The following is a 72,089-nucleotide window of genomic DNA, read 5'->3' as shown; positions in this document are numbered from 1 at the left end:
TATTTTTTAATTCACAAATTCCATGATAAGTGAGCTATATTCATGACTCAATTATACTAATAAGAAAGTTATATGATTTCTGATAATTTTAAAAGTATGTATTGGATTATTTCAGTTTTATGTAATATTTAATATTTTAATATTCCAAACTCAAAACCGCATGAAATCTGTCTTCCTTTCACTTCATATTTCTATAGACATGTGGATATAAATACAAGAGAAAAGTGATAGGAGGATGTAAACTGTACACCACAATGATTGATTCAGGACAGGGGTTGTGAGGAAAGGTAATATTAATTTTATCTGTGTATTTGTTTTAAGAATATATTTGTAAAATAAATAAATGCAAAACAAAAATGGCCTGACAACACAGGTACATGACCAAATATTTTTAGTAGCAGTAATCAGAAAAGATTGTCCTTAGCTCTTAATCTTTGTTGGATTCTGCATTTGTCAATCCTGCTCCCTGATTGTCAGTCCCTGCATCCTCATAACAGGGACTATGCATTTTTCTGCATTCAGGAAAAGATAAATCCTCCAAATGTGAAGTCCAGCCAACACATGGAGTATACAGCTTGGACACAGAGAAAATGAGTGCCTAGCCAACTATCAGTGAGCATGGTCTTTCTAATTTCTCTCTTCTCAGGAATTCTTACAGAATCCACACTGCCAATCCTAGTATGAGCAGCTCCTGGTGGCAGAGGTGTAAGACCACCTAAATAGGAGGAACCATTCCTAGGAAAGGACATAAGGACCAAATGCTCTTTGGTACAGACTAGCTCTTTGATACCTGCAAGTTCATTTTCTGTTTCAAGGAGTATAACTTTGAGATCTATATCTTCATGGCACAGTTGCTTCTCTGGTCTGAGATGCAGGGGCCTAGGCTTAGACGTTTGAGACTCATTCCTTAATTTGTGGAAATAAAGTCACTGTAGATAAAGGGCAGAATCAGAGAAGCCACAGGAATTTGAACAGTACAAATGATATCTTAGGTATAGAGGAAACCATGGGTAGGTTGTTAACCAAGAGTTAGCACATCACACTCCCACTCAAGAACATATCAGCCCTGACCACAGGAGCCATGCCCATCTCTATTTGGAGAGGAGCTTCTTAAGTAGTGAGAGATCCATGAAATTCTGTTTGACCTCCTTGCCTAGTGGGTGGCACAAAGCAGCAAATGTCAGGGAAAGTTGAGGTCCTGCTCTGAAAAGGGTAAGAGACACAGACGAGCAGATGGATTTTAGGAGTTCCTAGGAAAGTAGCTACTAGACATTGTAATTTTTGTATTTGTACAATGAATTTGGGAGGCACATGTCTTAGGACCCAGTATCTTATTCCAGTGTATACAATAGAAGAGTTTTCCCAACTCTCAAATATGATCCATGGAAGACTCACAAGTTACTTTAATAGATTAGAGCAAGCATCTTTTATTTTTTAAAAGAATTCTAAGCCTCTATGCATATTAATAAAACAAATCTTTGCATATACAGCAATGTAAAATTTTAACAACTATTAAATTAGTATAATTATGTGCAGTCAATTTGAAGGAGGAATGGTGAACACTGGTATAGAACACACTGTACCAACACACAGGATTTATTGTTCTGCTGGCACAATCTGAGGGGCAGTCTCCTACAGTTTAAGATGCAGCATTTAACAGCTATGGAAATGTGCTCCTGAAGCAGCCTGTGGATTTTACCTTTAGTTTTTAGCTCAGTGTGATCCTCACTTTGTGATATCTATCTCTGACCCTTTTCCAGAACTGTTCACTTTTCTCTCATTCTTTGTCTTGTCATGGTCATCATTTTTAGCGTTTTCTGGTTTGTTGTCTACATTTCTTACCATCTCTGCAAAGCAAACATCTTTTTAAAGGTTAGACATAAGTTGCCATAGTAAGATCAGTTTCTTGTTCAAACATCTTAAAGTAAAATACTCATTGCAATTTTCCCCATGCTTTATGGAAGATCTGTAATAAAAACACATATAGGACATATTTGTTCTATAAATACAGTACAATTGTCAGAACTAAAAAATAAAATAAATATAATGAAAGTGATCACCACTGTCCACAGTATACTTTTTCTATTCCTCACACATCCCTTTAAAATGTAAGCTTGTGAATCCATAAATTAGTCACCAGTATTCTACATGGTTGGCAGATACAGGCCAATTCTGATGCATCACATCTGGTCTCAAGGTAGCAGGGCTGAGGCCCAGGAAATAGACACATCATCTTCTTGTTTCTTTGTGAAGGGGTGCAGAGGCCTGGGGGAAATGAAGTCTCTCCCTTCCATGACAGCACCAGCACAGGTCCATGGGAAGGGATTTTTCAGGTCTTTCTCAGTGCAGGTCATGTTGCTCACTCCTGTCCTCTCCTTCCCTGAAATTCTAGGCCCTGCAACCCTCCTGATGCTGATTCAAAGGCACTGACTGTATTCTGTGTTCCTGAAGGTAAGTGCAAGAGGGAAAGATGGGATCCACAGACCACAGGATCCCTGGGGAGTAGAACGTTTGTTTTCATCTTGTTGGGAGCAGAAGCATCGGTGGTTCTCATGTGGGTGAGGCCTGATAGGGAGTTGCTTGCCACAGCTCTGAGCCTGTGGGGAACAGCAGAGTCATTAAAACCTAAGATCTGAGGGTGAGGAAGCCCACCATGGTCTGAGCTTCAAGTGATTACTCTGCTGGAGGTAGGTGCTTTGCTAGAAGGCCTGTGTTCTTCCATCATGCAGAATCTGATTTCACATGTTTCACAAATGATGTGGTCAATCCAAGATGGCAGTGAAGCAAGGAACAAATGCATGTTGTATGAGCTAGGAGGTGTTTGGACTGAGTTTAGTTCCAGCTCAGTCACGAGAGTATCCCGTCACTGACCCAGTACCAGTGACATAGCCCTGACTTCCCAGAGAAATCATTGTGTGCCTATGTATAGGCTGTTTACAACAGTGTAGCTGTATTTGTGGGTTTTTTTGCATCTCCTCAGCAAGTGAAACTTCCTGCCCCCTGCTGCACTGTGTATCCTGCCCATAATGTCATATGGGTTTATAGACACCCACACAAATTATAGTTTCCAAGAATGCTGGATCTCAAAGGGAAATTAGAGTGCTGATGGATGATCCTATTTTCTTTAGAAAAAAGTAGTTTGCTGTATGGAAGAATGATTTCATGAGTAGAAATCCACTTGAAAGGATAACCCTTTGGTCCACACCTGCTTAATGCTACACAGGTAAGCAAATAGATGCCTTCTAAAGGAGAAGATCCTAGCATGGTATGGCTGAGGCAACTATGGGTACTACTGCCCAGAAAGATAGAGATTTGAGTGATGCTATCTTTGCTCATGCATAAGCTACTACAGACTGAGTGACATTGGGAAGTTTGTATAATCTATGAGAAGCAAGACCCTAGAAAATATTACTTACTGGAAGGGTCTTGAAGGTGTTGCCTGCAGTGGAGGGGGTAATTTGCCCTTCTGAGAGTCTATCTATATTGCCCCAACCCCATTCCCAGTACTTCATTCTGCTTCCATTATTTCCAGAATTGGAGCTCTCTGAAGCCTAGTCTGTAACCACAATTGGTATAGAGATGTGATGATGCCCCCTCTGTCCTGAGAGTTCTTGCTGTCAGGACAGGGGAGGTGAAAAGGATCTGTCTGCCTGATAGGAGAGATGGAACAAAGGAGCTTTTTAGGAGATAAGTGAGTGGATCAGTGTCACATGATTTGGGGATATCAGGCCCTCTCCGTTTTGAGCAGTGCTGTCTGTCTTGCTGCAGCTAGTTCAATACTCAAGTTTAGTTTTGAGATTGATTTTAGGAATCACAGTCAATCTAGAACTATTTAAAGAGACTTTGACTTGACCATGGCTATCCTTATCCTTTATCCCCAAACTGTATATGGATTGTGTGAGCCCCAAAGGTTTGTAACACAAGTTTTTCTCACTTAATTCTAGTTATCAATGATTGATAGTCATAAATTCTATAGACATTTAATATTAAACTTTTTTAAATGTTTAAAATAGCAATCACTTTATTAATGGTTTTGATAAATACAAATGAAATGACATATAATGTAAAATATATGTAAAAATTGAAGAATAGTCTTTTTAAAAATTAACATTTATTTGAAAGGTAGAGTTACAGAGAGGCAGAGGCAGAGAGAGAGAGAGGTCTTCCATCCACTAATTCAGTCCCCAGATGGCCACAGGCTGGAGCTGTGTTGATCCAAATCCAGGAGCCAGGAACTTCTTCCAGGTTGCTCATGTAGGGGCAGGGGCCCAAGGACTTGGGCCACCTTCTATTGCTTTCCCAGGCAATAGCAGAGAGCTGGATTATAAGTGGAGCAGTTGGGACTCGAACTGGTGCTCATATGGGATGCTGGCACTGCAGAGGGCATCTTTACCTGCAACACAGCACCAGCCCCTGGAGCATAGTCTATGATCTGCAGACTCTCATGTGGCAGTGACCTTGCTGACATCCCTCTGGTTGGTGTGGCTCATGCTCATGAATATATCTGTGTGTGATCATGAAGTTCTGATCATTGTATTTGTCATGCAATTCAGTTTTTTTCTAACCAATTCATAACAGCATTTTATTTGCCACAAGTCAACAGAAAACTTGCAAATTTAAAGTATAACCCCTATATTTATAATCCTGATTCAACATTTTGAGATGGGCTTAGGTAGGTGCTTCCTGGGATCACAAATGAGGGTTAATATATGTGCTGCTGAAGGGAGCACACAAATGAGGGTTAAGTCATCTGGGGCCTGTACTGGGGCTGGTGCCTTGCAGATGAATTCACTCTTGTGTCTGGTGATTGATACTTTATCTCCACTGGGTCCTATGTCTCCAAGAGGCAACTCATAGGCTTTTTCACAAGGTAATTATGTCCAGTAAAGCAAACCCCAGCAAGCAGTTAATTTTTAAAACTTTGTTCAGGGCTGGTGCTGTGGCATAGTGGGTAACACCGCCACCTGCAGTGCCAGTATCCCATTTGGGTGCCAGTTCAAGTCCCAGCTGCTCCACTTCCAATCAAGTTCCCTGCTTATGGCCTGGGAAGCAGTAGAAGATGGCCCAAGTCCTTGGTCCCTTGCACCCATGTGGGAGACCTGGAAGAAGCTCTTGGCTCCTGGCTTCATAGCAGTGCAGCTCCGGCCATTGCAGCCAATTGGGGAGTCAACCAGAATATGGAAGATCTCACTCTGTCTCTCTGCCTCTCCTCTCTCTGTGTAACTCTGACTTTAGAGTAAAATAAATAAATCTTAAAAAAATTGTATCATATTTCCTGATGTTCCATGGGTTAAAGGAAGTAAAATGACAAAGTCAGCATTGTGGGGTAAGGAATACATAAAGGTGTGAATACAAAGAGGTATGCTGTTTAGAATAATTGAACAATGTAGTAGGGCAGCACTGTGGTGAAGTAGGTAAAGCTGCCACCTGTGGCGCCGGCATCCCATATGAGTACCAGTTTGAGTACCAGCTGCTCCATGTCTGATCCAGCTTCCTGCTGATGTGCCTGGGAAGGCAGTGGAGGATGGCCCAGTGCTTAGGGCCCTGAACCCATGTAGGAGACCAAAAGAAGCTCCTGACCCCCGGAAAAACACACATTGGTTGTAAGAGTCATACTTTCTATGGAATATTAGATGTATAAAAGCAAGAGAAGTTCTATGGGAAGCACTAATATGGACTCCTTTGTGGAACATTTGTATCAATAGAAAAATGGCTAATTCTACCCAGTATTTTCTCTACGCATTTTAGTCACACCATGTTGTTTGTTTCTTTGTTATACTATAATATATTTGGATAATAATTTTCAAAATTATAACATTTCTTTGCAGTTTTTTAATAAAATATCAATAGCAAATAAATATTTTCATTAACCTTTAGATAATGTATTTAATCTCTACTAATTAATAGAATGAGTGCTCTTTCAGGGAACATTTTCCCGTCTCTCTGGTGAAAAAGGAAATCTTCCCCTGTGGAGAATCTGATTTTGTTTTTCTAGCTGATGTGTCCACTATTCTCAAGTCATTTCTATCATGATCTTGCTTACAGTAGAATCTAGAATCAAGCCCAATCAGTTCTCTTTGAATTCCCTCCATTCACCTTTTCTTCCAGATATGATTCCAGAGATCTGTACATGTTTCTAAGACAAAAGAAAATGAGTGTATCTCCAGTAAATTCATTACTTAATTATTTCTTCAGCTTGTTTTCTGCCATGTATTTTAGGAAATTTATAAGGGTTTATTATTTTTATTTTTTAAAGATTTATTTATTTATTTGTAAGTCAGAGTTACACAGAGATAGAAGGAGAGGCAGAGAGAGAGAGAGAGAGAGAGAGAGAGAGGTCTTGCATCCACTGGTTCACTCCCCATTTGGCCACAATGGCCTGAGCTGTGCTGATCTGAAGCCAGGAGCCAGGAGCTTCCTCCATGTCTCCCACACAGGTGCAGGGGCCCAAGGACTTGGGCCATCTTCCACCGCTTTCCCAGGCCACAGCAGAGAGCTGGATTTGAAGTGGATCAGCTGCATCTGGAATCAGTGCCCATATAGGATGCCAGCATCGCAGGCAGTGGCCTTACCCACTACACCACAGTGCTGGCCCCGAGGGTAGAGAATGGCCCAAGGTGCTTGGGTCCCTGCACCCACATGGGAGACCAGGAGGAAGCACCTGGCTACTGGTTTGGATCGGCATAGTGCCATCCATAGCAGCCATTTGGAGAGTGAATCAATGGAAGGAAGACCTTTCTTTCTGTCTCTTGCTCTCTGTCTATAGCTCTACCTGTCAAATAAATTAAAAAAAACTTATTTGAAAAACAGTTATAGGGAAAGGTTGCGGGGGAGGAAGAGAGAGAAAGAGTTTCTATCCCCAGATTCACTACTTAAATTGCCACAATGGCTGCGGTTGGGTTAGACCAAAACCAGGAGTCTGAAACTTCATCTAGGTCTCCCAGATTAGTGGCAGGGGTGCAAATATTTGGGCCATCTGCTGCTATGATTTTATATGTACGTTTACATAGTCAATCAATGCTATGATTTTATATGTATGTTTACATAGTCAATCAACATGTAAGTGTCCCAAATATTATGTTTTTCTTCAAATAGTCATACCTCCTTTGACAAAATTAGGAGAATAACAAGGTATACAGCCTTTTATCTTTACTCACAATTTTTGTATTATTTTATTTGGAAGGTAGAGTTGGAGAGAGGAAGAGACAACCATGACTGGCACTGGGCTTGGCAAGGCCAAAGCTAGGAGCCTGGAATTCCATCCAGGTTTCCCACTTGGGTGACAACAGCCCAGGTACATAGACCATCTTCTCTTGCTTTTCCTAGGTGCAACAGCAGGGAGCTGAACCAGGAGTGGAACAGCCAGGACTTAAACCAGTGCTTAAATGGGATGCTGGCATTTCAGGGGATGGCCTAACCCATGGCACCACACTGCTTGCTCTATGCTCACACATTTATATCATTTTTAATTATCCTGATTCTTTGCTAAACATCCACATTAAAATTTTGCATTATTTCCTTTAGCATTCTATAGTGCAGGTCTATTGGTTGTTAACTCAGTAGTTTATTTTCATCAGAATATGTGTGATTCACCTCATATTTCAGTGTCTATTTAAAAAGGCAGAGACACACACATATAGATAGAGAGGAAGGAGAGAGAGAGAGGCGTCTTCCATCTGTTGGCTGATTCCCAAAGTCCCACAGCTGAGGCAGGCTAAGGCTTTAGTTCCAGGAAGCTCGACCTCAGCCTAGGTCTCCTGTGCAGCTGACAGGGATCCAGTGCTTGAGCCCACACCTGCTACCTCCCTTTAGGCACATTAGCAGGAAGCTGCATTAAAGGCAGAGGCAGAACTTGAACACAGTCCCTCAGATAGGATAAGTGGGCATTCCAATCAGCACCTGAATGCTTTGTACTATAGTGCCCACTCCTGTTCGCCTCACATTTTAGAATAGTACCGCTAAGTCATGAATCAGGGATTGGAGGATATTTTCTTTCAAAACTTTGTAGATGTCTTTCCATTGTTTCAGTGGTGAACTCAGACATCATCATGCCTGGTTGTTCCTGGTGTACTATGAGCTATAATTTCTCTCACTGCTTTCAAGTTCTTTTCTTGTATTTGAGATTCTTCAGTTTCTGATTTCTTTAGGGTCATTTTCCTTCTATCTATCCAGAATAGTGTGTCACTGGGGATTTTCAATCTATAAATTGATGTTCACAAATCATGGGATGTTTGGTCATGACTAAATATACATTTTCTGATTTACTCATTCTCTTTTCTATCTGAAGCTCCAATTGCATGTATGAGGATACTTCAAAAAGATTGTGGAAAGTTGAAATAAAAGATAAGGTTATTTTAATGCAAAAATTTTTGTCTGAAATGCTTACACTAGGAGTTTTCAAGAAGTTCATTGACAGGGCTGGTTTTGTGGCATAGCAGGTGAAGCCACCAATGGGGACACTGATAGTTCCAGTTCAGTTGCCTTTTGCTCCACTTCTACTCCAGCTCCCTAAAATTGGAGTTTTTCCAACCGTGTGAGAGACTTGGATAGAGTTCCTGGTCCCTGGATTCAGCCTAGACCAGTTCCAGCCATTGCAGACATTTAGTTTTTGAACCAGTAGATGGAAGATCTCTGGCATGCTGCCTGTGAAATAAATAGATAATTTTTTTTAACAAAAAGAAGTGCAGGGGTCAACATTGTGGCATAGGAGGTAAAGCTGCCACCAACAATGCCAGCTTCCCTATGGCAATGGTTTGAGTCCTTGTTGTTCCACTTCAGATCCAGTTCCCTGTTAATGTGCCTAGGGAAGCTGTGGAGGATGGCCCAAGTCCTTGGGCCCCTAAACCCATGTGAGAGATCTGGGAGAAGCTTCTGGCTCCTGGCTCCTGGCTTCAGACCAACCCAGCTTGGTCACTGAGGCAATTTGGGGAGTGAAACAATGGATGGAAGATCTCTCTTTGTCTTTCTGTGTCTACTTATCTTTCTGTAAGCTCTGCCTTTCAAATAAATAAATAAATCTTTTTAAAAAAGTTTAAAAGTTCCTGTATGATTTTAAAAATGGTTTTACCGAAGTGAACTTATGCTTACTTCCACTTTCTGCAAACTTTTTGAAGTACTTTAGCTTAGTATATTGGTTTCATAGTTTGCTAAAGCTTTCTGCATTTTCCTTCTCTCTTTCATAAATATTAGGAAATATGAGGGCCAGTGAGGTGCAATGGGTTAAACCACCAACTGCAATGCTGGCATCCCATATCGGAGTGCTGGTTTGGACCTGGCTACTCTTCTTCCAACCCATCCCCCTATTGATGTACCCAGTGAAGCAGCAGATGATGCTCTACATACTGGGGCCCAGCCATCCATGTGGAAGATCTAAATGGAGTTCTAGGCTGCTGTTTTTGTCTGGCTCAGCCCTGGCCATTGTGGCCATCTGGGGAGTAAACCAGCAGATAGTAGATCTTTTTATGTCTCTCTTTGTCTACAAATATCCCTCTGCATTTCAAAATAAATAAACATTTTAAAAATATTAGAAACTCTATATTGGTCTATTTGTCATAAAATGTCATAAAATGGACAATTTTATAATGAAAAAATTATCTCTTGCAGTCTGGAGTCTGGGAAGTCCAAGGCCAAGAAGACCCATCTGAAGAGGGCCATATTCCTGCATCCTAACATGACAGACGTGATTACATGGTAATAGAGTAAGAGAAAAATCTCATAGCCTCAGTCTCTTTCAAAACTGGTGTTAATCTGTTCTGAAAAAGTGAAATTATTGCCTTGGGGATCAGGTTCCTGACACATGCTTATGGGGGAGTACATCAGAATCAGACCATATTTCAAATTCTATTGGTTTTTTGTTCCTATGCCAAACTATTTAGCCTACAAGTGGATTTTTATTATAGGTACTCTATTTTATAACTATAGATATTAAATTGCAATTTTTTTCCTGCTTTTCTTTTCTATTGGTAATCTTGACTATCACCCTTTATATTATTATTATTTTAAAATGTATTTATTTACTTGAAAATCAGAGTTACACAGAGAGAGAAAGAAAGACAGAGAGAGAGGTCTTTCATCCACTGGTTCACTCCCCAATTGGCTGCAATGGCCGTAGCTGCATTGATCTGAAAGTAGGAGCCAGGAGCTTCTTCTGGGTCTCCAGGTGGGTGCAGGGGCCCAAGGGCTTGGGCTGTCTTCTACTGCTTTCCCAGGCCATAGCAGACAGCTATATCAGAAATGGCTCAGCCGGGACTTGAACTGGAGCCCACTTGGGATACTGGCACTGCAGGTGGCAGATATACCTGCTATGCCACAGTGCTGGCCCCCCTTTATATTATTTTTATATTACTCTTTAAATACTGCAAGATATTTAAAGATAGTTTAGAAATCTTGTAAGAGTGTAATCAGCAAACAGATGATTTTACTTCTGTGTACTTTCATGTGGTTTTATTTCTTTTTCTTTCCTAATCATTCTAACTAGAAATTTATGTACTGTATGTAATTGATATGATGAGAATGTATATCCTTGTCTTTTTAAGTCTTAAAGGGAAAGCTTTCAGATTTTCACGACTCAGGTGGTAGCTTCGGGGTTTTCATTTATGACCATCATTGTGTTCAGGTATATTTCTTGGACATCTAATTTTTTTTTAAGATTTTATTTATTTATTTGAAAAGTAGAGTTACAGAGAGGCAGAGAGAGAGAGAGAGAGAGAGAGAGAGAGAGAGAGAGAGAGAGAGAGATGTCTTCCATCTAGTGGTTCACTTCCTAAATGGCCGCAACAGCCAGAGCTTGGCCTATCTGAAGCCAGGAGCCAGGATCTTCTTCTAAGTCTCCCATATGGGTGCAAGGGCCCAAAGATTTGGGCCATCTTCTACTGCTTTCCCAAGCCATAGCTGAGAGCTGGATTAGAAGCGGAGCAGCTGGGTGTCTAACTGGCACCCATAGGGGATGCCAACACTGCAGGCAGCAGCTTTACCTGCTATGCTGCAGCAGTTGGCCCTGGACACTTAATCTTGAGAGTGTTTTTATTCATGAAAATGTATTGAATGTCATCAAATGCTTTTTCTACATCTGATGTGATGATCACATGGTTTTCTTTCCCCAGTTTTAAATTTTAGGATTTGATGTTTTTTTAGGATTTGATATTTTTTATTGTTCCCTTTATATGTAGATATTATTTACATACACATATATGCTTTTGTCCTTTCTTCTGTTAATGTGATGAATCATTTATTGATTTGTATATATTTAACCATGTTTCCATTTTACCACTCAATAGTGGTAAATGATCTTTTTGGTTTTGCATATATAAGGTTATGTTTTCAGCAAAGAGAAAATTTCATCTCTTCACCTCTATTTGCATGTTTTTATTTATTTTTCTTCCCTAACTGCCAGGACTGGAGGTCATGTAACTAGATGCAGTAGGAGTGGTGAGAATGGGTATCTTTATCTCGTTTTTAAATTTTGAAAAACTTTTCAACTTTTCACTGACTGTGGTGTTAGTTCTGAGCTTGTTAATGGCATTTATTGTGTTGAGATATATTTCTTCTATAGCAAATTTCTTGAAAGTTTTTTTTTTATGGATATGTGTTTGAACTTTACCAGATGCATTTCTGCATCTCTGGGGTTGTACTATAATTTTGTCCTTCATTATATTATTGTGGTGGGTCATATTTGCCAGTTTGTATATGTTGAATCATTTTTGTAACCTAGGGGCAAATGCCACTTAATTGTAATAAATGATCCCTTTAATGTGCTCTTGAATACTGTTTGCTAGTATGTTCCTGAGCAATGTTCCATCTGTTTATCTGAGATATTGGCCTGTTGTTTTCCTTTCTTTTAGTGTCTGCCTGGCTTTCACATCAGGGTGATAGTCCTATAAGATGAGTACAGAGGTATCGTTCCCTCAAGTGTTAGAAGAGTTGCAGGATTAGTATCATGACGTTGTTCAAATGCTTGATAGAAACCAGTCATACACCCCCTTGGCTGTGGCCTTTTCTTTGAGGGAAAACTTTGTGTTACTGACTCAGTCTTTTTACTCATTAAGATCTGTTAGTATCTGTGATTTCTTAAACTTCCGGTCTTGGTGGGTTATATGTTTCTAGGAATTGATCCATTTCATATAGATTGTCAATATTTTTTAAAAAAAATGTTACTTTTAAAAATATTTTTATTTATTTGAAAGGCAGAGTTAGAGAGAGGCAGAGAGACCCCCATCTGCTGGTTCATTCCCTAAATGGCTATAACAGCTGGAGCTGGGCTGATCCAAAGTCAGGAGACTGGAGTTTCTTCTAGGTCTCCAACATGGGTGCAGGGAGCCTAAGGACTTGGGCCATCTACTGCTTTTCCAGGCCATAGCAGAGAGCTGGATTAGAAGTGGAGCTACTTTGGCTGGTGCTGTGGCTGAATAGGCTAATCCTCCACCTTGCGGCACCAGCACCCTAGGTTCTAGTCCCAGTCGGGGTGCTAGATTCTGTCTCAGTTGCCCCTCTTCCAGGCCATCTCTCTGCTGTGGCCAGGGAGTGCAGTGGAGGATGGCCCAAGTGCTTGGGCCCTGCACCCCATGGGAGACCAGGATAAGCACCTGGCTCCTGCTATCAGATCAGCGCAGTGCACCGGCTGCAGCATGCCAGCTGCAGCGGCCATTGGAGGGTGAAGCAACGGCAAAAGAAGACCTTTCTCTCTGTCTCTCTTTCTCACGGTCCACTCTGCCTGTTGGGTTCACAATTGCATTTAATTTCACTAAACTTAAGTTATTGATCCTGATCTCTGTTGCCCTGGAATCCCAGTCCTGTTTGCTAATTGACCTATGGATTCCTGGTCACATTAACCATTCATGAAGAGATGAAACTTGGGTAATGTGGGCTGGTGGGCTAGTGAAGTAGAAAAGGTGGGGGCTCTGCAGGGAAGTGCTTTTAAGTAGTAATAATAACTTCATAATTAGCTCATTGGTTTGTAGTGCATAGATTTCAGTGATATAACTAAAACAGGCAGACAAACCAGCAGTAATCCTTCTGTTGTACAATTAGATTAGGTCAATTATCTAACTGTTGAGTGATTTCAGATGGTTACTTATCACAAAAGGAAGCACTTGCTGCATGTGACAAATCCATAGCTCAGCCCACAGTGCTTAGGTTTGGAAGCACAATTAGTTTTGTCTCTCTTCTACCCTCATGATAGAAAATTTTAATGCCCAGAACTTTCCAACAAATCAAGAATGTGACAATTAACCAGGTAAGACTGTAGAAAAATTTACTTATCTGCCTTGGAATTATTATATAGGCACTTGTTGAAAGCGATTAACTTTCTTTCCCTTTGGTCCAAAAGGGAGGTTTTTTCTACTTACTGTTTACTTTGCTGATGGCAAAGTAAATCTAGCTATGAAATTATAATTTAAGCTCTTATTTTGGCTATGCTATTACAGAAAAATGTTAGCCACCTCTTTTATAAGGTCTAAAGATTAAATTGTGTGTCCTACAGATTCCTGCATAAAAGAATTAGAAAGTTTTTAAGTGAGAATATAATTTTCCTCATGGGCATTGTCTACCTTAGAAAAACTGCTATAGAACATGCCTGTGACTATAGACTTTTAGTTTAGGCCACCGAAGATTAGAGATGGGACTTGGGCACTCTCTTGACTTGCATCCTCTGGTCTGCTTTAACAAAAACCAGGAGGAAAAGAAAGCTAGGCATCAGAAGCAATGGGTGGCAGGCCTATTAATGGCTGTTCTGTACAGTGATCTGCCCTCAAGGAGACCCAACAGGCCAGTCCACTGCAGTGGCTTTCAATGTGGTAAATCTGGGCTTCAGCAGAAGTCAGCTTGTGGAGAGCCCTGGCAGCTCTGCCAAGAGTTAGATCACTGGAAATGGACCTGCCCTGGAGTCCAGTGATCTTATTGGCTCTAAGCTGAAAAGCCCTTCACTCAGCCCAACTTCCAAAGTGACCACTGCAGCTGAGGGGATGGCCAAGTAGGGTCAGCAACATTGAAGGCAGAACTGTAAATTTCTTGTTAGAGATGCCACCTGCCTTTACCTGGCCAGCTCTCCTCCCAGGCCAGCTAAGTAATGAAAGTCAACAGGGTGCCTTCCCCCAGGAGGTTCACACCTCCCTTAGGATGTACCCCATGTGAAGAGATAGATAGGTCTGGGCCTCTGAATTTACAAGGCCTAAAGCCCACCAGATTATTATCAAGCCCCTTCTGTCAGGTTCTATTTGCCTCTCAATCAGAAAACTTAATTGTAGCTTAGACAGCACCTTTCTTAGCTCCTCTAATAATGACTCTGTTCTTTTTTCTAGACCCTGTCTAGCACACTTGGGCCTCATTCCATTATAATCATAACCTCTACCACCAATGGCTCTACTCCCAACCTGTGTGTACTGATGGTCCCTCTTTCCCACTTAATGCTGTATAATTGTTCAGAATTCTCTACAGACAAACCCCTCTACCTACAAAAGTTGAGTGACTTTTCTCCCAGTCTTGGCTGGAATCAGCTTTAAGCCATATCCATCAAACTGTCCCCACAAGGGTCGAGAGACCCTCCCCATTTCCTCTCCTCTATGAAATCCTCTCATTACTTGGTTAATGCCACTCTTAGGACCATTGGTTATTATTATCACCCTGTCTTATATACTACGGTGTCTAAGTGTTTACAGCAGGTTATAATGGAACAATCAAAGGCCTTCAATAACCAGGCAGTCAACCAAATGCTGCTACAAGGATATACTCGGTTCCCCACCCAGGAGACAGTAGCCTGAGGCATCGCCCCATGTCAGCAGGAAGTAGCTCTAAAGACAGATCATTGTCCCTCTACCCCTCCTGGACTTTGGGGACTAATGTAACCCCATACAACTCCTGCTTTATAAAAAAAACAAAAGGGGGGAATGTTAGGAAACTGGGGCAATTTTAGCCAGGTGGCCGAATGGCCCAGCTACCTGAGCCACGCTCCACCCCCAATCCTAATGTGATTCGCTGCTCCTGCTTCCCTGCCCACCCTCAGGCAAAGTTTTAAAAGGGCCTGTTCCTGAACAGCTCTTCCCTCCTGCTCTCTTGGCCTTTCTTGGCTCTTCTCATCTCTCTTCTCTCTCTTAGCTCCTCTCCTCTCTATTTCTCCCTTATACTTTCTCTCTCTTTCCCTTTGCCGCCCCTTCACTCCGGTCTGTTGGGTGTTCCCCAATAAACCCTTTCCCGTAAAAAAAAAAAAAAAAGAGGGAGGTGCCTTTCTCTGAAGGGAGGAGAGAACTTCCACTTTGACTATGACTTTGTCTAAAAATGATCAGAGTCGGCGAACTCGGAAGGCTTCCATAGCCTTGGCAACTCATGACGGGTGGTTACTGGCGCCATAAACTAGAGTGTCAATTTGTTGGGTCAACAACAGGAGTCACTATGCACTTGCTCCTCATGTGGGATCTCTGTCCTTAATGTGCTGTACATTGTGATTTAATGCTATAACTAGTACTCAAACAGTATTTTTCACTTTGTGTTTCTGTGTGGGTGCAAACTGTTGAAATCTTTACTTAATGTATACTAAATTGATCTTCTGTATATAAAGAGAATTGAAAATGAATCTTGATGTGAATGGAAGGGGAGAGGGAGCGGGAGAGGGGAGGGTTGCGGGTGGGAGGGAAGTTATGGGAGGGGGAAGCCATTGTAATCCATAAGCTGTACATTGGAAATTTATATTCATTAAATAAAAGTTAAAAAAAGAAAGTGATTAACTTAACAGAACAGATTCATAAATAAGTGGAATAATTATGTTCCTGATAAGTGTGTATAATTACATAATTACATGTACCAAGAGAAAGCATGGAACGATTTGCAACAGAAGCTAATATTGGTTACCATTTCAGTGGGCATTGAGGTGATGTAGGGTACACAAATATCCTTAAGATTGAATAAATTATTTAGGCAACATTTACTATATGCTGGGAATTATTTTAGTTATTTTATAAACATTCACTCATTTAATCCCCTAACAACTTTTCCTGCTCTACAGATAAGGACAATGAGGCCCAGAATATTCTGAAATCACTTGGCAAGCTGATTAAGTGGTAGTTCTGAAATTTAACACCATAGACTGAGCTCATAGGTGCTATGCTCTTCTGTCTGTATAAAAGGAGACACCAACAAAATAATCTCTTTTGGTGTAGTAAGACTCCAGGTAATTTTTACTCTTTCACATATTATTCAAATATTTTTAATGATGAGCATGAATAATTCATGCAATTAGAAAAAATAAAGTATTACTTGGGCTCACCTAATCAGACCAGGCCCTAATTTATTCATTTAGCAACATTTGTTGAGTTCTTAATATATCCAGACAGTATGCTGGATATTTATTATTATGTACAACAATAGTACAATAATAAAAATATATATATATTCTCATTTAAACTGAACATGGTTTCTATTATATTACTATTTTTGTCTGTATTTTACATATATGGAAATAAAGACTTAATAAGAAGTAGCTTTCCCAACTCTAAGGAGGGAAATTGTAATAAAGAGAAAAACAAATCCAAGATTTCCTGGGTTCATGCCTTGCAGAATTATACTGTGAGCTATATATATGTAATCTAAAACTTTCTAGTAGCCACATTTGCAATTTAAAATAGGTGAAAATAATAGTAAATAGTACTGTTTTTGAGAGTTTGGTTCATTCTTTCAACTCTTCCTGAAAAGAGTGGCACCAGGGGTATGATGCTACCATTTAATATCCAAGCCCATAATGACCTCGTTTTACATGATTGAGATGAAATGAATCCCATTATTGGAATCAATACTTTCTGCTGGCCCAATTCAGCAGAAATCCCCTGCACCTATGTGGGAGACCCAGAAGAAGCTCCTGGCTCCTGGCTTCAGATCAGTGCAGCTCCAGCCATTGTGGCCAATTGGAGAGTGAACCAACCTATGGAAGACCTCTCTCTTTCTGCCTCTCCTCTGTGTTTAAAAAAAAAGTTTTTACAGAGATGGAAGTGCTAGGATAGTGGCTTTTTTTTTTTTAAACAGGCAAAGTGGACAGTGAGAGAGACAGAGAAAAAAGTCTCCTTTTTCCATTGGTTCACCCCACAATGGCCACTGCAGCTGGTGTGCTTCCAATCCAAAGCCAGGTGCTTCTCCTGGTCTCTCATGGGGTGCAGGGCCCAAGGACTTGGGCCATCCTCCACTGCACTCCTGGGCCACAGCAAAGAGCTGGACTGGAAGAAGAGCAACCAGGACAGAATCCGGTGTCCCAACCAGGACTAGAACCCAGTATGCCAGCGCCGCAGGTGGAGGATTAGCCTATTGAGCCGCAGCGTCGTCTGACAGCGGCTTTTATTAGGACCTGTTTTCAGTATGTTCATTTCTTGGACTGCCTCTGTGGATCACTGTGAAGGCTCAGTTTTTTTTTTTTTTCTAAAAGTTTGAGATCAAGATTTTTTTTTAATAGAACTGAATCCATATTCAACAATTCTGTTAACCCTATCAGCTTTCTAATCTCCCATTAGGTTTTAGGTAAACTCAAGTATACAATACCTGATATGCTCTTAAAGTTGATTTGGTGCTTTCTTTCACTGATTAGATGTCCCAAATATTTTACATATCTTTCCACAAATTGAAGCTTATGTTTAGAAATGCACAGCCCTCTTCTTTCAAAAAAAGTTATGAGGATCCATAGTGGCTACAAATATCTCCATCTGCCTTTTTTTTTTTTTTTAATCTAGAATCAGGAGATCATCTCCATATTGTAACAGATTTCATGCACAGGCAGACATAAGTTTGCAAGAAATTATTCTAAAATCTTGTCTAAAATTTGACCAAATAAATTGGGTGCCTCAGTGAATTGCTGGAGCAATGAAGTCTATGTGTATTGTATTCTTCCCTCATAGAGATTTTCCCACTCATAAGCAAAGTGGTCTCTGCTCTTTGTCTCTAGTGGGCAGACCTAGAAAGCAAATTTTAAGTCAACAACATTAAATCATTTGTGGTCATGGGGTGTAAGGATTCTGCACCACAGGGTGACAAGCCTGTATGATGTGGTGGATAACACTTAAGTCCAGTGATAGTCTGCACGATCCATCAGATTTACTATAGGAAGAACTAGAGTGTTATATGGGGATACAGAGGATACTTACCGTTCATCTCTAATGAGAGTCCCTGTTTTAGGCTGACGTCCCTTTCTTCCTTCATTAGAAATAGGATATTATCTTTTATGAACTATTTGACCTAGCTGTTTCAGTTTAGTTTTTACAGGCATAATTTTAACACTCTTTTTAACCCCATACTGAGGGGCCAATATGTTTTTCTTCTTTTTCTCCAAGGAAATGAATTAGGACTCTTACATCTGTCCATTTACACTGTGAGTCCAAGTCCTATATTTGACAATTAGTGCTCTGCCCAGGAGCTTGATTCCCCACTCCAGAACATATAGGAAGGATTCTTCAATTTGTCCCAATCCTAGTTTAACTTTTTTCTCCCCCCAAATAGGCTTTTTCTGCCTATTTCTGCCATAGCAGATAACTGTATCAGAAATGGAGCACCTAGGACTTTAACTGGTGCCCATTTGTGATGCTGCCATTGCAGGCAGCAGCTTTACCAGCTATGCCACAGCACCAGCACCTATTTATTGAATTCTTTACTTAGTGAAGGGTTAAGCTTATGATTATAAACTGAAAGTATGCCACTGTAAAAATTAATAGGGGCCAGCCCTGTGATGTAGTAAGTAAAGCTGCCTCCTGCAGTGTTGGCATCTCATATGGGCACCAGTTCAATCCCAGATGTTCTACTTCCAATCCAGCTCTCTGCTGTGGCCTGGGAAAGCACAAGATGGCCCAAGTCCCTGAGCTTCTGCATTGGCATGGGAGACCCAGAGGAAGCTCCTAGGTCCTGGCTCTGATTAATGTGGCTCTTGCCCTTTAGTTGGAAAGTGCGGGAGGATTCCACCTCTAGATTCATCAATTGTTCTAGGGAGGACCTGTTGCAAACAATCCCTTGACACCCCCCCCCCCCCAACATAGTCCTGATTGAGGGTCATAAGAAGAATTATCATTCTTTGTTTTTCTAACTCAGGACAACTTTGTATAAACATCCTGGCTTTGTACAATGGTGACTCAGTAGCTCTAGGAGTATACTCACCACATTCATCAACTTTTGGAGATACTCCTTCCCTCTTTATGATTTTTTAGTCCCAGTGAGATCTCATTTGCCTATGAGGGGGTCTTTTTTTAAACTTTTGTCCATTTTTCCACTGTGGATATCAAAGTTTTGTCTTTTGCTATTGTTTCTCCTCCTCCTTTTTCACAAAGACTTTTTGAGCTTCTGCTGATAATTCTTATCCAGCCAGCTGTTAGTTACAAAGTTGTCTGTTAACAGCCATTGTCTCAGCTGATTCTCAAGATAGAGCTTAGAACATGTTCTCTTTAGAAATTAAGATTTTGTAAGAAAGCCAAGGAGCTTTTCTTTTTCTTTTTGACATAAATGCTCTTGAGATGTTTTATGGTCTTGGGGTTGATTTTTTAATTCCCTTGATCACCAATTTCCTCAAATCTTGCATTCCTTCTCAGGAATAATTCCATTGGCAATCATTGGGAACTTGTCTGCAACTGAGGAGACTCTGGTCCAGGGTGTCTTCCCTTTCTCAAATGGTCATAACCTCCCTCCCAATCACACCCTTTCTTGTGAACGATATATTCATTATTTATTTACTCATATATTTATTCATTTGAAAGGCAGAGTTAGAGAAAGAAAGATAGGGAGAGAGAAGGAGGGAGGGAGAATCTTCCATCTACAAATGGCTAGGCCAGGCTGAAGTCAGGAGGCAGGACCTCCATCCAGATCTCAGATCTGTCACATGGTGCAGAGGCCCAAGCACTCTGGCCATCTTCTGTTGCTCCCTGGCTCATTAGCTGGAAGCTGGATTTGAATCAAAACAGTCTGGACTCGAACCAGCACTCACAAGGAATGCTGGTGCCAAAGGTGGCAGCTCAACCCCTGGTGCCACAACTCTAGCATTATATTTGTAGATTTTGTTAACTAGGACAGACAGTAAAAGCCTAATCTTCTGGAAAGAAGCTCCAGGATGTGACCAGTAAGAGATCCAACACATAATTCCCAGGGTTGTACAGAGCATGGACTCTGACAAACTCCCATATACTTAGAATTTAACTTCTCCTTTGATGTGGGATAGTTCCTGTGCATATGGATTACACTTTGCTGGTTTGGTGGGAAAAAAAAATCAATGAAAGCAAATATTTGGAGATTGTTCATTGAATGATAATAATTGACATGGTTGCATGTCCACTTATTAGTTATCTGTCTGAATCCCACAGTGAGAGGTGACTGTGTCTCCCAGTATGATTTGTCTACCTCATTACACTACCGAAAATCATTTTATATATGGTGAGATTCAGTTGGATCAGCAAACACTGTTTATAATGCTTAAATCATCCTGATAGTTTCAATCCTTTATCAATACTGAACGTTCTGTTTCTAAAAATGCTTTGATCTTAAAGTCAACTCTTTCTGGAATAATATTACAATTTTGCCATTATTTGGATTATGTTTTCAATGCAAGTATAGGTTTCCCTTAAAATATTTATTTTTGGATTTGAGGTTTGCAGTTCATGAATAGCATTAGAATATCCCCATGGGCTATGCCCAGGGCCAATGCTGTGTCTCAACTTGTTGCATTTTAAGTGGAGAGAATCACTTGTAAGACTGTCCTCAGGATACTAAATAAAAAGGTAGAGATGGGGCTGGTATTGTGGTGTAATGCATAAAGCTGGCGCGTATAGTGCCAGAATCCCATATGGGAACCGGTTCAAGTCCCAGCTGTTCCACTTCGAATCCAGCTCTCTGCTATGGCCTGGGAAAGCAATAGAAGATGGCCCAAGTGCTTGAGCCTCTGCACCCATGTGGGAGACATGGAAGAAGCTCCTGGCTCCTGGCTTCAGATTGGCACAGTTCTAGCTGTTGCAGCCATCTTGGGAGTGAACCATCAGATGGAAGAACTCTCTCTCTCTCTCTCTGCCTCTGCCTCTCTGTAACTCTTTCAAACAGATAAATTTAAAAAAAAAATTAAGAAAAATTTTAAAAGTTGGACTTTCCAACAGAGCATCCATTATCACATTTGTACCCCAGTCATCTAGAAATGGCCTTTCCATATGGTTGAAGTGTCCACTCTGAATGGGCACAAGATGAGATAGGAGTTGAATATAAATCCAGTTAGAGGCCAGCCAAAAAAAAAAATGTTGTGAGTTGGGAAATTCACAGAGATTAAAAAAAAAGGGGGGGGGGGGGGCTGAGGGTCACCTGGAAGGGAGAGGATAATGAAAAAGTAATGAAAAAGAGAAACAGAATCTGAAGCTACCATATCAGACAACCCTGAAGCTCTCTACTAGTGTCTGTTAGAGAAGGAATTCCAAAACTAGATTGTACTCCAAGTTCCTATTGCCAAATGTGAAGAAATTCCAGGAACAGAAGTAAATTAATGATAAAAGGAACAGAACACTCCCAGATGAGAGGGTGAGCAACCTAAGAAGAAAATGATGAGCCGGCACCATGGCTCAACAGGCTAATCCTCCGCCTTGCGGCGCCGGCACACTGGGTTCTAGTCCCGGTTGGGGCGCTGGATTCTGTCCTGGTTGCCCCTCTTCCAGGCCAGCTCTCTCCTATGGCCAGGGAGTGCAGTGGAGGATGGCCCAAGTGCTTGGGCCCTGCACCCCATGGGAGACCAGGATAAGCACCTGGCTCCTGCCATTGGATCAGCATGGTGCGCCGGCCGCAGCGCGCCGGCCATGGTGGCCATTGGAGAGTGAACCAATGGCAAAAGGAAGACCTTTCTCTCTGTCTCTCTCTCTCACTGTCCACTCTGCTTGTCCAAAAAAAAAAATGATTGTGGCAATACAAAAGTTGGGCATTTTCCCTTTCTAGAGGTGGCACGGTTCTGAGGCAATTCCTAATCAGATATTCAAATGAGTTGGAGTTTTGGGTGGGATTTGAGTGCTGCTCACATTTGTGTTCCTTTTGGGAAAATCTCAGGACTGCAAAAGTATTTGGTTGATGTGTTCCTATAGAACACATGGAGACTGAACAACATGCTCCTGAATGAACAGTGGGTAATACAATAAAAAATAAATAAAATTTCTGGACATAAATTAAGATGACAGCACATATCAAAACATATGGCGTTCAGGAAAAGTTTGTAATAACTGGTGTAACAATTGGTGCCTACATAGAGAAACTGGAAAAGTACCATATAAATGAGCTATCTATGCATCCCAAGAAACTAGAAAAACAACAAAATTGAAACAAAAATATAAAAAAAATCAGTGAAATGAAGAGCTGTTTTTTGAAAAAATAAACAAAAATTAGTACACCATTGAACTATAAACAAAAGGAAAAGACCCAAATCAATAAAATCAGACAAAAATAAATATAACAGATACCACAGAAACAAAAAGTATCATCAGAAATTATGCATGCCAATAAACTAGGAAACCTAGAAGAAATTGATAGATCCCAAGAAATATACAACCTATGAAAATTGAGTCATGATGATATAGAAAACCTAAACAGACCAATAAGCAAGATGGAAACTGAACTAATAATATAGACTCTCCCAATAAAGAAAAGCCCAGAACCAGATGGTTTCATCACTGAATTCTACCAGACATTAAAGCAGAACTAATCTCAATTCTTCTCAAGCTATTCAAAACAATTGAAAGGAACCCCCCCGCCAAACTCCTTTTATGAAACCTGCATCACCTTACTATCTAAATCTGAAAAAGATGCAATCTTACACCTTAAACAAAAATCCACTCAAAATGGATCAAAGACCTAAATCTATGACCGGAAACCACCACATCATTAGAGAACATGGGAAAAATTCTACAGACATTGGCACAGGCAAAGACTGCTTGGAAAAGGCACCTAAAGTATGTGCACTCAAAGTCACAATTGACAACTGGGATTACATCAAGCTGAGAAGCTCCTGCAATAAAAAATACTCAGCAAACAGAAGAGACAACCCATAGAATGGGAGAAAATATTTGTAAATTATGCAACTGAGAAAAGATTAACATCCAGAATCTATAAACAGCTAAAAAAAAATTCAACAAAACAAACAATCCAGTGAAGAAATGGGCAAAAGACTTAAAAACAAGTTTCTTAAGAGAGCAAATTCCAATTGCCAACACATTTTTGAAAAATGTTCAGGATCACTAGCAACAGGAAAATGCAAATCAAAACCACAAAGTTCCACCTCACTCCAGTTAGAATGGTACTGAAATAGACAAATGACAAATGCTGCAGAGGATGTGGGGAAAAGGTACCCTGATCGATGCTTGGTGGGAATGTAAACTGGTGTAACCACTGTGGAAAACAGTATGTAGAAACATCAGAAGGCTGAATATAGACATACCATATGATCCAGCCATCCCTCTCTGGGAATTTACTCAAACCAAAAGAAATCAGCATCTGAAATAGTTATCTGTAACCCCATTCACTGCAACACAATTCACAATAGCAGAGATACAGAATCAACCCAGATATTTATCAACTGTTGAGCAGATAAAGAAATTATGGTGTATATACACTATGGAGTACTACTTAACTGTAAAAAAAAAAAAGTGAAATCCTGTCTTTTACAAGATGCTTGCAATTAGAACCTATTATAATTAGTGAAATAAGCCAACCTCAAAAAGACAGATACCATATGTTTCTTATGATCCAATGTAACTAATAGAATAGTTGAAATATAATGTATTGGAGTGAAACAAACATTTTGAGGTCTGAGGACTGTTTATAGCCCTGCCTCTTCCATTGAATAACAGTATTTCTTTACTTCTGTTCTGTATTGTTTCTCTCGCTCCATACTATATGTTGAACTCCTTTACCTAGAGCAGGGTTAACTATATGATCATTAAGTATGCTGGAAATAGATTATAGTCAAAATTAAGACTGGGAATCTCAGAGGCAGGGGCAGGAAGGATTGTAGTATAGGAGGATGGAGAATACAGGGAATCCCACTATATTTCTCAATATGTACAATATAAAATATATGAAACTTGTTTAACAAGTAAAATTAAACATAAATATAAAAATAGAAATAGGAAAAGCACAGAAGCTGGAAAAAGCAGCAGTCTAGAAGACATACACAAAGCAAAGTTTGGGATTCTGTTGGCTACAGACACTCATGACTACAGGAGACTCACTTCCTACCCTAGGCAAAATAATCATTATCCAAAGCTAAGAATACAGCATTATGCCTGGTAAATGAGTGAGGTGATGTGACTGTGATCACAACACTATTCTGTACCAGAATAATGTAGGGGAAAAATCATAGGCAGACAACACAACAACTGCATCAAGTAACTTTGTAAATGAGAATGGCACCTTAAGTAAATATTATAGGCAATATTTATTTATTTTTTGACAGGCAGAGTAGATAGTGAGAGAGAGACAGAGAGAAAGGTCTTCCTTTTTGCCGTTGGTTCACCCTCCAATAGCCGCTGCGGCCGGCGCATCTCGCTGATCTGAAGCCAGGGGCCAGATGCCTCTCCCAGTCTCCCATATGGGTGCAGGGCCCAAGGACTTGGGCCATCCTCCACTGGATAGGCAATATTTATTAACACTCACATGTGAAAGCAGAGCTCATTTCCACTGCCCTACTCATAGTAGAGGAGCTAAAAATGCAGGTTGTATGACAGAAAGAAAGATGATTTTGAAGAACACACAGCAGGTCTTCATAGCTCGTTACATCCTCCTGTGAAAACCCTAAAATCTGTTGAAGTCTGATTTGCAAAAACATTTTTTTTTTCACATCCAATATGTGTATATAGTGCATTCTTTGCAAAATTCAGTAATTTTTGCTGAAGCTTGCCTTTGAGTAAATGGATTTTCCACTTCCATTGCATGTGTAGAGATTTTCCTCTGTAAGTTCTCTGATAGATAATGACAGCTGGCCTATGGTAGAAAATTTTCATCTATATCCACATATCTTCTCCTGTGATTTTTCTCATGTGTGCTGAAGACTTCTCTCAAAGTAATTGTTCACAAAGATTCCATTATCACGGTTTTTTTCTTTGTGTGAATTCTGTCATGTATGCTGACGTGTAATTCCTGGAAAATATGTCCTTTTTATATTTAGTCAATTTAAAATGTTTCCTTCTGTGTGAATTTTATGACTACTGAGCCTTGAATTCTGGAAAACTGTTTCTCCACATTTTTTGCATTTATAAGATTTTTTTTTTTTTCCCTGTGTGCGTGCTCTGATGAAAAATGAGTTGAGACTTCTGGCAAAATGCTTTTCCACACATATTGCATTCATAAGGTTTCTTTTTTGTGTGAATTCTGATAGTTAATGAGGGAAGACCTGTGGTAAAATGATTTTCAACACTCGTTACAATCATGGTTTCTCCTTTGTATGATTTCTCTTACAGCTAATGAGGGCAGTCCTGGGGCAAAAGGGTTTTCCACAAATATTGCATTCATGAGATTTCTCCCTTGTGTGAATTTTCTGATGTATAATGATACTTGACTTCCAACGAAAGGCTTTTCCACATATATTGCACTTATAAGGTTTCTCCCCTGTGTGAATTATCTGATGTTTATTGAGGACTGAACTCTGGGAAAAGGCTTTTCCACACTCATTACATTTGTAAGGTTTCTCCCCTGTGTGAGTTCTCTGATGCATAATGAGATGTGACTTCCGATAAAAGGCTTTTCCACATTCATTGCATTTATAAGGTTTCTCCCCTGTGTGAATTTTCTGATGTGTACTAAGTTGTAAATTCTGACAAAATGCTTTTCCACATATCTTACATTCATAAGGTTTCTCTCCTGTGTGGATTCTCTGGTGTTTAATGAGATATGACTTCTGATAAAAGGCTTTTCCACACTCACTGCATTCATGAAGATTTTCCATTGTGGCAATTCGCTGGTCTCTAGAGATGTCTGACTTCTGGTAGATGCTTTTCCCACATTCAATGCACTCAATGAGATTTTCCCCTATGTGAGTTCTGTGATAGGTAGTAAGGCAGGATTTACAGCTGAAAGATTTCCCACAGTGCTTACATATATGGACAGTTTCCCCCGTATGTGTTCTCTGATACATTGTAAGATCTGATTTGTAATTCAGAGATTCATCATACTCAAAAGATCCATGGAGTTTCTCTCCTGCTTTCTGATATTTACTGAGATAGACATTTTTATGGAAACTTTTACTTTCAACCAGTGTTTTGTTTCCTAAAATGACAGTTGATTTATTAGAGGTATGTTCCACACAAATCCTCTCACATTCAAAGGATAGTCTCTTCCTGTTACAGCATTTCCCTTGGCCATTGTGTTCAAAAGCCTGATGTATATTCTGAATCTGGTGATGTTGACTAAGATGTTCCAAGTATTGGAGTGAGTTCTCAGTGACATTAGGTCCATGAGGTTTCTCTCCAGGCGGTATTTCATCAGGTCCCCTAGAGAGTAGAACATTCAATAAGTCATATACCTCAGGTTTCTTTCCTAAACTATTTTCCATTTATGTATTCAGTTTACAAATATGTCCTGAGGTTAAATTAAATCTTTTCTTTTTTATTTCTGAATTCAACTCTCTTGGGTGTTGAGATACTTTTGTAATTACAACTTGCCTCAAATTTACTTCTTCACTTTTCTGGTTGGTTTTGATAAGGTCATCCTTTCTGTTGGCAACTGCAATGAGAAAAAAGTAACCAAATTCATGAACCATATCAAACTGTTTCTTTTGGAATGCTTGTTGAAAAGTAAGTTTATTGTTATCTTAGTTGCATGGATTTAACATCAGTAGAAGTTATTCATTTATTACCATTTGGTGGTTTTTACAATAGTTTTCTCAATATTCAAAAATATTCTTAACTACCTTAAATATTTTTTAAGTTGGGCAAGTGGGTCAAGCCACTTCTTGAGATGCCTGCTTCCCCTAACTGTGCTAGGTTGAGCCTCGGCTACTCTGCTTTCAATATAGTTTGCTGATCATATATCCTTGTAGACAGTGAATAATGCTTCAAGTGCTTGCAACTCTGCCACTCACTTGAAATACCTGGATATACACTTGAAAAGTCTAGATATCATTGCAGACTTTTTGCTTCAGACTGGTCTACTACTAATGGTTCAGGAAATTTGGCAGTAAATCAAAGAATGGAAGATATTTCTCTCTCCTGCTCTAACTGCCATTCTTTCAAGTGGATGAAAATAACTTAAAGAATTTAATTTGTATATTTTCAGATTTATTGGGGCTAGCATTGTGGCACAACAGGTAAAAACACCACCTGCTATGCCAGCATGCTATATAGGCACTGGTTCAAGGCCATGCTACTCCAGTTACAATCCAGCTCTCTGTTACTGTGTCTGGGAAATCAGCAGAATATAGCACAAGTGCTTGGGTCCCTGAACTTACGTGGGAGACCCATAAGAATCTCCTAACTCTTAGCTTCACCCTGGCTATTGAAACCATTTGAGGAGTGCACCGGTAGAGGACATGATTCTATCTCTTCCTCTGTGTAACTCTGACTTTGAAAATTCAAACCCTGAAAAGCAGTTAAAGAGAGAGAATAGGAGAGAGAGAGAGATTGAGAGAGAAAGAGAGAGATATCTTCCATCTGCTGGTTCACTTTCAGATGGCCATAATGCACATGGGCCACACCAGAAAAAAGCCAAGAGTCAAGAACTTTGGGTCTCCCACATTTGTGGCAGGGTTACAAACACATGGGCCATCTTCCACTATTTACCTAGGCACATTAGCATGTAGATGGATAGGAAGTGGAGTATCCAAGACACAAACCAGCCTCCAAAGGGGATGCCAACATTGCAGGTGATATCTTTACCCACTACGCTGCAAGAATATTCTGATAAATAACCATTTTTGAAGGTAGAAAAACATCTCATAAAAATATCCAATCACTTCTCTAAATGAAATAGTATGTTGAGTACTTTCCAGTGGACATTACTTTTCCCTATTATTTTTCTCTACTTTATTTTGTTATGATAATGATGTATTTGGGGGCTTGCACTATGGCTTAATGGTTTATGTCCCCACTTGCAATGCTGGCATCCCATATGGGCACAAGTTCAAGTACTAGATGCTCCACTTCCAATCCAGCTCTCCACTAATGCACCTGGGAAAGCAGAGAAAGATGGTTCAAGCCCTTGGGCCCCCTGCACAGATGTGAGATTTGGAAGAAGCTCCTGGATCCTGGATTCAGCCTTGTCTAGCTCCAATAGTTGCAGTCACTTGGAAAGTAAACCAGCAGATGAAAGATCTCCCTGTCTCTCACTTTATTTCTATGTCTGAGTTTCACAATCACCATGATTATTTTTAAATGGTGTGATCTGTGCTTCTCCGCTGATATTTTAGTCTTGAAAATGGGATAGCTTTATTAGATCACTTACTTGCAGATGCAGGAAGGGGACATGTGTCTGTCTCTTAATCAGGACCTATTGTAGTGTCATGTTTAATCTTCCCAAGGGAATGGCTGTAGGCATCTATTAGCTTTTGCAAATATAAAATAGCCTTTTACCTGCAAGCTATGACAGATTGCCCCATATTCCTGAAGGAATTTGATACCTTCAGCATCATAGTACCAGAAAAGTATGGAAAATCCTGATATATTGTCATGGGCATGCTCTTCATACAGGATTAAGAGAATAGGTCCTGCCATCCACACTATGTTCTTCTTCTGTGAGAATTTTTTTCCAATTCATTCTGGTATTCTGTTATCACTTCCTGGTTTATACACTGCTGTTTGATAATTTGAAGTTTTGAATGTTTTTGATTTCTGTGTTGGAGGATTTCTTGTCAACTACTTTCAAAGAAAACCTGAGTCCTTTATGCATTTATCTCTTTCCCATTTTAGAATTATTTTTAAAAAAGGAGAGGGTTATTATGGCACAGCACAAGCTACTTTCTGCAATACCAGCATCCCATACTTGCAATGCTAGTTTGAGAACTAGCTGCTTTGCTTCTGATCCAGCTCCATGCTAACGGACCTGGGAAAGGAATGGAAAATGACTCAAGCACTTGGTCCCCTGCCATGCATTTATCAGACCCAGATGGAGTTTAAGGCTCCTGGCTTCAGCCTAGTACAGCCCTGGCCAATATGGCCATTTGAGGAGTGAACCAGCAGAATGAAGATCTTCCTCTGTCTCTCATTCTGCCTTCAAAAAATCAAAATCAAGTATATCTTTTTATAAAAAAAAAAAAAGAAAGAGGAATTCAAACTCTCCTCCCAAACAAATGTGAGCTGCTCAATAGAATTCACAGGTACACTTGTCCTTAGATGTCAATCTCCTGGTGAGCACAGGACCACCAATTTTCATGTTCCTATGTAAGGTCATGCTTAGTATCATGATTTCTGATGTCACAATACAAAGGCTCTTTTTTTATTTACTTATGGGTCAGAGAATGAGAGAATGAGAGCCAGAAAGAATAGGGACAGAGCTGTTTCACCTTTTAAATATTTGCAAAACCTATTATTTTCTTATTTATTTGACAGAGACAATGAGAGAGCTCCCATTCAGTAGTTTCATCCACAGATTTGAGCAATAACAAGGCCTGTGTCTGTTCAAAGCCAGAAGTGGAAATTCAATTTCAGCAGGTAGTAAAACATTGTCTGTGAGCTGGCCAATTAATAAGCACTGAAAGAATGAATAAATAATTGAATAAATTCCACAGAACAGGCTATGAAAGTAGGAAGAAAGACAAGTTAGAATTTGGGGGATGTATCAAACCTAGAAAACAGCTTTATAAGAGCCAGAAAAGACTTGCATTTTGGTTAATCTAAGAAAATACTCAGCAAGAGCAGGAAAGCAGCTAGATGGATCTATGCATGGCAGCCTTTCCTGGAGGCTGTAGAATGCCTTTGTTGCATGTATGACACCAGCTGGCAGAAAGTCTGGGATTTAGGAAAAGTTAGTGTGTAATGCTGCAGTCAGCATCTGCTGAGCTTTCTGTCCCAGTCACCCTGACCAACATGTGCTCACTTACTTGAAAGGCTCTGGTTCAGGGGTTTTTCTACCATCCATGGTTCTGCTCCTTGTTCCAACTTGAAGATCACCTCAGGCTTGTTAATGCAGTGCCCTTTTAATAAGAAATAATGTTTGACTTTGTGAAACCGCTAACTTCAGGTTTTGAGGGACAACAGCTTGGGCCCAGAAGCAGTGCCAGAAAAAGGCTAACTTGAATTGCTTTCTAGAGGGAAGCATTTTTTTCACGGCCTCAAATCCTATACCAACCCCATATGAAGCCTTATAAATTGTTGAATTCTCAACTGAGAAAAAATAATTGTACTTGGGTACGAGCTAGTTTTTACTTACCCAAGGACAGTAGGATGCTATAGATTTCTAGCATCACATCCCTGTACAGGGTCCTCTGAGAATGATTCATGTTCTGCCATTCCTCCTTGGTGAAGTCCACAGCCAGGTCTTCAAATGACACCAACACCTGTAATAGCACATTCATCCTCAACATATCAGTCCTGGATCACTAATCACAAAGACTGGAAGTGGATTTTTCTGAGTGTCTTATTTGCTACTTATATATAACAGTTTCCTCTGTAATCTATATGGCAACAGAGAGCAAAATCACAATGAAACTACCCTACCCTTAAAATAATTTTAAAATTCCAAAATCACAATAGGGTTTCCCTTAATATTCTAGAACTGGGGTTTCTTCTAATGATTCTGAAATCTGTTCACACGGTAATCAATAAACATAAGTATAAATGGAAAACAAAACTAGCATGCAAGATGAATTAAAAAAGACACACGCTCAAGACTGTCCAAGGTAAAAAGAAAATTCCCTTAAAATAGATTTGGGGAGAGAGCAATGTTTTGTCTCAATGGGTTAAGTTCTTTCCTGTGATGCTGGCATCCCTTAAGATCAATGTTTTGAGTTATGGCTGTTATACTTCCAATCCAGCTTCCTGCTAATGTGCCTGGGAAAGGTGCAGGAGTTGTTGCAAGTACTTGGGACCCTACCACCCATGTGAGAGACACAATTGGAGCTTCAGGTTCCTGGCTTTGGTCTGGCCCAGAGCTGGCAATTGTGGTCACTGGAGGAGTGAACCAGTGGATGGAAGATCTCTCTTTAATTATCGTTCAAGTAATATAAATCTTTTTTCAAAAATTTAAAGCAATATATTTCTCTCTATTATCCGATTACTGTTCATTGAAACACCAAAGATGGTGACATCTTATGCGAGAATGTGTTTATGTTAAGATGCAACAAGAATGGTGGTAAATAGCAAAGAACACAGGCCAGGTACTGGGAAAAAAACTCCACTACATCTAGGTGAGTGGTCCTGGGCTATGATGAGATGAAGACAGTGAAAGTGTTCAAGGAGGGCCTGGCACTATGGCGTAGTAGGTCAAGCCTCTGCTGTTAGCACTGGTACCCCATATAAGTGCTAGGTGGAGTCCTAGATGCTCCATTTCTTATCCATCTCTCTGGTGTTGGCCTGGGAAAGCAGTAGAGTATGGTCCACGTGCTTGGGCCCCTGCACCCATGTGGAAGACCCGGAAGAAGCTTCTAGTTCCTCATTTCTATACTGACCCAGCTCCAGCCATTGTAGCCATTTAGGGAGTGAACCAGTGGATAGAAAACCTGTCTCCTTGTCTCTTCCTCTCTCTATCTGTAACTCTACCTCTCAAATAAATAATCTTTTTAAAAAAATTGTCCAAGGAACTGATAATTAATATTTCATTTATATACTTGACCCAATAAATTTTATGTGCTATTTTTGTAAACTTGTTTATAAAGTATGTTCATAAGCATCATAGTGTATCCTGCAACAATTAGAATAATTATTATTTTTACATGAAAATGAGTACTCACTCCCTGAGGCACAGGGTGCTTCAATACAATGTGATAGTTACTTAAAGATATTTGCACTTTAAATGTCCTCCAAGGGAGGCAAATGGGGAAGGACTAAATGGCTACTTAGAGAGGAAGAGACCAAAGAGAGACATTGCCAGAGGCCAGGTGGAAACTATCACTGCAGCCCTTTGAGGAATGCAGCAGGATGAAGCTGGGAGTTATGTGAACAGTCTAATCTGGGACATTGCAGCTTGGAAAGCCAGCAGTGGGATACGGCCCACTCACCTCCAGGGACGTAACAAGTTCAAGGACATTTTTTACTCAAATGTTCTACTCTCTTCCTCTTTCTGGGTCAGGTGGTGATCACATGGCATCTGGTCAAGATCTGTGTGTAGAGAATGCTGTTTCTAGTTAAGCAGAGGCTTGTCCTGGTGTCAGCAAGGGGATTTGGCAGAACTAGGACCAGCGCCATGGTTCACTTGGTTAGTCCTCTGCCTGCAACACTGGCATCCCATATGGGCACTGGGTTCTAGTCCCAGTTGTTCCTCTTCCAGTCCAGCTCTCTGCTGTGGCCCGGGAAGGCAGTGAAGGATGGCCCAAGTGCTTGGGCCCCTGCACCCACATGGGAGACCAGGAAGAATCACCTGGCTCCTGGCTTCGGATTGGCACAGCACTGGCTGTAGCAGCCATTTGGGGAGTGAACCAATGGAAGGAAGACTTTTCTCTCTGTCTCTCTCTCTCTCTCACTGTCTGTAACTCTACCTGTCAAATAATTTAAAATGAAAAGGGCAAAACTAAAAGCCACAGGGCAAGGCAGAGAGAGGTTTCTGCTCCTCTCTTGGAGAGAGTCCTGCTGGCCCCTACTTTTCTATAAACTTTTGTTTTCCTTTCATTGCACACCATCACCTCTTCAACCTGCAGAGTTGCTGCATGGTTCACAGCAAGGGGCACCTGAACAGGGACCTGACGAGGAAGGATCACCTCAAACAAATGAAAATGAAAAGTTTAATGGAGAAGAAGGCTGCCCAAACATCCAGTCATGACCATAACTTTTGTGAATGGAGTTTTTCTTTACCCAGAGTAATGGGGTAGGATTTAAAGATCGAGACTAAACAATATTGTAAAGTTTTAAAACAATTCTTGAAAGGGAGAGGAATCATTGTATCAGAAAAATTTTACAGGAATTTTTCTCAACAGTAATATTATATATTCCTAGATTTCCAAAGCATGAAACTAGATATCCAAGGGAAAAGATTGGGGATTTGTTTAAAAAGGAATAGAATTCACTTCTGATTTTTTTATGCAGTGGATGAAATGTGAAATCCAATGAGTTAAAGAAATCCATATATAACTTGGAAGAAAAACATACCTGTGAAACAGAGATTTAGAAGAGAAACCAAAGAAAATATTATAACTAAAGAAGTTAATGTCAAATAAGAAATGCAGTGGAATTCTTAACAACATACTTGTGAAGCAGAAGAAAAAGTATTTGAGTGGGAAGGTAAATCTTAGGAAATATCATGGATTTAAAAAAAAAGGATGAAGGCCGGCGCCGCGGCTCACTAGGCTAATCCTCCACCACGCGGCGCTGGAACACCGGGTTCTAGTCCCAGTCGGGGCACTGGATTCTGTCCCGGTTGCCCCTCTTCCAGGCCAGCTCTCTGCTGTGGCCAGGGAGTGCAGTGGAGGATGGCCCAAGTGCTTGGGCCCTGCACCCCATGGGAGACCAGGAGAAGCACCTGGCTCCTGCCATTGGATCGGCGCGGTGCGCTGGCTGCAGCACGCCAGCCGCGGCGGCCATTGGAGGGTGAACCAACAGCAAAGGAAGACCTTTCTCTCTGTCTCTCTCTCTCACTGTCCACTCTGCCTGTCAAAAAAAAAAAAAAGGATGAAATTGGAAGTTAAAAACTTTTTGATGGGATACTATCAAATGACCCAACATATAGGTCTTTGGATTTTCTGAAAGTATGGAAAGAGAGAATAGATTGGAAGGTGTATTCAGTGAAGTAATTATGGAAAAGTCCCCTAACCTGGAGAAAGAAAGGTACACTTAAGTACAGGAAGCACACAGAACTCTTAATACACATGACAGAAAAGATTTCCACCATGATACTTTGCAGTCAAACTTTCAACAGTAAAGCATTAATAAAAATTATCAAATGTACACAAGAGAAACATGATTACCTTCAGAAACATATCCAATTAGACACAGGTGATTTCTCATCAGAAACTCTACAGGCTAGGAGAGAATGCAGAGACTGTCACCCCTGAATACTATATCCTGCAAAGCTCTCATTTATGAATGAAGGTGAAAAAAAGAACTCTCCATAACAAACAGAAATTGAAAGAATATGTCACCAGGGGCTGGTGCTGTGGCATAGTGGGTAAAACCACCATCTGCAGTTCCAGCATCCCATGTGGGTGTTGGTTCAAGTCTCGGCTGTTCCACTTCCAATCCATCTCTCTGCTATGGGCCTGAAAAAGCAGCAGAAGATGGCCCAAGTCCTTGGGCCCTTGCACCTGTGTGGGAGACCTTGAAAAAGCTCCTGGCTCCTGGCTTCAGAATGGCTCAGCTCTAGCTGTTGAGGCCAACTGTGGAGTGAACCAGCAGATGGACAACCTCTCTCTCTCTACCTTTCCTTCTCTTTGTGTGTAACTCTCATTTAAAGACACAAAGAAGGGTACTATGCTATAATTAAGGGATCAATTTAACAGGAAGACATGACTATAATAAACATCCAATATATACACCAATGCCAGAGCACCAGGCTATTTAAAGTAATTTTAATTGACATAAAGAGAAACATGGAGTCCAATAATGGAGGACTTCAACATCTAGTTTAATCAATTGACTGATCAACTTGACAGAAAACCAACAAAGAAATATGAGAGCTAATCAACACTATGGACCAGGGCCAGTGCAGTGGTGCAGCAGGTTAATGCCCTGGCCTGAAGCGCCGGCATCTCATATGGGTGCCGGTTCTAGTCCCAGCTTCTCCTCTTCTGATCCAGCTCTCGGCTGTGGCCTGGGATAGCAGTGGAAGATGGCCCAAGTCCTTTGGTCCCTGCACCCACGTGGGAGACCCAGCAGAAGCTCCTGGCTCCTGGCTTCAGATCGGTGCAGCTCTGGCCATTGCAGCCCATTGGGGAGTGAACCATCAGATGGAAGACTTCTCTCCCTCTGCCTCTCTTCTTTCTGTGTGTAATTCTGACTTTTAAAAAAAATAAATAAATCTTTTAAAAAAACCACTATAGGAGTTAGAAACGTGCCAGGGGATTCCAATACAATCCCATCAAAGTGGCATGTACCAATGCCATCTCACTAGTCCAAGTGATCAATTTCAGTTCACAATTGATCATATTGATAGGTCTAAGAGTCAAAGGGATCACACAAACAAGACTAGTGTCTGGTAATACTAACTGATAGAATCAAAAAGGGAGAGAAGGATCCAACATGGGAAGCAAGATACACAGCAGACTCATAGAATGGCAGATGTCCTAAATAGCACTCTGGCCTCAGAATCATCCCTTAAGGCATTTAGATCTGGCTGAAGAGCCCATGAAAGTATTTTAGGCATAGAAAGCCAAGACACTCTGGCAAAAAAAGAAGACCTAAATGAAAGATCTCTGCGAGTGAGATCCCAGTGGAAAGAACAGGGCCATCAAAAAGGAGGTACCATTCTCTGAAGGGAGGAGAGAACTTCCACTTTGACTATGACCCTATCGGAATAAGATCAAAGCCAGAGAACCCTAAAGGCTTCCATAGCCTTGGCAACTCATGACTAGAGCCTAGGGAGATTACTGACACCATAAACAAGAGTGCCAAATTGTTAAATCAACAACAGGAGTCACTGTGTACTTATGTCACATGTGGGATCTGTCCTTAATGTGTTGTCCAATGTGAAATGAAGCTATAACTAGTATTAAAACAATATTTTTACACTCTCTGTGTCTGTGTGGGTGCAAACTGATGAAATCTTTACTTAGCATATACTGAATCGATCTTCTGTATATAAAGATAATTGAAAATGAAAAAAAAAAAAAACAACCTGGTGTTAAATTGGAAATTGCATAGAAAATTAATCAATTTTTTAAAAATATCATGTAGGATCTCTTTCTTTAATGTGCTGTACACTGTTATTTAATGCTATAACTAGTACTCCAACAGTATTTTTCACTTTGAGTTGCTATCTGGGGGCAAACTGTTGAAATCTTTACTTAATATATACTAAACTGATCTTCTGTATATAAAGAGAATTGAAAATGAATCTTGATGTGAATGGAATGGGAGAGAGAGCAGGAAAGGGGAGGGTTGTGGGTGGGAGGGAAGTTATGGGGGGGGAAGCCATTGTAATCCATAAGCTGTACTTTGGAAATTTATATTCATTAAATAGAAGTTAAAAAAAAAACACTATGGACCAAATGGACTGAACAGATATCTACTGAATATTTCACAGTTGTAGAATACACATTCTTTTCATCACTATATGGAACCTTCTCCAGGATAGACCATATGCTAGGCTGTAAAGCAAGTCTCAGCAAACCCAAATTATTGAAATCATACCATGTGTCTTTTCTGACCACAATGGGATAAAGCTGGAAATTTAGAATGTAAGAATCTCTAGAAAATATGCAAATATATGGAGACTGAATAACACAATATTGAATGATGAACAGTGATTCACAGAAGCAATCAAATGAGAAACCAAAGAATTCTTGGAAATGAATGAAGCTGACAATACAACATGCAAAACTTATGAAACGGGGCCAGCACTGAGCTGTAGTGGGTAAAAGCTGTCGCCTGCAATGCCAGCATCCCATATGGGCACCAGTTAAGAGTCCTGGCTGCTCCTTTTCTGATCCAGCTCTCTGCTGTGGCCTGGGCAAACAGTGGAAGATGATCCAAATCCTTGGCCCACTGCACCCACGTTGGGGACCCAGAAGATGCTCCTGGCTTCTGGTTTAGGATCAGCACATCTCCAGCCATTGTAGGCATCTGGGGGAGTGAACTAGCAGATGGAAGACCTCTCTCCTTCTGCCTTTCAAATAAATAAATAAATCTTAAAAAAAAAAGAAAGCAGAACTGAGATTCAAAAAACAATGATACAAAATTGAAAATAGATCTACCACATGACCTAGCAATCCTAGTCCTGAGAATTTACCCAAATGAAATGAAATTGGCATATGAATAGTCCATGTTTACTGAAACTTAGTTCACAAAAACCAAGATATAGAATCAACCCAGATGTCCATCAATTGATGACTGTATTAAGAAATTGGGTACATATACAGTATGTAATCTGACTTAGATTTAAAAAAGAATGAAATCACTAATCCACTGTTGGTGGGAATGCAAACTGGTAAAGCTACTCTGGAAGACAGTCAGGAGATTCCTCTGAAACTTGAATATAGCCCTACCACACAACCCAGCCATTCCACTCCTTGAATTTTACCCAAAGGAAATTAAATTGGCAAATAAAAGAGCTGTCTGCACCTCAATGTTTATTGCAGCTCAATTCATAATAGCTAAAACATGGAATCAACCTAAATGCCCATCAACAGAAGACTGGATAAAGAAATTATGAGATATGTACTCTATAGAATACTATACAGCAGTAAAAAAAATAATAAAATTCGGTCATTTGCAACAAAATGGAGGAATCTGGAAAACATGCTGAGTGAAATAAGCCAGTCCCAGAGGGACAAATATCATATGTTCTCCCTGATCGGTGACAACTGAGCACCTAAAAGGAAACCTGTTGAAGCAAAATGGAAACTATGAGAAACAATGTCTTGATCAGCCCTTGTCCTGACTGTCAAGGAGCAACTTACTATTTTATTCCTTTTAGTATTTTTTTCTCCTACTTAATACCATTGGTTGAACTCTTTAATTAACACACAATTGTTCTTAGGTGTTTAAATTTAACTGAAAAGTAAGCCCTGTTAAATATAAAAGTGGGAATAAGAGAGGGACGAGATGTACAATTCGGCACATGTTCACTTGGACTACCGCTAACGGTAGAGCTAGAAATGTGCCAGGAGATTGCAATTCAATCCCATCAAAGTGGCATGTACCAATGCTATCTTACTTGTTAAAGCAATCACTTTAAGTTCATAATTGATCAAAAAGATAGGATTGTCAAAGGGATCACATAAATAAGACCAGTGTCTTCAAATAATAATTGATAGAATTAAAAAGGAGAATAATCCTACATGGAAAGCAGTATAGACAGCAGACTCATAGAATAGCACATGCCTTAAACAGAACTCTGGCCTCAGAATCAGCTGTTAAGGCATTCAGATCTGGCTAAAAAGCTCATGCGAGTTTCACAGGCATGGAAAGCCAAGACAATGTGGCAAAATCAATCAATCAATCAATAAATAAATGACCTAAATGAAAGATCTCTGTGTGTGAGATCCCAGCAGAAAGAGCACATCAAAGAAGGAATTACCTTTCTCTGAAGGGAGGAGAGAACTTCCACTTTGAATATGGCCTTGTTTAAATAAGATCAGTTTCTGAACTCAAGAGGCTTCCATAGCCTTGACAGCTCATGACAAGAGTCTTGTGTGATTACTGACATTATAAATAAGAGTGTCAATTGTTAAATCAACAACAGGAGTCACTGTGCACCTGCTCCCCATGTAGGACCTCTGTCATTAATGTGCTGTACTATGCAAAGTAATGGTAAAACTACTACTGAAACAGTACTCTATACTTTGTGTGTCTGTGTGGGTGCAGTATGTTAAGATCTTTACTTAGTATATACTAAGTTGATCTTCTGTATATAAAGCGAATTGAAAGTGAATTGTGATGAAGAATGGGACGGGTGTGGGAGATGAGATGGTTGCAGGTGGGAGGGAGGTAATGGGGGGAAAAGCCACTATAATCCAAAAGTTTTACTTTGATAATTTATATATATTAAACAAAAGTTGGAAAAAATTTAATTATTCAATGGAAAAATCTATATTCCATATGAAGCAGTACAATATTTCTCCAAAGATATTGGGATAAATTATTCTCAATGTAATTTTTAAAGCCATGAGTAACAAATTAAAGCATATCAGTATTACACATCAAAGTAAATTAATGCAACAAAGTAGTGTATTCATTTAACAGAGATGCTATAATACTATGTTGTAGAGAGGGCAACTTAACAGAAATTTATTTTCTCATGATTCTGTAGAATGATGGTTTAAGAACGAGATGCTGGGGTTGGCACTGTGGCTTAGTGGGTAAAGCTGCCATCTGCTTTGCGGGCATTCCATATGGGCACCAGTTAGAGTTCTGGTTGCTCCACTTCCCATCCATCTGCTATGGCCTGGGAAAGCAGTTAGAAGATGAAGATGGTCCAAGTCCTTGAGACCCTGTACCTGCTTGAGAGACCCGGAAGAAGATCCTGGCTCCTGATCAGTGCAGCTCCAGCCATTGTGGCCAATTGGGTAGTGAGCCAGCAGATGGAAGACCTATCTCTGCCTCTCCTTCTCTCTATGTTTAACTCTGACTTTGAAATAAATAAATAGATCTTTAAATTAAAAACAAACAAACAAACAAACAAACAAGGTGCTTTCAGATTTCATTTTTTTCTGAGGTCTTTTCCATTTAAGAATAGCCAACTTCTCACGATGTCCTCATATGGCCTCTTCTTTGTATGCTCTCATCACTGGTTTCTCCCCGACAAAGACCAAGTTGAATGGGATTAAGGCCCACCTATAGAATCCCAATCAACCTTAATTATCCATTTGAAGGTTCTATTTCCAAATGCAGACACATGGAGTTTAACATATCCAAATACAGATTTGGGGAGGTACACTCCTTAGTCTATGACACTGAGTGAAACAATCAATAGGAGCACTACAATTAAATATTTAAAATGTTTTATGGTTGTACACATTTAACATAGAATTTAGGGTATCAGTTAAGATGCCTATGAATCACACTGGAGTACTTAGGTTTGATGCCCACTCTAGCTCCTGATTCCTACTTCCTGCATCCGAATAACCTAGTAATCTGTGGGGATGGCTCAAGGAATTAGGTTCTTGCCACACACAGTAAAGATGCTGATTGAACTCCCAGCTCATGGATTGAGGCAAACCCAGCCCCAGCCATATTCCCATACATTGCAGTTATCTGGGAAGTAAACCCATAAGCAAGACTTCTCTCTCCCTCCCTATCTCTAACTATCTATCTACCTACCTACCTACCTACCTATATCTACCTACCTACCTACCTATATCTGTGTGGAAGTGTGTATGTCTTCTCTCCCTCCCAAATCAATAAATTAAATTTAAAAGGATACACAATAAAAACATTAATCATAAAAAGCTCAATTGGATGCCTTATTTAGCAGCAAAGTATCAAGAAGAAATAGAAGACCAGAGGTTTAAGAGACTTTTTGTCATAATAAATAATATTTCATGATGATAACATAATTATGTCAGTATGCCTAAAAACAACCTCAAAGGACATGAGACAGAATTCACAGAAGAAAGAAATTTTAAAAATCAAATATTATCTGATAATTGATACTCAGTTTATAATATATGAAATAATCAATCAAAATGTGAGTGACAAAATGTTGACCTAATTAGTATTTTTAGACCACACTGTGCAACACACACAAAGACAGCACATATACTGACCCATAAATAAGACTAAAATCACAAATTATTCTACCTAATCACATGGAATTAGTTACAAATTGATAAGAAAGAAGAAATCCAGACCTGATTGGATGAGGAAAGGCTGGGCACCTATGCTTGTGCCCTGTCTGATGTACCCGGGCATTAACTTGAGGTGTTTTAGCAATGTTGGCTGGAGATTCCGGCACAGTGTGCCCCTGTAACTACCTCCACCCCACCTCCCATTGTCCTCTTGAGCATGGTGGCTGGGTCATAAGCATGACAAAGTGGCAAATCTCTCAACCCATGTCATGGATAAAGGTGGTTCCCACATCCACAGGCAGGTGTCTGTCTGAAATAGAAATGCTCCAATAATTTTTGCCACCTAGCTGTGGAGCTCAAGGCAGGTGATAATAAGGGGGAGGAGGAGATGGTGGCACAGCACCAGAGGTGGAAAACTGTGGGTTATGCAACTGATTGAGCATAATGACAGTGAAGACATGTTTGGTGATTATGACAGCTTTACTGAAAACTTTTTACGTCATGTTGATGACCTGGAACAAAAATATATGGAACTTCCTGAACATAGGAAACACATTACAGACTTTGCCACTGGTGATCTTTATTAAGAAAGTAATGAAAACAAACTCAGCATCCCCACTGTGGGTAACTTTACTGAATTAAAAACTGATGAGCACACAAAGAACCAGAATAGACCTAAAGATATCCCTGTTGAAAATGGAACTGGTTTTTTGTCACATATGCCTTCCTCACAGGTTTTATACTTTGATAATTTGCAGAACTCTTCAAATGATTTCAGGGGTCAGTGACCTAAAGAAAGGGATTGGAATGTAACCTGTCTCAAGACTGGAAATGAAGAATTGTCCCTTAATCACATAGAAGCAACCCCAGCAAAATGATTAGTTCTCTCCTAAAGTCAGAACAAATCCAGATAAGAATAGGAGAAAAAGTATTAAAGATCATCTAAAATGTGCCATGACTGGAAATGTCAAGGCCCAAATACCAGTATTTTCTAGGAATAACAGCTGAAAGAGACTCTCCTATCTGAAGAAATTAATGTTGCTAAGAAAACAACTGAATCATCATCAGATACCTTGGTCCTTTCTATTCATTACTCAGCAAAGTGAGACCTTTATGTTCAGTTCAAAGGAATTGAAAAGCTATATGGTAGTACTTTTTTCTGGAATGAAAACAAGATTTCTGATTGCTATCATAGTATTAGTACACATCAGTAGAAATAAAGGCTTTTAAGGTCATATTTCTTGAAAACAATCAAAAGAGCAATTGTCTCTCAGCCTTCCATAAATATTCTGCTAGTACTAAAACCCTCCCTGTGACTCCCTTCAACAGTCACACTTCTCAAACCAGTTATCCTTGCTGTCTCTCATTCGTCATCTCAAATAATTCTCCAGCTTAATCCAGTTATGGGTTCTGTGCTCTTAGGATTTAATGACCAGGGCACCTAAATGAGGTTTTTTTTTTTATTGCATTTTTTTGGTCAGATTCCTCAATTAGATACCTGATGCTATTGACTGCATCATTCTTGAAACTCCTTTCTCAACTTCTTGATCCTCCGCTCCTGCTGTTTTCTGATTATTTAGCTCTTCCACACTTTTGAAAACTGGTGCTTCTGTGACTGTCTCTGTCTTCTCTATCAAAAAGTTGTTGAAATTCCTTTGAATACTCATGTCTTGAGTGAAGTTAGGAATATCATATATTAAAATAAACATATTTGGGGTGAGTGACACACTTAAGATTCCACTTGATGGGGCCAGTGCTGTAGTATAATATAGTGGGTTAAATCTCCAGCTTGCAGTGCCAGAATTCCATATGGGTGTGGTTCAAGTCTGGGCTCTCCACTTCCAATCCAGTTCCCTGCTGATGTGCCTGGGAAAGCAGTGGAGGGTGGCACAAGTGCTTGCACCCCTGTACCCACATGGGAGACCTAGAAGAGGCTTCTGGTGCCTGGCTTTGACCTGGCTTAGCCCTGGTGGTTATGGCCATTTGGGGAATGAACCAGTGGATGGGATCCTCACTCTGTCTCTAACTCTTTCTGTAACTCTTTCAAATAAATAAAATCTTTAAAATAAAAAAGATACCACTTGAGACACCCACATCATATATTTCAGTGCCTGGGTCCAAGTACCAGCTCCACTTCCAGTTTCATTTCCTACTAATGTACAACATGGGAAGGAGCAAGTGGTGGCCCAAGTACTTGCGTACTTAATACCTATGTGGTGGATCTGAATTGGGCTCCTTATTTCTGATTTTAACCTGGCCTAGCCTAGACTATTGTGGACATTTGGGGAATGAGCCACTGGATACAAGATGTTTCAGTCTCTACCTTTCAAGTTAAAAACAAACTAACTAAATATTATTTTTTAAGATTTAATTTTATTTTTATTTGAAAGGCAGAGTTACAAGGGCGGAGTGTGGGGAAAAAGAGAGAGAGAGAGACAGAGAGAGAGAAAGAATGAATCTTCCATTTGATGGTTAGCTCCCCAAATGGCTGTGACAGTACCAGGCCAGGCTGAATTCAGAAGCCAGGAGCTTCATCTGGGTCTCCAACATGGGTTCAGGGGCCCAAGGACTTCAGCAATATTCCATTGCTTTCCCAGTCACATTATCAGAGAGCTGCAATAGAAAGGGAACAGCCAAGACTCAAACTGATGCTCATATGGGCTATTAGCACTGTAGGCAGAGGTTTTACCTGCTATGCCACATAATGCCGACACCCTAACTAAACACCCTTAAAGACAACTGTAGTTAAGGTTTCAGTGCAGTATTTACTGTGGCAACACATATACTAAAATTGGAAATATTTAAGTGAGGAGAGGTAGTAGTAATAAGAATATTATGTTTTTCAAAAAAAATAGGTCCTTGTTTATAAGAGGGCACTTCAGAAAGTTTGGACAATGCATATTACTAAAAACAGGTATGGACTTCAAAGTTTGTGCATCAAACTAAATTTGCCTTTTAATTCCATTTTTTATGAACTTTCTGAAGTACCCTCCCATTTCAAATACATTTCTTTTTGATTTATTTCAGAAAGAGAAGTCTTGTATCCACTGAGTCACTTCCCAGAGGTCCACAAAAAAGTGAACTAGCTGCAGCTGGGTGCCAAGAACTGAATGCAAATCTCTTATGTAGATAACAGGCCGAATTGCTTGGGCTGTCCCTAATGCTTACAGGAAGCTGGAGTTGAGAGCCAGAGACAGGTGTCAACCTCAGGAGGACACAGATTTCTTAACCACAAATGCCCACATTCAAGTATGTGTCTTAGATAAACAAGATGGACTGGAAGATCAGCCCATCAACTTGTCATTTTATAAGTATTTCTAGAACTCCTTTCAGAATTTTATGAACTTTGCAAATATGGGTTCTTATCTCAGAAAAGACCATCAGGTTTAAGAAGTAAGACTACTGGAATCAGAAGTCAAAAAAGAATCTAATAAATTATGAATAGTGAGGTTCACAGTTTAATCACTAATGGTGTTCATTGACCTTGAAGTAGATGTGAACTTTCTTCCATCTGCTTTTCTTTTGTGCCTTATTTTTTGTTTAAGCTGCATTTCCTGCCAGAATGAACATCTGAGTACAGGCCTCTGTCTAATTCATCTTTTTTGTATGTAGCTGACACTGTGCCAGGCACATTCTGGTTTGTTCTCAATTGCTGGAGACTGTAAACCTCCTAGTGAATTATGGTCCTGTCACTTAGCTTTGGCACGCTCAGCCTTATTCATCATGAAATAGGGTAATTGTCTTGCAAGTTACATTCTTTGTCAAGGACATGCCAAATTAGATGTTGGTAATAACTGCCAATAATTACATTGGTATTTCTTTTTTTTTTTATTAAACTTTTATTTAATGAATATAAATTTCCAAAGTATAGCTTATGGGTTACAATGGCTTCCCCCCTCCCATAACTTCCCTCCCGCCCGCTACCCTCCCCTTTCCCGCTCCCTTTCCCCTTCCATTCATGTAAAGATTCATTTTCAATTCTCTTTGTATACAGAAGATCAGTTTAGTATATATTAGGTAAAGATTTCAACTTTTTGCCCATATAGCAACATCAAGTGAAAAAACTACCGTTGGATTACTAATTATAGCATTAAATAGCAATGTACAGCACATTAAAGACAGAGATCCTACAGAATTTTTTTTTTCAAATTAATTAATTTTCTATGCCATTTCCATTTTAACACCAGGTTGTTTTTTTTTTTTTCATTTCCAATTCTCTTTATATACAGAAGATCACTTCAGTATATAATTAGCAAAGACCTCATCAGTCTGCGCCCACGCAGAAACGCAAAGTATAAAAATACCGTTTCAGTACCAGTCTGTCTGGAGATTCCTCAGAAACCTGAACATAACCCTACCATACAACCCAGCCATCCCACTCCTTGGAATTTACCCAAAGGAAATTAATTTGGCTAATAAAAAAGCCATCTGCACATTAATGTTTATTGCAGCTCAATTCACAATAGCTAAGACCTGGAACCAACCCAAATGCCCATCAACAGTAGACTGGATAAAGAAATTATGGGACATGTACTCCATAGAATACTATACAGCAGTAAGAAACAACGAAACCCAGTCATTTGCAACAAGATGGAGCAATCTGGAAAACATCATGCTGAGTGAATTAAGCCAGACCCAAAGAGAAAAATATCATTTGTTTTCCCTGATCGGTGACAACTGAGTGCCAAAGGGGAAACCTGTTAAGTGAAATGGACACTATAAGCAACAATGAACTGATCAGCTCCTGTCCTGACTTTAGATGTACAATGTAATACTTTATCCTTTTTAGTATTTGTTGTTGTTGTTGTTGTTCTAGTACTATTGGTTGAACTCAGTAATTAACACACAATTATTCTTAGGTGTTTACATTTTAACTGAAAAGTGATCCCTGTTAAATCTAAGAGTGGAAAAAGAGAGGGAGGAGATGAACAATTTGGAACATGCTCAATCGGACTGGCCGCAAATGGTGGAGTTAGAAATGTGCCAGGGGATTCCAACACAATTCCATCAAGATGGCATGTACCAATGCCATCGCACTAGTCCAAGTGACCAATTTCAGCTCACAATTGATAGATCTGATAGGTCTAAGACTCAAAGAGATCACACAAACAAGACAAGTATCTGCTAATACTAACTGATAGAATCAAAAAGGGAGAGAAAGATCCAACATGGGAAGTGGGATACACAGCAGACTCATAGGATGGCAGATGTCCTAAACAACACTCTGGCCTCAGAATCAGCCCTCAAGGCATTCAGATCTGGCTGAAGAGCCCATGAGAGTATAGCAGGCATGGAAAGCCAAGATATCATGGAAAAAAAAAAAAAGACCTAAATGAATGATCTCTGTGAGTGAGATCCCAGTGGAAAGAACGGGGCCATCAAAGAAGGAGGTACCCTTCTCCGAAGGGAGGAGAGAACTTCCACTTTGACTATGACCCTATCGGAATAAGATCAAAGTCAGCGAACTCTAAAGGCTTCCATAGCCCTGGCAACTCATGACTAGAGCCTAGGGAGATTACTGACGCCATGAACAGGAGTGTCAAATTGTTAAATCAGCAACAGGAGTCACTGTGTACTTACACCCCATGTGGGATCTGTCCCTAATGTGTCGTCTAAAGCCAAGTGATGCTATGACTGGTACATTGGTATTTCTAAGTAAAGACTTTAGTAAATAATAGCTTTCCAGTTCCTTTTTCACTTGTGAGATGGCTTAATAATATGAACAATTTAAAGCAGAAATATTTGTGCTACTTTTCAGAAAGCTAAAGCAGTAATTCTCAAGTTGTGGCTCCTGGACTGCATCACTGGCCTCTCATGGAAACTTGCTGCAATGCATTGTTAGGCCCTGTGCAATCCTGTCACTTGGAACTCCCTTGTGGGATCTGGCTATCTGTTTTTCTTCTTTACTTTTTTTTTAATTTGAGAGGTAAAGTTACAGGCATAGAGGAAGAGAAAGAGAGAAAGGTCTTCCATCCACTGGTTCACCCTTCAACTGGCACCAATGGCCAGAACTATGCGGATTTGAAGGCAGGAGCTAGGAGCTTCCTCCAGGTCTCCCACATGTGGCAGGGGCCCAAGAAACTGAGCCATCTTCTACTGCTTTCCCTGGCCATAGCAGAGGCTAGATTGAAAGAGGAGCAGCCAAAACATGGATGGTGCCCATATGAGATGCCATTGCTGCTGGCAGAGGCTTAGCACACTATACTACAGCACCAGTCCAATCTGTGTTTTACCAACTCCCAGGAGATTCTTGTGGGCCTACAAGTCTTTGGACCACTAAACTAAAAACTCACAACCTTACACTGTTAGCTTTGTCTTTTTATTACAGAATTACATGCATAATTTTTCCTATTAGTGTTGAGAACTAAGTTAACATAGTTTATCCTTTGATCTGTGAAGATAAGTGAGATTCTTCATATCATTTTGTACTTAAAAAATATGAGTTGGATAAAATGTGAATATGGTTAATGTGACATAAACATGAAAATTGATAACTAATGGGTGGTACCCATCTGAAGTATTTTTAATATTTAGATATTAAGTACGTACATATTTGGGAATCACCAAAACACAATACATTAAACTTTTAAGTCTCATTCAGATGGAACTATTTTGATATTGCAACAACTGGCAGATAAATCAGTTTCCTAGCTCTTTTTTTTTTTTTTAACATTATGGGTATATTTTATTTACTTTTGGCATTCACATGGCTTCAATTCTTTTAGGAATAAAAATCAGCTTTTATGCCAAAAAATAAAATTTGCAATTGAAACAGAAAAAAAGAAATCCAGTAGGATCCCAATATTTAAGGAGAGAACTTCCACTTTGAATATGGCCTTGTCTAAATAAAATTAGAGTTGGTGAACTCAAGAGGCTTCCATAGCCTTGGCAGCTCATGATAAGAGCCTCGGGTGATTACTGATGTCATAAATAAGAGTGTCAATTGTTAAATCAACAATGGGAGTCTCTGTGCACCCACTCCCCCTGAAGGATCTCTGTCCTTAATGTGTTATACTAAGCAAACTAATGGTAAAACTACTATTCAAACAGTACTTTATACTTTTTGTTTCTGTATGGGTGCAAACTGTTGAAATATTTCCTTAGTATATACTAAGTTGATCTTCTGTATATAAAGATAATTGAAAATGAATCTTGATGAAGAATGGGATGGGAGAGGGAGTGGGAGATAGGATGGTTGTGGGTGGGAGGGAGGTTACAGGGTGAAAACCCACTATAATCCAAAAGTCGCACTTTGGAAATTTATATTTATTAAATAAATTTGAAAAAAAATTTATTAAATAAATTTGAAAAAAAGAAATAACAGACTTCTAAATAATCTATGAGTGAAAGGAGAAATCACAAAGGAAATTAGAAAATACATTTAGCATATTGTACCAAGCAATGAAATTAGTTGTAGATTTGTGGTGTCCAAAATGTCTTCTCTATTCCTACCTTTGAGGTAGAACCTAATGCACATTCAATGTGGGCTGGCCTTAGCAATCTGCTTAGCTAACAGAAGTTAGCCTATTTGGAACACTGAGAAAGTTATTATGGGTAAAGAATAGTACTCTAACTGAACAGTTTAATTTATTTTGATTTTTAACTTCAAATAATAATCACCTCAGAGTTTATGTCATGATATAAAGCTACGATTATCAATTTAAATTGTTAGAAGTAAACACTGGGTGGCTGGGGCCGGAGCTGTGGCTAACTTGGCTAATCCTCTGCCTTGCAGCACCCTCATATGGGCACTGGGTTCTAGTCCCAGCTGCTCCTCTTCCAGTCCAGTTCTTTGCTGTGGCCTGGGAAGGCAGTGGAGGATGGCCCGGGTGCTTGGGCCCCAGCACCTGCATGGGAGACCAGGAGGAGGCACCTGACTCCTGGCTTCGGATCGGCACAGCGCTGGCCATGGTGACCATTTGGGGGGTGAACCAGTGGAAGGAAGACCTTTCTCTCTGTCTCTGTCTCTCTCACTGCCTAACTCTACCTGTCAAATAAGTAAAAAATAAAATAAAAAAAAAGTAAACGCTGGGTAAAAACTTCAACACTGTCTTATCAGTGGCTTATCTGTTATAACTTTTATATTGCATAGACAACAAAAGGAAATATCAAAAGGAATTATATAAAATTAAAATTTACTGAATATCAAAAGACTCAAAAGGATAAAAAAGACACCCATTTGATTGGAGAGATAATTGTAAATTGTATGCATATGTGATTAGTGTTGAGAATACATGGTACATAAAAAACACTACAACTCAAAAGCAATAAAAACAGATTTCAAAATGTACAAAAATTTAAACAGACATTTCTACAAGGAAGATACACAAATGGCTAATGAGCACATAAGAAAATTCTGAACACTACTTGTAATTAGATAAATGGAAATGACAATCACAATTAAATACTACTTTATATCCACTGCAATAGCCATTTAAATAAATGTAGGCAAGGTTGGAGAAACTAAACTCTAATGCATTCTTGGTGTAAATGTAAAATGATGGGATCAATATGGAAAATGATGCTGACGGGCTTTATATGATTGTGGGGTTCTGACCGACAAAGTTCAGAAGCAGCACTAGGCATCACATAGAGACAGTGGATATGCTAGTGCCTCATTGGTCTCTGTCCTCAGTAGCCAATTAATTCTGATTGACCCTGAAGATCTCATCCAATCCTAATCACGTCTCAAATGCTCCACCTTTAAATACCATCGTCAAATTGAATTCCTATGTTCTTAATAACTCAAATTGGGAATTATCCCAAACAAATGATATTCAAATCATATCAACATATATCCGAATATCAGTGGGCTTTGCTAAAATATTTGACAAATGTTACAACAGAGTTTAACCTTGAGGACTAAATGCTCCATGACATAGCCAGTAAAAAGAGAACAAATATTTTGTAATTCCACTTACATCGCATTGCCAGAAAAGGCAAATTTACAGAGTACAACAGTGACTCTCAGGGTCTGGTTTAAGGGAACAGGGATTTAATGTTTGATGCAGTCAGTTTCACCTGAGGGAGATTAAAAAGATGAATGGTGTTCATTGTTGTCAAGTAATGTGAATTTGCTTCTGGAAGCATCCAATTTATCACCTTAAAATGCATGATTTTGGGCCACTGTGGTGGCACAATGGGTTAAAGCCCTGGCCTGAAATGCCAGCATCCCATAAGGGCATGGATTCTAGTCCCAGCTGCTCCTCTTCCGATCCAGCTCTCTGCTATGGCCTGGGATAGCCGTAGAAGATGGCCCAAATCCTTGGGCCCCTGCACCCACATAGGAGACCCAGAAGAAGCTCCTGGCTTCAGATTGGTGCAGCTCTGGCTGCTGCAGCCATCTGGAGAGTGAACCAGTGGATGGAAGACTTCTCTTTCTGTCTCTACCTCTCTCTGTAACTCTTTCAAATAAAATAAAATAAATCTTAAAAAAAAAAAAGAAAATATGTGATTTTAAGGGACCAGAGCTATGATATAGCAGGTAAAACCTCTGCCTGCAGTGTCAGCATTCCATATGAGCAACAATTGTAGTTCCAGTTGTTCCTCTTTCAATCCAGCTCTCTGTTTGTGGCCTGGGAAAGCAATATAAAATGTCCCAGGTCCCTGGGCCCTGCATACATGTGGGAGACCTGGAAGAAGCTCCTGGCTTCTGGGTTTGGATCGTCCCAGCTCCAGCCACTGTGTCCATTTGGGGAGTGAACTAGTTATGGACACAATGGCCATAGCTCAGAATCAGAAGCTTCTGCCAAGGTTTCCCACACAGGGGTAGGGGCCCAAGCACTTGGTCCATCTTCCACTACTTTCCCAAATGACAAACAGAGAGTTGGATCAGAAAAGGCGCAGCCAGGACATGAACCAGCACTCATATGGGATGCCAGCGGCACAGGTGGAAGCTTAGCCTACTATGCCTCAGCAGCGGCCTCAATGATTTTGTTTTTAATGAATAGCACCTCTTTGGCCTTCACTGTGGCTCACTAGGCTAATCCTCCACCTGTGGTGCCAGCATCCCAGGTTCTAGTCCCAGTTGGGGCACCGGTTCTGTCCCAGTTGCTCCTCTTCCAGTCCAGCTCTGCTGTTACCCGGGAAGGCAGTGGAAGATGGCCCAGGTCCTTGGGCCCTGCACCCACATGGGAGACTAGGAGGAAGCACCTAGCTCCTGGCTTCGTATCAACACAGTGCACCGGCTGCACCTGGCCACAATGCACCATCCTTAGGGGCCACTTGGGGGGTGAACCAATGGAAAAGGAAGACCTTTCTCTTTGTCTCTCTCTCACTAACTCTGCCTGTCAAAAAAAAAAAGATTCAATGAATAGCACCTCTTCTTTTCCACACTGCATACAAACATTGAAATAAAGATTGAAAAACAGAAACATAAATAAAAGTAGCAACATTTGACACCAGATGAAATTAAACATGAGAAAGTTGCAGGAGACCAGGAAAAATATTCTATTTTGTGATTTTGCAAAGGCTTGCTCATAGTAACCCCTTAAACAAGTAAATGGAGAAATGAGTGATGTAGTTTTTTGGGTTTTTGTGTGTTTGTTTGTTTTTGACAGGCAGAGTTAGACAGTGAGAGAGAGACAGAGAGAAAGGTCTTCCTTCCATTGGTTCACTCCCAAAATGGCCACTGTAGCTGGTGTGCTGTGCCAATCCAAAGCCAGGAGCCAGGTGCTTCCTCTTGGTCTCCCACATGGGTGCAGGGCCCAAGCACTTGGGCCATCCTCCACTGCACTCCTGGACCACAGCAGAGAGCTGGACTGGAAGAGACGTAACCAGGACTAGAACCCGGAGTACCAGCACTGCAGGCGGAGGATTGGCCTAGAGAGCTGTGGCACTGGCCTGATATAGTTTTAATTTTAGATTTGTTGATCTTGAGTTGCAAACTGCATAACTACAAAGAAACATCCAACAAGAAGTACAGACTATAGTCTGAAGGCTGTGAAAGAGGCCCATGATGGAGGGAAACAGGATTTTCAGAGTACAAAGGGTCAGATTCGTTAAGGAGAATTACAGAAATTTATGAATTAGAGATCACATGGGATACTTGCATGAGTGATGAGAAATAGAAGAATTCAAAGAGAAAAAGAAACCATCAATGGTATCATGACAAAGAGAAAACAATTTTCAGGAGATCATGTACAGCAGTTGAGAAAAGCAGTTTAAATCAGAGACAGGAATTTAGCCTTTTGCTTATGATGTCAGTCAAGATAACCTAATCATAATACAGAGTGCCTTGATTTGATTTCCAGGTATAGCTCTTGATTCCAGGTTTCTATCAATGCTGGAATCTTTCTACTTCTCAAATATCACGGTTCAAAATATGGCAAAGATTCAGTAAGGCAAAGTCTAGAGAATACTCTTCAGCTTATACTATACTTAACAGTATTGATACATTTAATAACTGAATTAAGGAGCCAGCTCTGTGGCTCAGGGATTAAAGCAACTGCCTGTAGTGCCGGCATCCCATATGGGCACCAGTTCAAGTTCTCGATGCTCCATTTCCAATCAAGCTCACTGATAATGTGCTTGGGAAAGCAGAGGAGGGTGGTCGAAGTCCTTGGGCCCCTACACCCATGTAGGGGACCCAGAGGAAGCTCCTGGCTCCTGCATTTGGATCAGCTCAGCTCTGGCCATTGCAGCTATTTGGGTAAGGGACTAGGATGAAGATATCTCTCTCTCTGCCTCTCTGTAACTCTGCCTTCCAAATAAACAAATAAATCTTTAAAAAAATATTCAAATTAAGACTACTTTGAGTAGCTTAAAGTACACATGTAGAATGAAATTATTTGCCTGAGTATATACTTTAGGATAGTCTGCACCACAACCTGCTGGGAGAAATATATGGAGAGTTAAGAACATCCAAATACAGTTAAGAGTTAGGAAAGAGCTTGAATAGATGTTTCTCAGAAGAAACACAAATAAATGGTCAATAAGTATGTTGAAAAATGCTCAGTATCAATGGTCATAAAGGAAATGCCTACCAAAATATACTGAGGGGGGAGGGTTAATGCCATGGTGTAGTGAGCTAAGCCTCCATCTGCAGTGCCAGCATCTCAGATGGGCATGGGTTCTAGTCCCGGCTGCTGCTCTTCCAATCCAGCTCTCTACTATGGCTTGGGAAAGCAGTGTAAGATGGCCTAAGTCCTTGGGCCCCTGTACCCATGTGGGAGACCTGGAAGAAACTCCTGGCTCCTGGCCTCAGATCAGCCCAGCCCCAGCCATTGTGGCCATTTGGGGAGTGAACCACTGGATGGAATACCTTCCTCTCTGTTTCTCCCTCTCTCTGTCTAAAACTCCATCTCTCAAATAAATAAATAAAATCTTAAAACACACACACACACACACACACACAGGAATATCATCTTACTCCAAAAAGAAAAAAAAAAAAAAAGAGGGGGAGGGGGCTAGTAATAATGCAGATTTTTAAAAGTCATTATATATTGTTAATGGGAATGGAAATTAGTACAGGAATTATGGAAAACAGTATGGTCCTTCATAAAAGAAAAAAAAAAAACTAAAAATCAATCTACCGTAATATATAGCTACTCTATTCCAGGGTAAAAAGGAAATGAAATCAGCATATCAAAGAACTACCTGCACTACCATGTTGACTAAACACTGCTGACAATAGCCAAGATAGTTCAGCCATAAAAGAATGAAATATTGTTTACTGCAAAATGAATGGAACTGGAGATCATTAAGTCAATGGAAATATGCCAGATACAGAAAAAAAAAATGTTCTCTACATTAAACAATAATGGATCAAAATACAGGATAATGTAGTTGATACTATATGCACCTTGAGTTAAGCTGTTCCTGTAGCACCAGCATCCCACATGAACATTAATTCAAATCCCGGATATTCCACTTTACTTTTTTAAAAAAAGATTTATTTATTTATTTGAAAGGCAGAGGGAGACACACACACATACACACACACAGAGAGAAAGAAAGAGAGGTGTCTTCCATCCACTGGTTTACTTCCAGAATGTCCACAATGGTAGGAGCTGGGTCAATCTGAAGCTAGGATCTTCTTTTGGGTCTCCCATGTGGATGCAGAGGCCCAAGGACTTGGGCAATCTTCCACTGCTTTCCCAGGCCATCAGCAGAGAGCTGGATCAGAAGAGGAGCAGCAGGACTCAAACAGGTGCCCATATGGGATGCTGGCACTGCAGGCAAAAGCTTTACCCAGTACGCCACAGCACCAGCCCTCTGGCTATTCCACATTTGATCCAGCTCCCTGCTAATGGCTTGGGAAGGCAGTGGAAAAAGGCCAAAATATTTGGGACCCTGCACCTATGTAGGAGACCAGATGAAGCTCCTGGATCCTGACTTCAATATGGCCCAGTCTTGGCCTTTATAGCCTTTTGGGGAGTGAACCAGCAGATGGAAGATCTCTCTTTCCCTCTCTCTTTATTTCTCTCTCTACAATTCTGCCTTTCAAATAAATAAAAAAACAGAATTATGATTACTAGAGACTGGGAAGAGTGAGCACTCTGGGTAGAAGGAATTTGAATAGCAATTACCAAAACAAAGTGAGATAGAAGTAAGAAGTTCCAGAGTTTCATAACACAGTATGGTGCCTGGAGTTCACAATATGATGTTCTGTAAAAAGAGCTGGAAGAAAGGGAAAAAAAGCACTGGAAGAGAGCAGCTGGTAAGACCTAAACACAAAGAAAAAGGTATATAAAAGATAGTTCTCTGGTTTGTTCAAATCCTGTTGTGTGTATGTGTTCAAATCCAATATTATATAAGGAATACATGTTGGCTCAGTACTGTGGTGTACTGAGTAAACCCACCACCTGCAGTGCCAGCACCCCATATGGGCACCAGTTCAAGTCCCGGCTGCTCCACTTCTGATCCAGTTCTCTGCTATGGCCTGGGAAAGCAGTAGAAGGTAGCTCAAGTCCTTGGGCCCCTGTATCAGCATGGGAGATCTGGAATAAACTCCTGGCTCCTGGCTTCAGATTGGCACGCCTCTGGCCATTGCAGCCAATTGGGGATTTGATTCCTCTTTTTTATGTTTTTTTTTTTTTTTTTTGAAAGGCAGAGGCAGAGAGAGAGAAAGAGAAGTCTTCTATCCACTGGATCACTCCCCAAACAGCCTGGGCCCATCAAAAGCCAGGAACCAGGAGCTTCTTCTGGGTCTCCCATATGGGTGAAGGGGCCTAACAACTTGGGCCATCTTCTATTGCTTTCCCAGGCCACTGTAAATGACTCTATTTGTGACTTGCCAACACTGGAGAGAGTGGGATCGGAAGTGGAGGAGCGGAGACTCAAACCCGTGCCCATATGAGATGCCAGCACTGCAGGCAGGGGCTTTACCTGCTACACCACAGAACCAGCCCCTCCTTGGTATCTTAACTGAAGGCAGAAAACAGATTCCTCCAGAATCCTCAATTAAAATAAGAGTGGTCTGGGCATTTCACATAGTGGTAAGGAGGCCGTTTTGAATGCCCTCTTCTCACATTGGCCTGCTTGTACTTGAGTCCTGTCTCTACCCCAAATTCCAGGTTTCCACTACTGCATACACTGGAAGAAAACAGATGACTCAAGTACTCAGGTCTTTGCTAACACAATCTGGAATATACATTAAGTTCCTCCATTCTGGCCAGAGCCATCTCCAGATCTTGCAGGCATCTGAAGAGTAAAAAAGAACATGGTAGATCACTGTCTCTCACTGTGTGTCTGCCCTTTATAAATAAGATAAATGAATAAAACAATTTAAAAACAGAAGGCTGGAATTGTGGATAACTAACTTTGACACCAGTATCTGATATCTAAACACCAGTTTGAGCCCTGGTGCTCAGCTTCTGATCCAGCTCCCTGGGAACATGGTGTAAGTCCTTGGGCCCCCATCACCTATAGAGGAGACTTAGATGGAGTTCTTAGCAGCCCTGGCCATGATGACTACTTGGAGAATGTACCAAGGAGATAGCCTTTCTCTCCCTCTGCCTCTGACTCTCCGTCATTCAATTACATATTAATTACACTATATCAAAAGTATTTAAAATATGCATTATCTAAATAAATCATTTAAAAGGTAGAGACTGACACATGAAAATTAAAATCGAGACCCAGCTTTTTGTTGTCTCCTGGAAAACCATTAAAATATAAAGACACACAGAGGAAATTTGAGGCCATTTTGGTCAAAGAACAACAACTTGCTTTGGCATAGGAGAAATAAAGAAGTCTGTTGTACAACATGGTGGCAATATTTAATCACAATATATTCTACTATGGCAAATAACAAAGAGATCAGATTTTAAGTGTCCTCATCATTAAAAACAGGTATGTGATGTAATGGATGTGACAATTGATTAGATTTATTCGTTACCAGTGCAAGAATATCTTTAAACATCATTTTATGTGCTGTATGTTCAATTCTGTCAACATAAAATGAGTAAGTATGTATTTAAAAGGTCAACATGAAGGCATAGATTGATTAAACATAAGTATTCAGTCTACTATAACACCTTTACAATGATATCTGGAAACTTATTATTCACTTCAGACTAATTAGTGTGTAAATAAGAAAAATCACAAGTGAAGCAGCAGCCAGTCCTCCAAGAAGACATTACAATGAATCTACTAAAGTACCTAACATCAAACTACATAAGAAAAAATAGAGCATCAAACTACATAAGAAAAAATGTACAGAACTCCAAGGAGAAATACATCCACCACTGGTAATCAGAATAAATAAATGCAATAGTATACATGCTTAATCAGTGGCTTTTAGTAGTTAGCAATATGCAATCATACAGAAATATCAATTAACAGTGGATGGAGAAAATAAATAAGGTCACCCCAAGCATTGGCAAGTCACAAATAAGTAAACACATGAAAAGTTAGACAGTTAATCCATCTACTCTATCAACACTTCCTACAGAATCAGAATTTAACCACAATCTCTAACAATATTTTCCCATTATTTTAATAATTTACCATAAACTAGCACTTGAGAAACATGAACCAGGACATACCGTCAGAGCCAGCATTGTGGCAAAGCTGGTAAAAATTTTGTCTGCAACACCAGCACTAGCATCCCATATGGGCACCAGTTCGAGACCTGCCTGCTCCACTTCTGATTAGCGCCCTGCTAATGTGCCTGAGAAAGAAGCAGAAGATGGCCCCACTGCCTGGGCCCCTGCATTCACATGGGAGACTGGGAAGAAGCTCCTGACTTCTGCCTCTGACCTGACTCAACTCTGGCCATTGCAGGCATTTGAGGAATGAACCAGCAGATGGAACATCTATTTCTCTCCCTTTGTCTCTCCCTTTCTGTCTATAACTCTTTCAAATAAGTAAGTCTTGAACAAAGAAAAAGAAAGGTGGGGCTGGCAGGGTGGCGCAGTGGGTTAATGGCCTAGCCTAAAGTGCTGGCATCCCTAATGAGTGTCGGTTCGAGCCACAGCTGCTATGCTTCCTGTCCAGTTCTCTGCTATGGCCTGGGAAAGCAGTAGAAGATGGCCCAAGTTCTTGAGCCCCTGCTCCCATGTGGGAGACTCGGAAGAAGCTCCTAGCTCCTGGCTTGGGATCAGCACAGCTCCAGGGGTTGCAGCCATCTGGGGCATGAACCATCAGATGGAAGACCTCGTTCTCTCTCTTTCTCTGCCTCTTCTCTCTCTGTGTAAGTCTAACTTTCAAATAAATAAATAAATATTTTAAAAAAAGAAAGGTATTGCCAACAATGTAAAAAAAATTAATTTCATATTATTCAAGCCACATGTAGTGAAAGCACTAAATGAACTGGCAGAATCACACCCTCAGACTGTGGTATGCATGGATGAAACTGAGGCAAAAGAAAAAAAGGAGGGGGGAAGGGATGTGGCATAGAGGGCTAAGCACTGTCTGCAGTGCTAGCATCACATGTGGCCTTTGGTTCAAGTCCTGGATGCTACACTTCTGTTCCAGCTCCCTGCTAATGTGCCTGGGAAATCAGTACAAGATGGCCCATCTCAACCACATTTTTTTTTTTTTACACTGGGGTGTCAGGTAGGCATTCTTTATTTCCCTGTTATCCTGTTATATGTAATGTTCTCAGATACAAAATAAGTCTTTTAAAGAGTGACAGAATTTTCTTGTGGAAAAATATTAATAATAACATTTTACCTGAAGCTGAATGAAATGTGACATAGGTTAAATACTTAGTAGTACCATGAACTTCGGAGGGCAGTTGGCTTTTGGCAACGTGGAAGATCTAGACATTTAGAGACTTTTTTTTTTTGCCAGGCTTAATGCTTCCCATGAACATGGTTTATCCCCCTCAATCTAATGGAAAAATTTAATCCCAATTTTAGAAATTAAGAAGTGGGACCTCCTAAGTGGTGACTAAGACAAATCCATTCACGTGATGAATGGGGTAATGGGGTCATCTCCCAGAGGCTCTGTTCTGTTAGACACCTTGTATTGGCCTCTCCTGCTCGCCCTTTATTTGGCCATGTGGTCTCTGTGCTACCCCAGGCCTTTGTCACAAGACCATCACCAGAGGTTGCCTTGGAACTTTGGAGAAAAACCACGAGGCAAATACTATTTCTAATAACTTACCCAGTCTATGATACTGGGTTATTATCAACAGAAAAAGAGACTCGGGTTCCCAGGAAGAACTGCACTGACCGGCTGGTTACCAACATGAAACCCTGTTTCCAACTCAGAAGAATCAGGTCACCCCGGGGCAGAAAGGTGGCTCAGAGGACCCCCAGGTCACAGCCCCCCCCCCCCACACACACACAAAGGCCAGATGGAAAGTCTGGAGTCTAAGGACCTTCCTCGCACAGAGGACCCACAGATCACAGCCCCCCACCACACACACAAAGGCCAGATGGAAAGTCTGGAGTCTACGGACCCCCCTGGCACAGAGGGCCCCCAGATCACAGCCCCCCACACACACACAAAGGCCATATGGAAAGTCTGGAGTCTAAGGACCCACCTGGCACAGAGGACCCCCAGATCACAGCCCCCCCACACACACACACACAAAGGCCAAGTGTAAAGTCTGGAGTCCAAGGACACTCTGGCACAGAGGACCTACAGATAACAGCCCCCCACACACACACTCACAGCCCCCCCCCATATACACACACACAAAGGCCATATGGAAAGTCTGCAGTCTCTCTGAGGGCCCTCCTAGCACAGAGGACCCCCAGATAACAGCCTCCCACACACACACTCACGGTCCTCCCCCCCCCCCCATATACACACACACAAAGGCCAAATGTAAAGTCTGGAGTCTAAGGACACTCCTGGCACAGAGGACCTACAGATAACAGCCCCCCCCCCACACACACACACACTCACAGCCCCCCCACACACACATACACACACAAAGGCCAAGTGTAAAGTCTGGAGTCTAAGGACCTTCCTGGCACAGAGGACCCCAGATCACAGCCCCCCCCGACACACACACACAAAGGCCATATGGAAAGTCTGGAGTCTAAGGACCCCCCTGGCACAGAGGACCCCCAGATCACAGCCCCCCCCCCACACACACACAAAGGCCAAGTGTAAAGTCTGGAATCTAAGGACACTCCTGGCACAGAGGACCTACAGATAACAGCCCCCCACACACACACTCACAGTCCCCCCCCCATATACACACACACAAAGGCCATATGGAAAGTCTGCAGTCTCTCTGAGGGCCCTCCTAGCACAGACCCCCAGATAACAGCCTCCCTCCCACACACACACTCACAGTCCCCCCCCCACATACACACACAAAGGCCAAGTGTAAAGTCTGGAGTCTAAGGACACTCCTGGCACAGAGGACCCCCAGATCACAGTCCCCCCACACAACACACACACAAAGGCCATATGCAAAGTCTGGAGTCTGAGGACCCTCCTGTCCTCGCCACACATTTGGGGAAGATGCAGGACTTGAGGACTGAGCCAAAGCCACGGACTGCAGAGATGGGAGGAGACGCCCAGGGCCCAGCTGCTGGCCCAGAGGGAACTGGGACCACACTCACCATTTTCCAGCTGTGAGGCGTCTGGTCGTCCTGAGAACTCGGTAATGATCCTAACGATCGAAGCTCACAGGCAAAGCGGAGCCACCTGGAGCCACCACCAGAAACAGCGCTGGGAAGCGGAGAATGGCGGCGCGCAGAAGGAAGACGCATGCGCAGTACTCCCCTGGCAATGCTGGTGGGATCGTTCACACAGCCAGTGAGCATGCGCGACGAAAGAGAAGACGCAGCCAATCAGAGTCGCCTGTGTCAGAAGGGCGCTGTATGGGGATTGTGCCGTCTTGGGAAACTAAGGGGGTGTGGCTTGAGAGCACAGCTGCCGCTGACTTGGATTCTTCGGACGGATACTCCCAACAGTAGGTGGCGCTGTCACCTCCTGATGAGATAGCTCCTTCCTCCGTTTTCTCTGATCCTGCTAGGGTCTGTGACTTCTTAAGGTGAGTTACACTTGCCAAATATTTACTGGATTCTGGGTCTTTCCTTTATATATCTTTTCAGGGAGTTTAAGATTTTTTAATATTGACTTGAAGACTACTCGATTCATCATTCTTTGTCCTGTTTCTCTTACATTCATTTCCTACTCTATATTTTGTCCCTTAAAATTGTTTTCTATTTGTTTCTTGGTGGTGCGTGGTAACACCCCTGAAGACATGTATTGCTGTTGTATCCAGTAATCGTGCTTAATTCTTTTTCAATAAAAATTTTATTTATTTAATTATTTGAAGGGTAGAGCTATAGACAGGCAGAGACATCCCCTGCTGCACTCCCCAGATGGCCACAATGGCTGGAGTTGCTCCAATCCAAAGCCAGGAACCAGGAGTTTCTTCCAGGTCTCCCACACAGTAGCCATCTTCTGCTTTCCCAGGCCATGGCAGAGAGCTGCACTGGAAGTGAAGCAGTGCCCATATGGGCTGTCTGCACTGCAGGCGGCGGCTTTACCTGCTACACCACAGCATCAGCCCCGATGCTTAATTCTCTTATCAGCTTGTTTTTAATTTGATTGTATCTGATTGTCTCTATAATAGTGTCATATTTTAAAGATTTATTTATCTGAAAAGCTGAGTTACACACAGACAGAAGGAGAGGCAGAGAGAGAGAGAGAGAGAGAGAGAGAGAGAGAGAGAGGTATTCCATCCACTGGTTCACTCCCCAATTGGCTGAACTGCCAGAGCTGCACTGATCCAAATCCAGGATCCAGGAGCTTCTTCCAGGGCTCCCACATGGGTGCAGGGGCCCACGGACTTGGGCCATCTTCTGCTGCTTTCCCAGGCCATAGCAGAGAGCTGGATTGAAAGTGGAGCAGCCAGGACTCAAACCAGTGCCCATATGGGGTGTCTGCACTGCAGGCAGTGGCTTTACCTGCTATGCCTCAGCACCAGCCCCAATAGCGTCATTCTTGTATAGAAATTTAGTTGCGGCCAGCACCATGGCTCACTAGGCTAATCCTCCACCTGCGGCGCCGGCACCCGGGGTTCTAGTCCCAGTTAGGGCACTGGATTCTATTCCCAGTTGCTCCTCTTCCAGGTCAGCTCTCTGCTGTGGCCCGGGAAGGCAGTGGAGGATGGCCCGAGTCCTTGGGCCTTGCACTCACATGGGAGACCAGGGGAAGCACCTGGCTCCTGGCTTTGGATAAGCACGCTGCGCCGGCCGCAGCAGCCATTGCAGAGTGAACCAACAGTAAAAGGAAGACCTTTCTCTCTGTCTCTCTCTCTCTCTCACTGTCCACTCTGCCTGTCAAAAAAAAAAAAAAAGAAATTTAGTTGCTTGGGGGACAGCACTGTGGCATAGTGGGTAAAGCCACTGCCTGCAATGCTGGCACCCCATATGGGTGCCAGTTCGAGTCCCAGTTGCTCCACTCCCAATATAGCTCTCTCCTATGACCTAGGAAAGCAGTAGAAGATGGTCCAAGTCCTTGAGCCCCTGCACAGGTGGGAGACCTGGAAGAAGCTCCTGGCTCCCAGCTTCAGATCTGTGCAGCTCCAGCCATTGTGGCTCTTTGGGGAGTGAATCAGCAGATATACGATCGATCTCTGTCTCCCTTTCTGCCTCTGCTTCTCTGTAACTCTGCCTTTCAAATAAAATAACTCTTAAAAAATGTCACTTAAAAATTGAGCCTTGTACCTAATTTATCTGTTTCTTGTTTAGTTTCCTTTATTACAACTTCAAAACAATATTAAGGAGAGATAGTGAGAGGAGGCAGCCTTGTCTAGGTGTGTGGGATCCCAATAAGCATCTTTAAATGTTCTGTGTTTATTACACTGTTTGTTATAGATCTATTGTAGACTATTTTAACCATAATAGGAGAATAGCTACTTTTGTTTTTTAACATTTATTTATTTATTTATTTGAAAGCGGTACATAAAGAGAGAAAGATTGATTTTCCATCTTCTAGTTCACTCCCCCAAATGACTGTAGCAACATGGACTGTGACAGGCTGAAGCTAGTAGCCAAGAGCTTCTACGTCTCCCAAGTGGGTGCAGGGGACCAAATTCTTGGCTCATTCTCTGCTGCTTTCCCAAGTGCGTTAGCTGGAGCTGGATCAGAAGCAGAGCAGCTGCATCCTTATGGGATGGCAGCACTGCAGACAACTGCTTAATCTGCTGTGCCACATTGGTGGCCCTAAGAATTGTTCTTTTTTTCTCTTCTGCTAACAGTTTTTTTTTTGTTGTTGTTGTTGTTGGATGCTTAATTTTATTAAATACATTGTAACATTTAATCCAGATGATCATGTGATTTTCTTGTGTTTTTCACCCATATGATTTATTTTGGAATGCTAATGACTTTGGCATTTTGTGGTATATTTTGCTTGATACATATCTATTATGTTTTCATATTTGGTTAAATAAAATGTTTTTCTCAAAATATGTCTATCTGCCTTTATAAAAAGTGATATTTTATTCTACCTTTTTATTTCATGTTGATATGACCATATCCTCTATGGAATGATGGTTTTAGAAAAGAATTTCAAATTTAGTTCCTACTCATTGCCACTGTGGGTAAATCTGGGAGGTTGAGAATTTTTTCTCCCTCAATTATTCAGAATGTTCTGTAAGCCTGGGTATGAAACTGGACTCTTTTTCATAAATCTTGCCTTTAAATATTGCATAAAATGCTCTTACTATCTTGACACCAATCCATGCCTTTTCTTATGTATCTCAGACAACACCACAAGGGCCTTCTGTGTCCTCATCCACTGTTGTACATCAAGTGCCCCCACTTTCTGTGACAGTTTGATTATCTGTTCATTTACTGAAGTACATAATGATTTCATACAAGTGAGAGCTATTATAAATAAAATTGTCACATGCATTTTCTTGCTGGATGGTACATGAGTATGTTTTCACACGAACTGAGGAACTTTATAGGGACATCTTTTTAAAAAAGATTTTATTTATGTATTTTAAAGGCAGAGTTACATAGAAGGAAAGAGAGAGAGATCTTCCTTCTGCTGGTTCACTCTCTGAATGGCTAGGACTTGGACAGGCCAAAGCCAGGAGCCAGGAGTTTCTTCCAGGTCTACTACATGGATGCAGGGGCCCAAGAATGTGTAACATCTTCTGCTGTTTTCCCAGGCACATTAGTAAGGAGGTGGATTAGAAATGGAACTTCCAGGATTCCTAACCAGCACCCATATGAGATGCCAGCGTTCTATGCAATGAATTAACCTGCTGTGCAACAGTGCTGGCCCAAGGGACAACATTCTTTTACAGATTTATTTGAAAGGAGAATTACAGTGAAAGACAGAGATCTCCCATCACTGGTTCACTCACCAAATGGCTGCAACAGATAGGTCTAGGCCAGGCTGAAGCCAGGAACCAGAAGCTTCTTCTGGGTCACCCATATGAGTAACAGGGGCCCAAGAACTTGGGCCATTTTCCTTTGCTTTCCCCAGGCAATGAGCAGGGAGCTAGAACAAAAGTGGTGTAGCCACAACAAAAGCCTCTGCTCATATAGGATGCTGGCATCACTTGTGGTGGCTTAACCCACTGCACCACAAAGCCAAACCCAAAAGGACATCTTTGCTGTGTTGCAAGGTGATACTGTTGGATGTTTTACAATATCATCACCAGATGTCTTGTAAATTGCCATTATGTGTTCTGACTGATAATGAATGATATTTTCCTTTTTTTTTTTTGACAGGCAGAGTGGATAGTGAGAGAGAGAGAGACAGAGATAAAGGTCTTCCTTTTTGCCATTGGTTCACCCTCCAATGGCTGCTGCAGCCGGCACATCTCACTGATCCGAAGCCAGGAGCCAGGTGCTTCTCCTGGTCTCCCATGCGGGTGCAGGGCCCAAGCACTTGGGCCATCCTCCACTGCACTCCCAGGCCATAGCAGAGAGCTGGCCTGGAAGAGGGGCCACCGGGATAGAATCCAGCACCCCAACTGGAACTAGAACCCAGTGTGCCGGCACCGCAAGGTGGAGGATTAGCCTGTTAAGCCACGGCACCGGCCGAATGATATTTTCTAATATTCCATCTTCACAAACTTTTGGCACTACCATGTTTATTTGCTCCTTATAACCATTTTAAAATTGTTTCATGTATTTGTCTCATTGCTGTTTTAATTTGCATTTTAATTCACAATTCACTCTTTTATCTCATAATTTTCTAATGTTCAGTATATTCTGTGTGCCTATTTTGGATCTGTGTGTATTCAATGTAAAGGTTATTCTTTATTAATTTGGTGTTTTAAATTGGAGAATTTATTGCCTTATTGCTGAGTTTTACAAGCCCTTAATAAACTTTGCATTCAATTCCTGTAAGCAAATATTTTAAAATATTATGTCCTAGTGTGAGATCTAGCTTCCATTTTTTCAATGGTATTTTTGAGAAAGCATTTTTTATTTAACAGACATCACATGACATTTTTATGGATAATACATTCAGTGTGTTACATAATAGAATTTTTCTCATGTGTTTTCTACTGGGTTTAACATTTTTTTCCACTACACATAGGAGTCTCTACATCAGGCTGAATGAGTTTATATGTTATGCACAAGACAATTGTCTTTTTTTTATTCACATGGTCATCCATTTGCACCATATCCATTTATTGGAAAGACTACATATTCCAATATTCTATAGGGAATGACTCTGTTCCTTTGGCTAAGATCAGTTAAGCATAAGTATTTATGTCTTTCCATTTATCCACATGTCTAATCTTTGTCTAGCATCATGTAGGTTCACAGAAAGCCATGAAATCAAGAAATGTAGATTCCTCGAGGTTTCTCTACACTTTTCAGTATTGTCTAGACTTCTAAAGTTTGGACAAATGTTTGTCATTTTCTCCAGAATAGCCTGATATTATTTTTTATTAGATTGCAATGAATCTGTTGGTCCAAGTAGGAAGAAGAGATATCTTAACAATATTCTGTCTTTCAATCATTAAGAAAGCATCTATTCCATTTATTTTTGTTTTCTTTATTTTCTTTTATAGGTTTTCATAATTTTGGAATACATAGTTGCATACATGGCCCTGAATTTACAGTTCACTTCTTATTATTTACTTCATTGTCATCCTTGTTTCTTTCTCTTTCTCTTTCTCTTTCTATAGATATAGATGACATATCCCCTTTTTTCTCTTTTTTGTTATTGTTAATGCTATTATTTTTCTTTTACACTCTATTTTTCCTTCCTGGTATTTATAATAGTAGTTTACTTTGTGTGTGAACATTTTGCTTAATTTCCCCCATCAGTTCTCATCATGATTTGGATTATGGACTCTATTTCTGCTTGAGTATCTAAAATGATATTATTATTTCAATTTAAATGATTTAGTGAAAGGACATAGAGTGAGAGCCCATGGCTACCAGTTAAACAAATCCTCTTATTGTCCTTCACTGTGCCTTAGAGCTAATAGAGGGTATAATAATATGCCTTTCTTGCCTGCCATGTGTTGCCTACAGTTACCTGGCTTGAAACATTCACCTCATCCTTAGTTACTCCTGAATTACTCTGAAGTAGACTAAAGATTACATCAGGTTTGAAATAACTGTCTGCTTCATGTAAACTTGTCAAGAGTGATTGCTTTGGGAGGCCGGTGCTGTGGTACAGCAGGTTAATGCCCTGGACTGAAGTGCTGGCATCCCATATGGGTGCCAGTTCAAGACTCAGCTGCTCCACTTCCAATCCAGCCCTCTGCTATGGCCTGGGAAAGTAGTAGAAGATGGTCCAAGTCCCACTCCTATGTGGGAGACCCTGAAGAAACTCCTGGATCCTGGCTTCAGATAAGCACAGCTCCAGCCTTTGTGGCCAACTGAGGAGTAAACCATCAGATGGGAGACTTCTCTATCTCTCTCTCTCTCTCTACCTCTCCTCTCTCTGTGTAACTCTGACTTTCAAATAAATAAATAAATCTTAAAAAATAGTGATTGCTTTTTTTCATGGATATGGAAGTGAACATGTTAAAGTCACACAAAATTTCAGTTTAAATGCATATTCAGTCTCTTTTCAGATTTTAAAAAACAAAACCTAATATTGCACACAAATGACATGACTATGAGAAATGAATGGTCTGAAATAAGGAAACATAAACCTTATTATTGTGTGGCACAATTTTGCAAAACAGTCATCCATGTGTGCTGGGTATTGAAATGTAGAAGGATTATTGGAATAGAGTTGTTTATTGTTGGATCTGAGGAAGCAGTGGTGTGTGTTTAGAAGACGAGCTGCTAGCAGAACACTGTATATGTGAATTTTGACAGTGTGGATGTGTTTGAGTGTATTATTGAGGTTGAACACTTGATTTAGGAGTCTTCTTGAAAATATACAGTAAAGCACTTTCATATTTGATCTAATGATGTGAAGTATTATATACATTTTGACAAAATGTCCAAGTTTCTTGGAAGAAAAGGGTAAATGTTAGAACGCAGCAGGTTAAGCCATCATGTGGGATGCCTGCAGCCTTATCAGAGTGCCAGATCATATCCATCTATTCTGCTTCTGATCCAGTCCTTGGTAATGCACTCTGAAAGGCCACAGTTGATGAATTGTCTGAGCTCCTACTACCCCTATAGAAGACCTGGGTGGAACTTTAGGCTCCTTCTTTGGTCTGGCCCAATCCTGGTTATGTTTGGTTATTTACACATTGAACTAGTGAGTGGGAGATTTCAACCTGGTCCTACATCTGTACCTCTCTGCCTTTTAAATTAAAAAAGAACATTTTATTGTGCTGTAACATAATTTTGAAATCAATTAATATGAGGATTCTTCAAAAAGTCCATGAAGTGCATATTGAGAAAGGACTGTCCATGACATAAATTATATATATATATATATACACATATCTACATATATATAATATTTTTAAAAGAGAAAGAGAGACAAATATCCCAATTGCTTGTTCACTTCCCAAACACCACAACAGCAGGGTTAAGCCTGGCTAAAAAAGAACTTGAATCATCACCTATTGCTTCCAAGGGTGCACATGGTCAGGAATCTGACATTGGTATCTGAGACAAGATTTGAATTGAGGCATTTTGTTATGGGATGCAAATTTCCAAAATGATGTATTAAATACTAGATTAAATTCTTTCCTTTAAACTTCTATTTCATTTATGTTTTTCATGGGGGTTTTTATGTGCCATCATAATTCTTTTTGTAGCCTCTAATACATACAAGTTTAGATTAAATCTCATAGTGCAAATCTAAAATGAGTTTTTCAACATTTTCTTCATAGAGATACCAAAAGAAATTGAAGCAACTGAATAGTGCATGAGAATGCCAAGATAACATATAATCAAAGGAGAGGATCATGGCTAGGTTGAGTGTTTTGCTGTGCCAACATTGTTGTTGCCAAAGACACTTGGAAAAAATTGTTGGATTACTTTAAAGAGCCAAGAACTTCGAGATGTCAAAGACACTTGAAAAAATGATCGTTCCCAAAGATAACCATGGCTTTTCTTTTGCTTAAAGTAAGAAACACATAAGAACATTTGAACAGAATTATTTATTTAGAAATAACTTATCTTTTAAGATTTGCTAATAAAGAAAGAGACCCAGGGACAAATCATTGGTGATTATTTTAAATCAAAATATGAAATATGAGGAAATGTCAATTGACTAGAATTCAGCTACAATCCTGGACTGCTCTCTCTGAGGCAGATGCCTGGTGTGGAAGGGAGACTTATTAATGGTGATGTCTTGCTCTCCATTACTGAGTATGTAATTTAAAGGCACACAACCTAGGGTGAAGCACAGAGCCAGAAAAATTTATAAATCTAACAAAGGAATTTTCTCTCTCACACAATCCAACCTGGACACATATTCCTAGTCTGGTGATTCCTCTCTTCCTTGCTTAGAGAAATTGGCTGCTCTGTTGAAAGCCAAAGATGAAGTATATGGTAAATACCAGCTGGAATTAGGAATTAAGAGACTCAATAAGGAAGCTATACCAAGGATATACCCTAAATGGTATCCAAAGAAAACCCAAGGAATAAGAACAATCGGGAAACTTTAGGGTGCTCTACCTGAAGACAATGTCACTGCTCACCAACCCTCCCATCAACTGGCTTCAGCTGAGAGAGGTCCAGCAGCACCCTGGAGAATCTCCTCACCTTTTTGGAGAGGCTGAAGGACCACCTCAGACAATATGCAGAGAAGGCATCTGAGGTCCAGGAAAGTGCAGTGACTTTTTTAAAAGATTTATTTATTTATTTATTTTAAAGGCAGAGTAACAGAGGTAGAGATCTTCCATATGCTGATCACTCTCTAAATGGCTGCAATAATCAAGGCTACAGCAGCCTGAAGCCAGCAATCTGGAACTAATCTAGGTCTCCTACATGGGTGCCCTGGATCCAAGTATTTGGGGCAGATTCCGTTGATTCAGACACATTAGTAGGGCGCTGGAAGAGAAGTGGAACAGCCAAGACTACCAAGTACTTCAATATGGGATGCTGGAGTAGTAAGTGATGGCTTTATCCATTGCACCACAACACTGGCCACAATGTTTATATGTATTTTGTATCTCAGAGTATGCCACACATCTGGAAAAAGCCTCAATGATTGATGATAACCCTACTCAGGTGAGGTGCTCTTTAGTGTTTAACAACTGAAGTATGACTGAAGAAAAAGAAGGCAAAAAGATACAGAGGAATGCTGCCCTGTTACCTGTGGCCCCCATTCTATTGGAGATAACAGAGACAGAAGAGATGCTATGGGTGAGTGACCATGGCCTCCACCAAAGGATCACAAGTAAGGCTACTCATCAATTTGAAAGATAGTCAGGTGCTTATTGCAAACAAGGGCAGTGGGAACTGAAATATTTGAGCTGTCCCCAGAGAGATGAGGAATCAGGTAGGACTGATACATGCCAACTTCTTTTGAATGAAAAGACATGTGACAGGGCCTTGGGACTCTCCAGTTGGCTCCAGACCACTAGATTCTTACCCTCTCTGAGGATCCCATGTAAATTTAGTGGGAAGTAAAGGTAAAGTTATGCTCAATACTGGTGCCATGTCAGCAGTGTTAAATACCCAAAAGGAATATCTCTGTGATAAAACATATAATAAAAAGACTATCAGGAAAGTGAGAGGCTAACAGGCTTCTGGAGCTCTTCACCTGGGAAATAAGGGTAAAAACATGAATGCCATCCCTTCTGCATACACCAGAATCTCCTTCTCTCTTTAAGAAAGAGACATTATCTAAGTTAGGGGACTCAAGAAACTGGAACTAGGATAGCATTGAGATTCAAGTCCCTAAAACTTAAGGGTTTCAGCTCATGACTGTATTGCAAAAATATTGGTGCCTGAACAGGAAGAGATTCCTCCAAGAGTCCTGAGCAGAATTAACTTGGAAGTATGAGCACAGGGCTGAGTGTGATGAGTAGCCAACTCCATTCCAGTAAGAGTAGAATTTAAAAAGATGGACCGGGGCCAATGCTGTGGTGTAGCCATTAAAACTGCCTCCTGCAGTGCTGGAATCCTATATGGGCGCTGGTTGAGTCCCACCTGTTCCACTTCCAAACCAGCTCTCTGCTACAACCTGGGAAAGCAGTAGATGTACCCATGTGGGGACCTGGAAGAAGCTCCTGGCTCCAGATTGGCCCAGCCACAGCCATTGTGGCCACTAGGGGAGTGAACCAGCAGATGGAAGACTTCTCTCTCTCTCTGCCTTTCTGTAATTCTGCCTTTCAAATAAATAATAAATCACTAAAAAATAAAATAAAATAAAATAAAATAAAATAAAAATACAGGGGAGGCTTTTAGCATAGTGGTTAATATGCTGCTTGGGGTGCCTACAACCTATATGGGAGTGACTGGGTTCAATTTCCAGCTTTGTTTCTAATTCCAGATCCCTGGGAGGCAGCAGATAATAGCTCATTTAGGTGCTTGCCATTCATATGGGAAAATAAAATGGGTTCCCAGATCCTAGCTTTGCAATAGCCAAGACTGCACTATTGTATGGATTTGGAGAGTAAATCAACAGATGGAAGATCTATCACAAATAAAAATTTCAAAGGCTTTTTTAAATTCAGGAACTGCACTGGCATTGCAGTACAGTGGGTTAAACTGCCACCTGCAAGACTAGATCTCATTTAGGAGTGCTAGTTCAAGTCCCAGCTGCTCTACCTCTGATCCAGCTTCCTGCTAGTGTGCCTGGGAAAGCAGTGGTAGATGGCCCAAGTACTTGAATCCTTGAGCCCATGTTGAGAGACCAAGACTGAATTCCTTACTGTTGGGTTTGGCCTGGAACAACCCCAAATGATCATGGCAAATTGAGGGTGAAGTGAAACAAAGGATGGAAGATCTCTTTCTTTCTCTGTCATTCTCTGTCTCAAATAAATAAAAAAAATCTTAAAAAAAATCCAGAAATTCAAGAATAAAGATCTATCCAAGAACTTAGGAATTTCAGTAATATGGTCCTGACATACATCCTATCGTTCCTAATTCCTACACTTTTTTGGCAAGTCTACCCAAGGATAGTGAGTTCTATACAATTTATTCATCCTGTTACATTCTGAATCCCAAAGGAAATTTGCTTTAGAATGGGAGGACCTAGACTCCCACCAGAAGCAATAGTACTGCTGGAGTGTCTTACTCAAAGGGTTTGACAACTACAAAGAAATCCTAGGTTGTGCTTTAAGAGAAGTAAATTACACAGAACTGGGGCCAACACTGTGGCATAATGGGTAAAGTCACTGCCTGCAGTGCCAGCATCTGTTCTAGTCCCAGCCCCTCCACTTCTGATCCAGCTCTCTGCTATGGCCTGGGGAAGCAGTAGAAGATGGCCCAGGTTCTTGGGCCCCTGCACCCATGTGGGAGCCCTGGAAGAAGCTCTCGGCTTCCAGCTTCAAATCAGCACAGTTCTAGCCATTGCAGCCAATTGGGAGTGAACCAGCAGATGGAAGACTCTCTCTCTCTCTCTTTCTCTCCCCCTCTCTCTCCCCCCTCCCTTCCCCAATACCTCACCCTCTCCCTCCCTCTCCCCCTCTCCCTCTCTTACTCTTTTTATCCTTCTCCCTCTCCTTCTCTCTCTGTGTAACTCTTTCAAATAAATAAATAAATCTTAAAAAATACAAAGAACCACATTTCAGCATGTAGATAATATCCTGAAAGCCATTAAAACTAAGGAAATCTCTGATGACAACATTGCAATCATGTTTGGTTTCCTGAATTAAGTGCAAATTCATCACCAAAGTAAGTAATGAAAAAGATACCTTTTTTATATATATTCTTATATATGTCTTATATATATCTTATATATGTCTCATATGTTGTTGCTCTCTTTTTTTCCTATTCTTATTTTTAGTTTGTCCTGTATATACTTCTTTTTAAAGATTTTATTTATTTGAGAGGTAGAGTTACAGATAGTGAGAGGGACAGACAGAGAGAAAGGTCTTCCATCTGCTGGTTCACTCCTCAAATGGCCACAATGGCAGGCACTGAGCCGATCCAAAACCAGGAGCCAGGAGATTCTTCTGGGTCTCTCACGCAGGTGCAGGGGCCCAAGTGCTTGGGCCAAATTCTACTGCTTTCCAAGGCCATAGCAGAGAGCTGGATCAGAAGTGGAGCAACTGGGACTAGAACCTGTGTCCATATGGGATGCCAGCACCACAAGTGGAGGATTAACCTTCTGTGCCTCAGTGCCAGTTTCTGTCCTGTATATACATTTAAAAATAGGTAGGAGAAAATAAAGAAAAAGATAGGTAGGAGGCACCCATTAATATGACTTGAAGTGGGCATGATGGATGATAGACTACAGCAGTAGCATACCTCTTCAGGGATTCAAAACTGAAGACATCATGTGCATGCTCAGAACAGATCTATGTCTTAGCATCTCCAATGTTATGATGATTCATCTTTTAATGTTGCCACTTTAGCATCTTTCAGGCAGAAACTACAAAATAGGTGAATAAAAATAGTGAAGAAATCCTGACTGTTATGTAAGTGAATTGAGTGCAGATTAAAAAAAAAAAAACTTGATGATTATCAGTTTGGTTTGGAGGCATTACACTCTGCCTCCAATGCAGTGTTCCTCAATGGAGAAGCTATTGAATAAGTGGGAGAATTCTTCCTGGCACATGTAACAGACAGTCCCCACCAGGAGATGTCCAAATCCCTCAAACCTGTTAATGTATATGGCAAAACAGAGTGCAGGGCCTGGCGCTGTGGCACAGTGAGTAAACAGTTTGACCTGAAGCACT

General features: G+C 40.7%; 1 protein-coding gene and 1 pseudogene across 1 annotated transcript; one reads left to right on the top strand and one right to left on the bottom strand.

Annotated features, from left to right (window-relative positions):
* Positions 1-24,532: 24,532 nt before the first annotated feature.
* LOC133754785 (zinc finger protein 37A-like) lies at positions 24,533-59,652 on the bottom strand. Its single transcript, XM_062185189.1, has 5 exons — positions 59,449-59,652; positions 30,316-30,442; positions 29,987-30,079; positions 26,616-26,676; positions 24,533-26,444 (listed from the first exon to the last, which is right to left on the bottom strand). The coding sequence occupies exons 1-5, from the start codon at positions 59,650-59,652 to the stop codon at positions 25,382-25,384; spliced, it is 1,548 nt and encodes a 515-aa protein (XP_062041173.1). The 3' UTR covers positions 24,533-25,381.
* LOC133754804 (helicase POLQ-like) lies at positions 40,747-49,863 on the top strand (annotated as a pseudogene).
* Positions 59,653-72,089: the final 12,437 nt, after the last annotated feature.

Source organism: Lepus europaeus, unplaced genomic scaffold (assembly GCF_033115175.1).
Source record: "Lepus europaeus isolate LE1 unplaced genomic scaffold, mLepTim1.pri SCAFFOLD_29, whole genome shotgun sequence".
NCBI lineage: Eukaryota > Metazoa > Chordata > Mammalia > Lagomorpha > Leporidae > Lepus > Lepus europaeus.
This window is presented reverse-complemented; position numbering and strand designations above follow the sequence as displayed.

Bases quoted from the DNA above. Each gene is read 5' to 3' on its own strand.
- LOC133754785 (XM_062185189.1), bottom strand. From the start codon at position 59,652: ATGCTCACTGGCTGTGTGAACGATCCCACCAGCATTGCCAGGGGAGTA. The intron at 30,080-30,315 runs GTAAGTAAAAAC...TCTTATTAAAAG, and splicing joins TAGCATCCTACTGTCCTTGG to GGCACTGCATTAACAAGCCT. The intron at 26,445-26,615 runs GCAAGTTGTAAT...TCTACTCTCTAG, and splicing joins AGTGAAGAAGTAAATTTGAG to GGGACCTGATGAAATACCGC.